This window comes from Lampetra fluviatilis, chromosome 12, assembly GCF_964198595.1.
Source record: "Lampetra fluviatilis chromosome 12, kcLamFluv1.1, whole genome shotgun sequence".
Classification (NCBI taxonomy): Eukaryota; Metazoa; Chordata; class Hyperoartia; order Petromyzontiformes; family Petromyzontidae; genus Lampetra; species Lampetra fluviatilis.
The window spans coordinates 10,717,649-10,789,737 of record NC_136286.1 but is presented as its reverse complement, the minus strand read 5'-3'; the positions used below and the strand labels follow the sequence as shown (position 1 = coordinate 10,789,737).

Here is a 72,089-nt window from a genome sequence, read left to right as displayed (position 1 = left end):
ATGGTTCTATACGTGTGTGTGTGTGTGATGGTTCACGTGCAAGCCCTCGTCTATCCACTGCCGGATGTGACTGTGTCGCTTTGTGAGTAGCCATCGTGAGTCTAATGCACGTATATAGAGGGTGTTCTTTTCAAGAGATTACTTTGGCGACGCAGCGTTCGTTGAAGGTGGGTCGCACAAAGAGAAGTAAAACAAACTCGACGCGTCACGTCGCTAACCGCCGTGTCGAAAGGGGACGTGATACATAAATGGCAGGTGACGTTTACGGGAAGCATGCCTTTTTTCATTCATTGCATACATCTTCATGAAGGAGGAGCTGGCTGGCAGCACTTGCTCCTGCTGCCAGCAGGTAACGGACGAGGGCCATCAGGTTAAAAAGGGATGGCATGACTTAAAACAATGATTAGTCGTTTCGCGTGGTCATGTGTTTCACGAAGAGTTTCCAATACGGCGCAGTACATACAATACATGAACCCTCTCTTATTTGCGTCTGAACGTATTATTTATCAGTGTGTTCGTAATGTTTTAGTAATTTTTTTTAAACACGTGCAACATTTAACATGCGTCCGTGCACGTGTTTGCGGTACTTTCATCAACGTAATGGGCGTCTGCTGTGGGTTCGTGGTCACGTTTTACATGCACGGTATATGTGGGCCCCCTCTCTCCTAGGTCGACTCAGCCTTAAAATTAATTGCCGATGCCGGCCTGGTCGCTACCGTAACGGTTACTTGCGGGCACACTCGGGATTCAACAGACACCTCACCGGCTTAATGCTGTAAATGTTGCTCGCTGTGATGCTGAATTGCAATTGGGGAGGGGACATTTTCTTTATTTATTCGTGTGGGATTTTACGCGACATTCGAGCGTGCAATTTGTATGCGCGCGCAGTCATCCAATTAATCTGGGGTTACGCATTTCCTCTTGCCGTCAATCTCGGTTTACGGCATTGTTAGCGAAGTGGCCTTCACTCTGTCATAACGCCCTGTTGTCATCGGTTCGAATGTCACAAATGTACACAATTCAGGCATAGTGTACAGTCCATGTATTCTTGATTGCAATGTGTGCGTAATTTAGGTAACATTTCAGTAAGATAACATCTGCTTTGAAGGGTCATTATTACCCATAATAATGATAATTCCATGTATATACCAATTTTCATCACAGCAGCAGCAGACACTCAGCATAAACATTTACCAAATTAACTTAAAGTTTAAAAAGCGAAAGCTTCTAAATAGGTTTTAAGGCGCATTTTTAAATCGTCCACAGACTCGGAGATCCTGATGTCTCGTGGAAGAGTGTTCCATAGCCTGGGAGCTACACGGGAAAAAATCTCGGTCACCCATAGACCGGAACCTCGACCTGGGAATACAGAGAGGATCTGCATCTCCCAGATTTTAGGGACCTTGAGGGGACATATGGGTGCAGCATGTCAATGATGTAGGCTGGGGCAAGATGGTTCACTGCTTTCGAAGTTGACAATAGTGATGTTGGGGTGTCAGGGGAAGGATTCCCACCAATATGAGGGGGAGTGGGACGGTGACAGGAGAAGGGGGAGGAGCAAGTGAGGAGATACAAGGGAGAGAACGGGCAGGAAGAGGGGTTGGTTGGCGAGATTGGGACGGCTGGGGACAGCTGTGGATAGGAGAAAAGGAATAAAAGATGAACCCCCTGCAACCTTGTGTCGGCTCTCCTTTACAGTATTTTAAACTGTATTATATGTGAATCAGGAAGCCAGTGCAGGAAGGCCAAAACGGGTTTAATCTGATGTGGTATTCTGGTAAGCAGCAGAAGACAATGGGTGTTGAGGTTTCACTTGTTTTTTTATTTGAGAGGATGTCCATTCGTTTGAACATTTTCCTGCATGACTGCTGCAAAGGTCACATCCTGTAAACGACAGAGAGCGCCTGTGAAGCGTTGGTGGCATCTGCAATTGACGGTGGTCATTCGTACCTGTCAACCCCTCCCTTATTACTGACAAACTCAGACCGTATTGGTCACTCCGTGCCCTTCTAAATCTCAAAGTCCATCCTACAAAGTCCCATCACAAGAGATAAACACATACAAATAGACAAGAAAACATTCGTTTGCCCGTATTGAAACGGCTGTACGCCGAATGAACCTGAAAACGAAGTTTCCCTTTACAGGCTTACAGGTAAACCGTATGGGTTTACCTGTATCGTTCTGGAGGTGGGAGAGTTTTGTCTTTCTGATCGGCAAAGCCGGTGGAGGGGTGCCCCCTTGTCCTTTGTACCCGCGACTCTGCATTGTCCTGTCAGCTGCTGAAACCATCTCATGTCGAAGTCCCCGTGCGTGCTCATCGGATTATAACATTTGGGTTTGAGAATGTACGAGAAAACATATCTGGCAGGGGAATAAATATCTGTCTGGGTAGCCTAGTGGTTCGAGCCTGCCTGCAGCTTGTGATTTAAAAGTTCATCCATTGATGGAAAGTCTTCTCACGGCATGTCTGTCATGGAGGTTGTTTGACGATACTAGTGGGGAGCGGTGGTGCAGCGGTTAGCGCGCTGCGCTACGAAACCAGCGACCCCGGGTTCGACTCCCACTCACGGCTAACACTATCAATAACGAGTATCTGAACCGGTCTTGGGCCTCCCCTAGGTCGACTCAGCCTCATGAGGTTCTTGGTACGGTGTGTAAAGAAACATCGCCACTGGGGAGACAAAGGCGGCCGAGGGTGGTGCTGGCCACCCACCCCTCATGTGCCATACCGGCCTTAATAGGTGCTCGCTAACAGCACTTGCCCCAATAGTCTATTACAGTCTATACTTCACCACACAGGTCAGTATGTAGAGAGTGAAATGGGACAAAATTCTTTAAATAGCTAACCACCTTTACAGCAATATTAAAAACAAGTTACAGATATACTGTATAATATGTATTCATCGGTGACCTTTGGTTAGATTGTGTGAGTAAAATGCTCGTGTGTGTGTGTGATCCACCCTCTATTCTCCCCGCCACAGCCAAGTGAATTAAGTTGGCACGTGAACAAACATGTGGCAATGTCTTGTTTATTGCTTCAGCGCATCAGTATGTCGGAGAAGATTCCAGATTGTGAAATGTTGTTAGATGCTGTCCAACATACCGCGTGCTGAAGTTATAATAAATACATTGGTATGTTTTGTCACGTGGTACATTTATCTGGCTGTTGGGTAGAGGCTTCACGACACACAGGAGATTTTTACTCGCACGACCTGACCCAAACGTCAATTGTGAAAGCCTACGTGTTAAAAAATATAGTTTACAAGTATCCCATTGATAGCTCATTGTCAAACGACAGATAAAACTTGCCAAAATATATCAAATCTGCATCATCAGCGTACTCCGGGTCTCCAAGTTATGTTGATACACTGTGATCTGTCGATGTTTTGCTGTCTGTGGCATGCGTGGTTTGAGTGAACACATGACAAAGCTAAATATAGAGCAAAGTGGGTGTCTACATCCTTCTCTTCTTAACCCTGGTTCTCAAGCCTTTCTGAAGTTTCTCCTTGTGTGCAAAAGCTTATTTTACGGCATTACATTATTGTGTATGTGGCGTATGGTGCACAGTACTGTATACGCTCTATGGAAACTCCTTTTCACACGTGTGTTAGCCACACGTGGCTTTCATATTTTTTATATTCTAAATATGGCATTGTGAGTTGTTCCTTCTCGTTATTCTATTGCATACCTTGAATTAATGTTATGAACATGTAAGAACATCTTTTGTGGCCTTAGATTGATGGTACAGTAGTTGACAATGGGTGCCTGTTACACCTTATCGCTCTCCCAGTAGACACTGGGGCTGTCAGCGCAGTTTGTCTTTACCTGTACGCATACATTTTTTCGCTTCACGTGATTTGAGCAGTCAGTTTTAAAGTAGCTGCGTTAAAAATATTATTGTCCTATGGCTGAATTAAAACTCGACTTACGTTACACATCTGTCTGGGTAGCATAATGGTTAGTCTGCAACTTGCAAGTGGAATGTTGTAAATTAAAATTCCTGTTAAATGTCACATTTCTTTCCTCTGGGGTTGTTCACATGTGTCGACCTTCCACCTGCACAGCTGAGCAGGTCTAGACTCGATTAAGAGGACCATCTTTCTATACTCTTTGGTTCTTTCGGTAAAGTCACGTAGGTATAAAATAAAATAAATCACGACGTTTCGGGCGCAACACAAGCATCCGTCATCAGGTGGGAAAGCCGAATGTTGAAACCAATGTTAACCTTGTTGTGGTATGGGCAATTGAAGTTCATTTTAGAAGGTATGGAATCAATACAGTACAGTTACTATCAATTGTTACTAACACCTGTACTAACAACTGTACATACTACTAATTTGAACTTCAGAATGTGTAAAGGATAAATATAGTAGTCTACCTTTTTACAATATAAGTCACTGTATGATCTCTGCCACTGATCAATCCCCACCAACTTTGGTCCATACACGAAGCCCTTCACCATCCTGGTTCATAGATTTCCCTGCGTGACCACCACACTGATTATTCCCTAACCACAAATCTCTATCTATTTGGAAAAAAATTACCAGCATTACGCCCACCATTAGGACATACATCTCTGCCTTTCAAGATCAACCAACGAATATTCCAACTTTCCCACCACCTTCTTCACTTCTCACACCCCAGCCTTGTCCTCGACCCAAATTTCTTCCTTTTTGTCATTTTGGTTTACCATTCAGGTCCCTCTATGGAGACTGCTTTAGCCAAGACATATTTGCCCATGTTTCCAGCTCCATCATCACATTGGCTCGGCTCGACATCTCCACTGCATTTTGACATCATCAACAAGTACTGAACCCTTGAAAGTGCCTGGAGACTCACTTCTCCATCAACGGCATTGCGCTTATGTCGATGCACCTTCATTAAAATGTGGAAAACATCGTATCAGCAGTCTTCACAACCACTGATGGGGTCGCATAGCGAATCTTTACTTAGTCCTTTGCTTTTTCTCTACTTACATCTCACCTCATTGACTGTCTCATTGACAGTTATGGCATCAATATCACGTGTGCTGACAATGTTCTACACAGATGTATCTCTGGTTCATGGTTCTTCAATTCTGCACAACTGCACAACAGATTTACAATGCTGGTTTTAGTCTTATGACCTAAATGCATCCAAGTCGGATGCCCTATTTCTGGGCCGCAGACCATCCGAGTCTGCTCATTTCTGATTCTCTCATCCCTGTCAGGCCGTCTCACCGTCAATCCCACTTTATGAATGGACAATTATAATTAAGCCATGTAATAACCATCTTAGCTCCTAACACTTTCAGCCATTCCTGATTCCCACTGTCGCAACTGCCGTCGTAGTTTGCAGTATTGTCAGCTCTCGTCTTTACTGCTGTAACACCACTCTTGTGAGGGCGTTAGCCAGAAACTTAAACCTCAGAGACTGACCTGGCATGCGCCGTTCCTAGGTATCTGCCAAGTTCACACAAAGCCATCTTACAAGCTCAGATACTTAGACTGGCTCCCCATGAGTCTAGTGATTGAGTTCAAGATTGCTGTCCTTCGTCATCACGCTGCAATCCATGGCCTTCGACATTATCTGGCCATTCTGCAAAAAACACTGGCTTCAGTCAATCCCCGGACATGAAGGACCTCGTTCCTCAACTTGCTGCCTGTCTTCCAAACCATGACTGTCCTGGCAGAGTGCCGTTTTTCCATGGCTGCTTAAATAATTAGGAATTGCAACCTGCTACACATACGCAGCATAATTTTTAAGAGACCCTTGAAGGCTCATCTGGTGGGATATTTGTGACCGTGATATACAGTATAGTAGTTCAATCAGAGTCTGAGTAATGTTTTACAATTGTGTACTTGAACAATATGCTTTTATCCTGGCAGATTTCATGTTAATACGCCAGTGAAATGTGCGTGTTAATGTGATCTCTCTGTGCGTTTTCTATTCCCTGTTTCACCGAAGATGTCTAAAATTAGGTTACACTGAAGCCGTGAGAATGTGAACACACTTTTCACAAGACGCTATTTTCCTTTGTGCGAGCACAACCTGACACCCCAACTCTGCCGTTACAATGCTGAGCCGTCCGATTCTGTGTCGCAGGTGAGTAACTTAGCGTGTGTTGGTCCATCAGTCAAGGCCACAGGGTCGTTTAAAATCCTGGCATGAAAATAGCACAGTTACCAGTGGTGGACTTTGTCTTGAGGACCATTACTGGAAAACCATCGACCAGATTGTATTACCTTTAGAAAAACTGTAGATTTATGTTTTTACAGCGTTTAAAACATTTCAATAGAAATTACAAAATGTTAATCTACCATAATTATATTTCAAAGTTAGCTGATTGGCAGGATGCGTATTGTGGGGTAAACGTGTGGGTAATCCCACCTCTTCCAAGACGTCTGGACATGGAAGAGTAGACCAAACTGCCTCTGGCGAGGCTCTCTGGAGCTCCCTCTCGTGGAAGCCCTTCCACCAGCAGTTGTGTGAGCAAGGAATTGTAGGGCTGCACCTTCACCTTTACAGGTTTAAAACTAGATTCCTTAACGATGAATTGCTGCAACAAATGCACGCGCGTACGATAGTGGCATCTGTGTGGATATCAATCGCAAGTTGTTAATTCAATCATAATTTGGACTATCGGCCTATTGGCCATCTGACGAGAGGGGGGTGGCATCGGACGGTGCGGATTGAATGGGTATTGCTATCTTGAGCCTGAGCCAGTTTTGCAACAGACTTAAAATAGTGTTATTCTAAAGAGCTTACTACTCCATTCGTGATGGATTGGACTCGCGAGAGTAGGGCATGAGACAAATGTGCAAATCTTATTCAAATTGTGTGAAACTTTAAAGATTGTAATTTCATGGTGAATGCTATCATGCTGCACATGCTACTGAAAATGCAAATTTGTATTAGTCCGTTTAGGTAAAAAAAAAGTTAGTCCTACTGTTCAACAATGTGGGATTTACTGTTTTTGAAAACAACATTTGAGAATTCAATAAAAAAAAGTTCCATTTAACCACAGTAATGAATACATTGACGGCCATACATTCCAACGTGGTTTATAAGGCGCCACATGACTCGCCAGTGACTGTTGTTGTTACCTTGTTGCCCTGGACATGCTCTTGGCTACCAGGGGGGAGAGAATAAGAGAAAAAGCCAAGACGGTTTGGCTGCCACACGACCCATGGTGGCTCGTATTGCAGCCAACGTGTTAACGTTGTTTCTAATTCTGAAATATTCTCTACCTTAATATACCATTATGTCTGCCACCATTTGGTAATTAAGGTTATGTATCCTTAATAGAGTTTTTTTTTGTTAGATCGCGTAAATATAAATGTTTTGTTAAACCTGCCACCACCCGACATAGCCAATTAGTAAGGTTTGTCACGTGAACAAAACATGCCAATTTACTAATTTAGCACAACGGTGTGTTGGAGAGTAAACCCACAACATTTCCAATTGTAAACCCACAAGATTTGTTTACTCTTCGACACACCGGCATGCTGAACTACTAACGGATTGGCATGTTTTGTTGACGTAACAAACCTTACTAATTGGCTGTGTTGGGTGGTGGCAGGTCCAACATCGCATTTAAATTTAAGTGATCTCACCAAAAAACCTCTTATGGATAATATTGGTCGCGAAAGCCGACGTGTTAAACTAAAGTTGTGTATTTTCAATGTTTTTACGGATATACTTTTCTGGATTAACAACCTGTGATCGTTTGAGCATGTAAAGCTACTACAAACGGTGTCACCTATAAAGTGGCGTGAACTCTAGGTGTAAATGCGCAATATATAACTTCTTTATGACTGGTGTGATTTTAATATCATTCATAATTTACTTTACCAGGTTCCCAGGTCTGGTGACTGCTGGGTGCCTCGTCTGCTTTTTCTACGTTACTTTAATCCAGCAATCAAAGTACATCCAGACAGATATCTGGGACAACTACAAGATTGATACAAGACAGTTAGAGGTATGTTTAAGACGTATGCTTTCGCTACCAATATCATCCATAATACAAGGGGGTTTTTGTTTGGGATAGATTGCGTAAATATATAAATGTGTCGTTAAACGCGCCACCACCCGACAGCCAATTAGTAAGGTTTGTCACGTGTGCATGTAGTTTTACAGATACCAAATAACACTGATGGACGAGATTCCACTTAACAACTAGAATTGTAGCAGCACATGTTAATAGCCGCACATCCACTTCACAGCAAACCCTGTTATTTCACACACACTAACACAAGTATAACATCCAACGTGGCACAACACAGTCTTAAGAGATCAACCTTACAATAAGCATGCAAAAGTTGCACTTTACCATTCAGAAGATGAGCAGATATTGGGCGTCGTCATGTCAAAATATATATTCAAATGCATTCAAGTGTGATGGGCATTGCATGATCTTCAAGTCATGCACATTTTAAGTGCATGTTATTCGATACAATTGACTGTTATCCTGAATGTGTTTTGTAGGTGTTGCACTCATTCACAAAACGAGTGCTGGATGAGCCCTGCAGGCCAGGCTTTGCCCGTGGTCTCATGACACAGCTTTTCCCGGGGCGCTACCACCCCGAGCTGCTCCCCTTCATCAGCAAGAACCTTTCTGAGATGCAGAGTGAAGAGGCCACAGGCCTGCGCTACGATCCACCCTTTGGATTTCGAGGGCAGCGAGACAGCCTAGAGGCAATCTTGGGCCTGATGCCAGAGACTGGTCTTCCCGTGGTGGGGGCGGAAAAAGGGGATGTGCCCCCTAAAGTGTGCCGTCGCTGCGTGGTGGTTGGTAGCGGTGGAAATCTGCGAGGGACGGGTCTGGGTCCACTCCTCGATAACTTTGACGTCGTGATTCGGTATGATGGTGGTCCCGTTGGTGATCTGTGTGTGAAGGTGCCTCATTTGGATGTCGACAATGTTGACTTTTATATAGGGCTTTTTATGACTCACATGGTGCAATAGACTGATGTTTGCAGAAGGACAATAATGCCGTAACCCTTACCAGAATGAATAACATAAATGTTTTACCAGAATGATTAACTAGAACATTACATTTGTGTTCCAGATTAAACAATGCACCTATAATAAAGTTTGAAAATGACGTTGGAAGCAAAACAACTGTCCGGATCACGTATCCAGAGGGTGCACCAAAGTCGATGGAAGAGTATAAACCAGATTCAATATTTGCTGCTGTGATGTACAAAGGAGTGGACTTCAAGTGGCTTGAGTCCATTATCAAGAAAGAGCACGTGGTAGGTTCTGTGTCATTTGGTAAAAAAAAACATGACGTGACATGTAATTTCATGCCATTGCAGATGTCTCGTTCATACAGAATACAGAAGTATTATTCGCACCCTTATTGAAGCACCACATGTGTGTGCTTATGCGCAAACACACGGTGGTGCTTAAACAATGCCCGCAATGCTTAAAAAAGTTTTATCACCGGCGATTTTTTTCGCCGATAAAGAGGAGTCACGCGAAAATAAATTTTATCTCCAGGTTATCGTGGATAATATAACCACAACAGCCGCAATATAACCACAACCATCATCACAACAGCCGCATAACCACATTCCAACCACAAACAGAAGCACATTATAGTCACATTCATAACTCGTAGGTTATTTCGGTAAAGTCACGTATAAAGAGAAAATAACAAATTAAATAATAGCATACGACGTTTCGATTGCAACACAAGCAATCATCATCAGGTATAAATGAAATAGAAAACAAACCTAGTATACTTAAATATAATGCAATATAACACAGAGAGTCGGCTAACATAACAGTCAACACCCTATTATTTTATCTTTATACGTGACTTTACCGAAAGAACCAAAGAGTAATTCCTGCAGTCACGAAAGCTCCAAGTTTTCACATTCATAACCACTACCAAGGCGTGTGTGTGTGCGTGCATGCAACGGAAGCTTGTGCGATTACACATTTCCCCCAGCCGGCTGTCCCCACTTAATCTGGACCATTCCACCTCAGCAGAAGAAGAGGCACCAGATGCAAGCTGCCTGCCAGACAGATCTCATTATTTTTTTTGCATGTTTAAGCAGTAATAAACAATTATAAGGGAATGTTATATATGTTAGATATTTTTGCAGAACGTTTAAACAATTGTCTGTATGTTTTCTTCCCATGTACCGTTTGGAAGATGTAGAGTGGACAGATGGACAGACACTTATTAATTTTATAGGTAAAGATACCAATTTGTCCCTTAAATTATTGGTGAGCCCTTGAGTTGCCTTTACTGGAATTACTTGTCAGCTAATAATACATGTCAAAAGGCACTACTTGCCAACCATCTAGGGATTCTATATTCATAAGGTGTAGATAGCATATTTATAGACTCTGGTATATTGCTGTTTATGCCATAATAACTAAAGTGGTTGGCTTCTGTTATGAAGTGCACTTTACGAGCAAGTTACACACATTAATTGAGCAACATTTTACAGGCCACAACAAATCCATTTTCCCTGGCCGTACTTGAACAAGTGGAAGCCAACCACAGATGTTAGATATGCATATCCGCATTTATTCGAAGCTTGATGTTTGTGCGCAGAGCCTCTGGACCAAACTTTGGTTCTGGCAGTCGGTGGCGGATGGAGTTCCCTTGGGACCATCGCAGTTCCGCATCCTGAACCTCGAGATTATTGGTGAGACCTCCATGGATCTACTGGGATATCCAAAACCCAGAAAGAGGATCTGGGGTTGGGACAAGGTAAAATGACCTCTTGTGATCCAGATCGGTCAACTTTTTTTTTTGCATTCTTTGACAATGATCATATGCATGTGGAAGAAAAAACATGAACACTTAAGTAATATTCTTCAACTAAAGTGTGTAAAATATTTCACCGTGCGTACATTTGAAAGAATGGGCGAGCTTCAGAAATGCACGTGCTTTTGTCCACCCAGCAGTATAAATTGACACACCACAATGGATCGTCAAATCGCGTGTGGTGAGATAAGCGTCAGTACTCCCTCTTCGAAGAAGTCTGGCCAGTGTGTAAGAGTAGGCCGAAATGCCCAATAGAGTGGCTCTCTTGAGCTCCCTCTAATGGATGCACTTCTGCCAACAGCGGCATGAGCAAGCAATTGAAGGGCTACACCTTTGCATAACTATGCCTCATAATCAACGTTTTTGGGGTTTAGATCGCGTTATTTATAAATGTGTCGTAACCCTCCACCACCCGACACGGCCAATCAGTAAAAAGTGTCACGTTGACAAAAGACAAATAGTTCACTGCTTTAGCCCACCGGTGTGTTGAAGCGTGAAACCACAACATTTACAATTTTTTGAGTACGATGTTTCGCTGGTAATTGCATCCAGCATCATCGGCCAATTCGCCAGAATGGTGAGGCTCTGCTCTGGCTCCCGGTCTTATATATTGGTCACGAAAGCCTACGTGTTAAAATAACTATGCCTATTCAATTTCATACGAAAGATAATAAAAGTTGGCTCTGAAATGTTAAATACCGTGAGAGACATTTTAATGTCACAATTTACTTTACGGAATAAATAAGAATGTTTAAAATCAACCCAATTGTACTTTCTCTTGACTTTATTTTTTTGGTGGCAGAACATCCCAACGCTCGGCGTGTCAGCGGTGGTTTTCGCCACGCACTTATGCGACGAGGTGAGCCTGGCTGGCTTCGGCTATGACCTCAGCCGGCCGGATGCGCCGCTGCATTACTACGAGAACGTGCGCATGGACGCCATGAAGGCACAACCCATGCATAACGTGGACGGAGAGAAGCTCTTCCTTGCCGGGCTTATAAACGCAGGTGTCATCAGCGACTTGACGGGTGGCGTGCAGTGCACTTTCTGCCAAAAGCGAGACAGTGGTGGTGGCAGCAATAGAACATAGTGCTTGCTAGCCGGACACTTGGCGTTGACTTCTGTTTGGCGAGTGCACAGGCAGGCAGAGGGTCTGGCTGCAGAGGAGTGGAACTGAGAGCCTGCTGGATGTCAATATTTCAAATAGAGTTTGTCGAAAACCAACTATGTTCTTTTGCAGAAAGAGAACAGAAAAACGTCCTGCTTTAGTCTTCCGTATACGTTCATTAAGCACTTTCCAACCCTGTTAGTATTTTATTCCTCACTGTATGCTGTCAGAATAGACAGCACCTCATATATTGGTCTTTTGAGCAGCATATGAGATGCATGTGTAAATAGATTGAGCAAGACAGATTTACTGCTTTTTATATATTTTGTAATAGTACGAGGTGGAAATCACAACATGTGCTTAAAATGTACAGAATGCCATACTTGTGTGATTGGGATACAATTGTGTAGGACAATTTCCGAACGACATTCTGTTCATATACTGGATACATAACACTTTATTAACATACATAAACTGATGTATTCAAGTAACCAGATGTTTATTGAAGGATGCCTACCTCTGCATCCATGTAATTGTGATGCGTGACGCCATGCACATTATAACAAGGCCAGAAAATATCGGTCTGCCTTTGTGAAGCCCCATGAATAACCTCCAGATTAATCTGCTTTTGCTATGGGGTTTTTTGAGTTTCAAAATCAAGTACACAACTTACGTGACCACAAACGAAGGGCTTCAGTTATTTGGAGGTGACACTTGGAACACTACAAACCCATGAGTGGAGTTACGTGTATCTGGATACATTCCTGCTTGTCGTGCATACACATAAAAACTGCATTTAATTATGTAATTGAGCACTACATTTTTCCTGTATCGAGTTTACATGTTTCAAACCAGGATTACCAATGATGGGCAAACTAACATGGCACACTTTCTGAAATGAACACTGTTGAAAAACAGATATAGTGTGAGCAGAAAGGTTTAGCAATATAAGAAATAGAAATTTAAAAATAATAAAGAGAAAAGCGTTTGTTTCGCCTACTGACCAATGTCCAGCAGCATTTGTTTAAACAGCAAAACCAGTTAAAACTGAAATGGTGTGAGCCTTATGAGTCTATTGATCGGTGTGCCTTGTTAAATGCTGCTGGATTGCCTGACGTTATAGGCAGTAAACACCTTTGGGCCCGTTTAGCACATTACCGTCCAGCAAAATTGTACAACAATAGGCAACCATCTTGGTCATGGCTCAACATCGTATATTGAAAATAGAATGGAAAAAAATACATTTCGACTTTGAATAAAATGTCATTTGTATTTAAAATATGCATTTGCCAACAAATGTAAAAACAATACATTGCAAACAACGATATAATAAATTAGTACAATAGCATTTCAGTACAATATCAATTCTTAAGCCTTGTAATTGTAATGCATATGCTGCATATGTATTCTTACTCTTTATATAGATTGTGTAAATATGGGTATTTATATTCACTGCGCATTCAGATATAGTGTATGCAGTATATTGACAGTATGTGTGAACTCATTATGGTATGATTTTATACTGTATACTAGCATAAGTACCCGGCATTGCCCGGGTGAAAAATATATTTCTTAATAACCTTACATATATACACAGATGGGCTGCTACCCCTGTCCCCCCCCCCAGCCACGATCTCCTGGGCCGCTGTGCAGTAATATGTACGGCCTATAGTGTGGTGGGGTGTCGAGGCCTAGTACCGTGCAGAGCCTCCGGCCTCGCCTAAATTGCCCACCTGGCTGAGGCTGGGTACAGGGGCCGTTACCCCCCCCCCCGCGCTACAATAATACTGTCTAATCACTATAATTTTATTATCTACCGACCCTATAATAGTAATTGCACACATTGTGGTGGGGGGGGAGTGAAGAGGACGTGAAACTTTGATGAATTTACCTCAGAGTCGCGTGTTAATGCGTGCGCATATTTTTAACGGGAATTAAAAATGGCGTCCACCCCGCAGCGAATGCGTCGCTACCCGTTGCCAGGGGCAACCGCCGTCCAATGAAACTGCGTATGGTCCGGCGACACACAGACAAACAGACACAGACAAACAGACACACACACAGACAGACGGACAGACAGACAGATTTGCGATTTTATATATATAGATGTACACTCAAGTATTTAGAGCAGAATGTCATTAGCACTGAAAAATGTAAGTGTTACAATAAATAAGCGATTGTCAATGGCACTGCTTTTGTATACTGTAATGCGGTATTTCAATATTTATTAACCTCGATTTCTCATGATGACTGCTTATTTACCTGTGTAATTGATTGCTGTACAACACTGTAATAAGCGTTTAAGTTTGTACTAATCATTCACTTGTGTACATGTCTGAATACGACGCATTTCTCCTGAATGTTTATGTTGACAATTAACCTGCGTTAATGCAACGGTTATATGTATTCATTCCAACTCATTCGTGTTTTATTTATTTGCATAAAAAATATTTTACGTGAAATACCTGTTCATGGAATTAATGCAATGTTTATATTACAGTACTGTAGAGTGTTTACATTAAGACTGGTAGGTTTTTAATTTGTAATCGAAGGGTATGCAGTATATTGAGTGTATGTTAAATAATATATTAATTAATGTCATTAAAACCACTGCAGTATTGGTTTGTGTAAATGATCTAATTTATTTCATAATATACTTCGTGTAATTATTATCCTGGAGTTTTGATACAAATCGTTCAAAGGTAAAAGCGTAGCCCTGCAATTTCGTGTTTACACCACTTCCAGTTTAATCGCTATACAAAGTCAAAATGTATATTCTACGGTCAAGACCAGGGGTCAGTCACCAACATAACAAGACAGCAATTTTTTTAGAATTGGGTAAAACAAAAAACTTCATATTTCAAAGAGCCGCAATGCACTGTGGTGGTGAATACGAGACGGTGAGTCCTTCATGAATAACGGTCACGAAGCGGTCACTTAGAGAGCCGAAGGTTGCCGACCCCTGGTCGTGACCATGGCCAATCGTGACACCAGAAACACAACACACAGTCGTGGGAAGCGTTCTCCTGAGCCAAGCCACGTGGTCATGTCGCACCCCCCTTCATGAATCCTCCATGCCCCTTCTGGAACCTTCTAAAAAGCTCTCCTCCTTTTCAACAACCCTTGTCCCTTGGTCTCTTACTCCACCTCTAATAATATCATCGTTTTTCTTTCCCACCAAATCGATCTCCAAGGCCTCGGCCAAATCCCACGCTTCATCCCCACTGGCTGTCCCCCTAGACGTCGTTAATTAAGGTGTCCTTTTGTAACCCGTTCCCACCATGGCTAGCTCTTCTTGGCAGTGATCTTTGTAGAGCGCATGGGGGTGGTTCACTTGAAATTAAATAAAACATTTTCTCGTAAACTTGCGTCGTCTTCTCTACTGCTAACATGTGTCTCTTGCCGCCCCTGCAGCACACGAACTTGTTATCTCGGGGGCCACACAGGAAACTTCCAACAGCCAAATGTAGAACTTCAACCAGCCGATGTAGAACTTCAACCAGGACGCCTTTAATTGCGCATCCAAAGGGCTCCCAAACAGTACCGGCAATTCCGTCAAAGCCTGCAATGTGACTTTTCCTGTCACGATTCGACCTTGACAGAAACTCTCGCTTCTCCCTTCACTGACTCTGTTCTTTCTCGATCGCTTCCTAGATTCTGGAGCGGTTAAGCCACGTGGCCTCTGAGAACACATGGCTGGGAAGGGCCCGGAGCCCAGAGAGCTACCAAACACTCATTGCAGTATTTGAATTGGCCAAAAATACCGAGGACCCTCCTCAGTAAAATATAGAGACTAAAATATAGAGATTCTTTTCAAATGTACCTAACTTTTTCTGGTACCCCTTGCACTCATATCTGCACTTTATTGTTCGCATGTGTGTTGTATGCGTCCATTAAATGCCTGCTTTGTTAGTTGTGCAATATTCCCTGCAATATTTAAGTTTTTTTGTGTTTTTCTGCTCTTGCTGTGATAATGCACCGCGGATCTCCCTTTTAAAATAGCTGGGAAACTCGCTAAACGGGGTCATCCGTCTAAACAAATATAATAAATTCAAACCCCTGATAAATATGTCCAGTGAGGCTTTTTCCCCACAGGGTAAAATGTATTCCATTTGAAAGTGCATATCACACATTAAGGCAGTATCGCCTTTCTCTGTTGTGATGAGTTGTGTTCGGGGCCGTCCATAAATGACGTCACGCACCTAGGGGGGGGGGGATCAGACATTTGTGACGATGTGTGACGAGGGGGGGGGGGGGTTGAGAAATGTGATGTCACATCAAAACGCGCAACTTTTAATAAATATAGACAACACGTTCTACTTACTTAAATAGACTTTTTGATAAATGTTTTCTCCTACAACATCAGAATGCAGCGTCACATTAAATACGCACTACAATGACAATAGTTTACAGCGATTTGAAGCGTGTTCTTTTTTTTGGGGGGGGGGGCAGAGCTTTGTGACGTCATATTTGAGAGGGGGGGGGCTGACTTTTTGTGACGCCGTGTGACGAGGGGGGGGGGGGAGTCAAAAATCGTCCAAAATCGCTTGACGTCATTTATGGACGGCCTCTTCAGTTACTTGCTCATCCATTGACAAATAACTGCTATCTTACACCGTTCTTAATACTGGTCGGTGAAAGCCTCTCCGTTTCATCACTACAAATCGCTGGGTATCGCCATTGTCAAAACTATATGTACATTACTGATTTGTAGAAGGAAAGCAAGCGGAGAGACGGGCCACATTAAACAGTCGATAGCCGTAAAGGATACTCCTTGCACCGCTATTCTTTTAAATATTATACAACACGGTCCATTGATGGATACCCTACTGCTTTCCATGACCCTCTTGCTCAAGCGGCTCTTTTCCATCCCTGCTTATTGCAATATCTTTAGGAACAAAATGCCAACGTTGAGGTCTGCTCGCCACGAGAGGGCTTCAGGAGAGAGTTCCTTGTAGTTTTGATATTCCTCCGCTGAGGGAGTGCAGTTTACAATCATTTTTACCACGTGGTCTATAGTTTGGGGTTGTATAGTCACAGTCGCACTGTGGCTTGTCTTAAGTGTTCCATTCATCAAGGAGATTTTGCACATCCGCCTGTTGATGTTCCGATGCAGGTTGATGGTCAAACCGGCGTCTTCAATGAGGAATTTCAAAACCAGGAGGTGCTTTGGGTGGGTATCAAATTCAGTGTTTATTCTGGTGTTTAAATATTATGAAAACGATGGCTCCACATTTGACAGAACGAGTTACTGTAAGCGTGCATTGTGAATTCGTCTTGAGACATGGAGACCTAGAGGCTTATAAGGAAATAGCTGTTTTTCTATACAGGCACATGTACAATCCTGTAATTTCCCCCTGTTATCTTAGTGGGGTATCTATAGACGGATCATCCTGTACTTGCTGTATAGAGCGCAAGTGCCCTCTGCTGAACCAACTGCAAAGTGGCTCAAACTGCATAGAGCCATGAACACGAATACATTGTGTCTTAAAGAGAGGGTCATTGTCAATAACATCTGGCAGTTCACCATCATTGGTTCAAGCCAGCCGAACTCTTTGGGTGAGACACTGTATGTCGAAACCGGTCCAGAGTTTGCTTGCATTCGATACATTTTCCTGAAATTATCCACTCCCAGAAGGTCTTATGGTTGACAGGAAGTGAAAGCAAGACTTTTGCTTTTTTATGTGGAGAGACAGGGAAATGAGGGAGAAGATATAACCGATTGGGAAGTATTGTCTGCTTATTTATGTTCTAAATAATGAAAGTAGGGCTGGCCAGGCTGCTGCCCAGAAGCCATCTAAGCCAAATCAGACTTTGACAATTCAAACACATTCCTGCGGAGGGAGCTAGTAGGAACGTTGGGTTGCTCGGTCACTGGCCAGGGTCAACGGCGGCGTGGTGTATTCCGCAAATATGCCCGACTGTGAGGGCGGGCACAAGCCGGCGTGAGTAGGTTAAACGTTGAGTTTTATAAGGGCACCACAGGGTGACCACCCACTCCCTACCCAGCCCCACCCCTCCCACCACCCACCCAGCCCCACCCTCCCCACCCAGCTCCACCCTCCCCACCCAGCCCCTCCCCACCCTCCCCACCCAGCCCCTCCCCAACCTCCCCTCCACACCCAGCCCCACCCTCCCCACCCAGCCCCGCCCCATCCTCCCCTCCCCACCCAGCCCCTCCCTCCCCACCCAGCCCCTCCCTGCACGACGGACACAATAATCCCCTGTGGGTTGGTGTAACCAGGAGGTTCCTACCAGTAAAATGTTGCGCTTGGGAGGCTGAGTGGAGCTGGAGCGAGATTGGAGCCGAGGGTCACTGGAGCCAAAGTGGCATCTGGAGCTGAAGTTCTGGAGCAGCTCCACAATTTCCTGCTTATACTGCGATCTAACACAACATTTACCTCAGTAAAAGTAGTTTATTTTAAAGATTAAACAAAACTCCAACTGCATGTATGTATATACAAATAATTCATATATCCAAATTTAAGTTATACATTACTTTACTGCACTAAATGTATTCGTTACAGGACTTCATTGGCAATGGTGCTCAAGCACAAACATAAATGGCAAAAAAAACATACAGAGACTGTACTGTATATTATTAACATATAGGGTACATTCTAAAAGGCTGTTGGTTTGCGCAGTGGTCCGTATGTGCTAGACTATCACTCACCGTCAGCATCACTTTCAGCATCTTCAGTTTGAAATGTCACTTTACACCTGCGGTTCTTAATCTTTACTGCAGCCTTGCTCTTCTCAATAGTTAAAACGTGTATAATGTTAACAAATACACAGAGGTTTCATGAAACAGAGTAGTTGCACTTTAGAGCAAACCGCACCACAGCGCCGTGTGTAATCCATCACGAGTCGGGAGGGGTAAGAGCCCTGGTACAGAACACGCACAACCACATTCGCCACCAGATGGCCAATGTGCCCCACACTCAACAGGACCAAGGAGCAATTGTACTGGTAGGAACCCACTGGTTCCACCAGCCCACAGGGGATTATTGTTTCCGTCCGTCGTGCAGGGGGTGGGTGGGGAGGGAGGGGCTGGGTGGGGAGGGTGGGGAGGGGCTGGATGGGGAGGGTGGGGAGGGGCTGGATGGGGAGGGTGGGGCTGGGTGGGGAGGGATGGGGGGGGAGGGGCTGGGTGGGGAGGGTGGGGCTGGCTGGGTGGGGAAGGAAGGGTGTGGAGGGGCTGGGTGGGGAGGGGAGGGTGGGGAGGGGCTGGATGGGGAGGATGGGGAGGGTGGGGAGGGGCAGGGTGGGGAGGGTGGGGCTGGGTGGGGGATGGGAGCGGTGGGGCTGGGTGGGGAGGGGAGGGGCTGGTCACCCCGTGGTGCCCTTATAAAACTAAATGTTTAACCTACTCACGCCGGCTTGTGCCCACCTTCACAGTCGGCCATATTTGCGGAATACACCACGCCGCCGTTGACCCTGGCCATTGACCGAGCAACCCTACGTTCCTACCAGCTCCCTCCGCAGGAATGTGTTTTTTACCCCACAATTATTTTCTTATAAATCAGTGGTGCTTATAATTTTCACTGCAGCTTTGCACCCTTGGGTTCTCAATCGTAAAACAAAATGTATAATGCCAATAAATACATAAGTCTGATGAAACAAAGTAGTTGTGCTTAATAGTGCCCGTGCTTAATTTGTGTTTCGATGATTGGCCTTAACAAATATCTGCCCCATGTCTCGCACCCCCGGGAGGGCATCTCGTGATGCACCCCAGGTAAAAGAACCACTGCTTTACACTCTAGGGCCCCCATTGGATTACTGGCCACAACATTAGTTTAATGTGTTCTTTACTTCAATGAGGCAGTAATTAATTATACATGCTTGTTCATGCATTTTTTGTTCAAATGTGATATGTAAGGAAAATTAATCTTCCGTGAAGAAAAATAAAATACATGCTTTCTTCTAACAAAATAAGACAATGTCTTCCTCGCATATCGGTTTCTCCACATAAATTAAATATAATGTCTTACACATCCCATCATGACCTTCTGGGAGTGCAATCATTTAAGCTTTGACTATTTAAAAAAGGCGTCACCCTTTCTGGCATAAATACAAGCGTTAGTATGTTCGAATACTAGAAATTCAATGACCGTTTTCATGCAATTGCCCTAAATGTCGCTTATTATATATTTGACTTTTAAGGCAGTGTCATTGTCAAATGCGTTGAGTTTTTAAAAATGTTATTTTCCTGTATTTTGACGAGGTTTTTCAATTCACATGCGCGCCAGCAGAGGGCGGTATATGCGTTGAGTAAATTTCTCGATTTATTTCGACCAGCAATGAGGGGGCAGTCGTCTTCTGCCTGATGGCTCAAGTTTGTGGTTTGCACGTACGGACAAGACGATGACCATCACCAAGGACGCCTGCGTCGCGTCAAAGGCGAGGCGCAAAATTGGATTCGAGAAATCACTTGAAGAGACACAATTGGAGAATGTCAAACTTTTTGTTATCGTTGATGACATAGGCGTTGTATCAAGAACCACTGGTAAACAAACTACGCAACCAGCTTATTGAACATGCATTGAAACTGTTATGGTTGAGCGGGGAAATTGAGGTCGCACATAGGGACCTATTTCACGCAGCCAAAGTTAACCCACGAACGTCGCAGACTATCGAGGGGACCCATTGTGTACAGATTGTCTCCCACGTCCAAAAGTTGGAGGTTCTGCTCTTCTACCGCTGCATTGTTCCATGCCCACACCCCCTTAGCATTTTAGGATAAAGTTTTGAAAAAACGGTAGAATGTGTGTATGTGTCATTTGAGTGACTTTTCAAAAGTCTATTCAGTTGTCCAACTTGAGTTCGCAGTTGTTAGCATCGGCGTGGCTGTGACACATCGATTTTCCAGCGGAGGTGCATCAAAACAGCACAGTGCAAGAGCGGCTACTGTTTAAAATGACAGGTACTTTTCTTCCGAAACTTTAGCAAGTGTTCGAAACGGATTTTGATCTGGTGTGCAGCGACCTTCGTGTAAATAGTCATGGAATTCTAAACATCTGCAGGCACAGAAGAGACAGGATCGACTTGCCCATCTGTGGACGATGGCACGCGTTTTTGTGATGTCGTGCGTGATCTCACTACACTGCGATTACAAACGGATACGCGCTGTCTCCGTCCAGAATACGGACGGGCACAGATAAATTGGACTTTGAGCATTCATAACACAGGTCTGTTCTATCCATTCATGCCATCACAGACAACAGACACGTGGCTGAGTGTAGTACAGGTGACGGGCTGCCTGTGAGTGCTTGCAGATGGAAAGCGGTTAGAGGCAAGACTTTCCATCACTCCGGCCTTTGTAATGCTCCTTTTATCTTGCCCTGCCACAACCGCTCCTAATTAGGAGGATTACAATGTGATGGACAGATCTCTATGCCGTATATCATCCTCCACATCCTCGTACACTGCAGATCTATCCCCGTTCGCACTGCAGAGACATGCCGTCCACCTGAGTTGATTGACACTCCAAAATCAAACAGCATCCCAGTTTTATAGAATATTTGATGTGCATAGTGCAGTGCCATTACCGTTACCTCATTGGAGAACCATTACCTCATTGGAGACTGTGTCTCTTTGTCTCCAATGAGGTCTCTTTTTTCCTAATGATACTTTCTGAATCTAGCTTTTACATGGTCACAACAAGACACAGCGTCATCAGCAGCCATGAATTGCGGGATGAAATCCTCCCTAAGTTATCACCGTCTCTCTCGGTTTCGTTACGCACCAATCCATCTCGTCCGATTGCTGAAGCCCCACGTACCTTTCAAAGACGTTAAATCATTTGCGTATGTTTTCACATCCACGTGTTCGTTTCTCTTTCTGTCTGTCCGCGTAATTCGAAGTATGCACCTCCCCAAGTTTATTTGCAGATTTGTTGAGCAATATTACATCTTCTGTCAATGTGTATGATGATGCGTATGTCATTGCAGGTAATATACAATGATTAAAAACACCGTGTTGCTTTTCATTGTTAAGTTCGGTTATTCAAAAGCACTTCTCCGTGCTTTTGTCAACCTCTTTATAAATATATTTTTGAATATCTCAGTCTGCCTTAAACGACTGGCCAAAGTATATTACGCGCTGGGATGCGTTTTCCAGTTGTGTCCCTCCAACAGGTAACTTCGATCGTTTCAAGAACTCGTTGGCCGCAACCTTTTCTCACATTTATCTCAAGAACAACTTTGCAGCGCTCCTTATTTAATTCTTCAGTGGATTCTGGTCGTTCATTTATATTGGTTGTGATAATGATCATGTCATCAGCAAACAAACTGAAATGGTTCATATTTCTCCATTCACGTCTGCACCTTTATTTCTCCAATCCAATGTGCCTCTCGCCTACTTAGGCTTTGACGCGACACGGACGTCCTCCGTGATGATTCTATACATACAACCGGGACTCCGTTATTGACATCATGTTATTGTTGCTTGTGTCACCCAGTACTAGAACGCATACGAGAAGGGGAGTTTAGAAAAATTATATACGTTTTTATTTTTGCAAAAGCTTTTCACAGCCAAATTAAAACACACACTGAAACATATGTGATAAGGAATGCTCTGGCACCTTCAAACGGTCCAAAATAGCGAGGCACATATGGTGTCCTTGACTCCTCTCTGAGCAATATTCCGTCAACAACCCACCAAGCCCACTGAGTTATGTTCTGTGGCAGAACGGCTGACACATAGAGGATTCTAAGGAGTCTAATCACCATGGATAATTGGAGGTTTTTTGTGGACACAACAATTGACGTGTGAAAGGGTCGCAGATACGCAGAGTTGTTAATGTGGGTAGCGGATAGGTAGAGTTATTTATTAGTGTGATGTGAGAAGTCATCTCCACACTGCAAAAAAGCTCTGTCATTCATAGAATAACAACCACTCCCTACTTTGTTTAACAGCATTCAAGATCATTTCAACTCGTGAACGAGACATTATCTGTATCGCAGTCCCAGTGGTCACACTTGGAATATGAAGGACTGTAACTGTTTCCTTGATAATTGCACATCACGAATGAGCACCATCGTGGAATGGACAAAATTGTACTCCCTGCCAGTCATCGTGACAGAAGTGAAATTCGATAAACGGGGGAGGAAGCCAGCGTGTGACTCCAGTACTGCATCGTTTGACACGGGACTATTTAAACGCTACTTGTCTACATCATTTCTGCTTCTTGCCCGAGGAGGCTTTTCTAATTGTGTAATTGAGGTGTGGGTAAGAACCTCAATGACTTACAAAGTGCAGCCACATTGTGGGTTTTTTTCGTGGGCCAGCGGCTGAAAGCTGAGAATGGGATTCTGCCACTCAGGCAGTGGCCACAGTGTTGCGAACATTTCACTTATTCCACAGCTTACTTAACTTACTTTAACGTTCCCAAGTCAATACGGTTGAACAATATTGTGATAAATTTGTGCTCTATTTAAGTGCATAACAGTACTTGTGCGTGAGACTCTGTTTTTTTTACAAGACCGAAATATGAACCTGGAGAGACATACTGTCCACAGAGAGTTATATTTTGCAAATAGCCCAGCATATTAAAACGTCGTTTGGCCACAAGACAATTTGCAGCAATATAAATATTTTATATATACAGTCCTGTATGGATGTTTTATCCCCCCCCGCCTCGAAACATTTAAACAAATGACAAGACCTCCCTTTTTTATTTGAATGACTTCAGAATAACCCAGGGAAAAGTGGCACTGTGCCATCCACTCTTAGTGATGTTTTTAATCTGGTTTGATGCACACTGCTTTGGTGGCCTGTATTGTGTTTTTTAAATAGTAAATGTATTTGTGTATGTACTACAATCTGCAGGGTGTTTCAGATGTCTTGTGACCCTCAATGAATTGACCTCGAACATTGCTTCCCCTCTGCATATTAATTTCTGTTTGAAACAATCCTTACAAAACTGTTTGTTTCTAGTGAATTAAATGGGGGGGGGGGCGTCACAAGACATACGGATCACGCTGTACTGTAGGGAGGGATGAAAAGACGAGACCCAAACTGGAACTGGCTCAGTGCGGGCATAATCATGCACGCCATCAAGCCACGGGGCGCCCCGAACCTGACGTCAATTGTCTAGAAGGGGCCACCCGACGCCAGGTTCCCTGCAGGCTAACCTGACTCATGCTCGATGTGCATGCAGTTGCTGTAGTTTGAATTTGAGTGCAATTTCAGGATATGTAAAGAGTTTAATTCACATTCAAATGAAGCACAAATACCTTGGTGATCTCGTCAAGGAACGTAAATGCCATCACGCCGAACTCCGGTCATCTTCGAAGCAGCGGCTTCTGGTTCGCCACGGAACAAAGACGGCCGCTTTCAGACGCGTCTGGAACGTTCTTCAATCCGACATCAGGACGCCACTGAAGCAATGCACTTTTAAATCATCTCCATTGAAAACGCATATCTTTTTGCGTCGATCGCACCTACGATTAGCGCGTTTGGCTACGTACGGTGCGAGAGAAGTTCAACGTACATACATAGTCACCATTTGCAACAACTAAACAGGGTCATAAAGTACGATCACAATGAAGAAACAATGCAATAGTTATCTCATTCTCTTTGCTGAATATAAATGATTTTTGGCATCGACGAATTAGAAATGATTCCTTGTAAACCGTTTTTATGGGTACATAATATCTACCGTCATAAACAAGGAAAGCAATACAGTATTACATTAACTCATTGCCCTTTTACAGCCTTTTAGGCTGCAAAATCAAAAGTGTATTTAAAATAAAAAAACAATCGGTCCGCTTTCGGTGCTTACATCGAATTCTATATTTTAAAATAACCAACCCAGAAAACCTTCACTTGCAGCGGAGATCTTAATTTGGAGCTTTCGTGACTGCAGGAATTACTCATTGGTTATTTCGGTAAAGTCACGTATAAAGATAAAATAATAAATTAAATAATAGCATACTACGACGTTTCAATTGCAACACAAGCAATCATCATCAGGTATAAAAGAAAGAAATAGCAACAAAAATCTAACCAGAAAACTATAGACAGACATATAAGCAGACAGATATCACAAAGATACATAGAAATATATCTGTCTGCTTATATGTCTGTCTATAGTTTTCTGGTTAGATTTTTGTTGCTATTTCTTTCTTTTATACCTGATGATGATTGCTTGTGTTGCAATCGAAACGTCGTAGGATGCTATTATTTAATTTATTATTTTATCTTTATACGTCACTTTACCGAAAGAACCAAAGAGTTGCAGCGGAGACTTGATAAGTTGTTGCCGAATCGAGGGAGCGCCTCGATCCCTTATAGTGGTGGGGGAATGGCAGTAACAATTCCTAATCTGGTAACCTCTTTGCAGGCACACTGATCCCAGCGGAGCTCACATGTGGATTTTGTTAGACGACTCTGCGTGCTCCCCCGACCCTTTCCTCTCGATACATCTGCATCTCATAGCGACACAAAGCAGGTAACCTTGTCTCACGATGGCCTGGCGCATGTCCAGGTGCACTTGCTTGGTATGTATAACTTCAACAACAACAACAACAACAAAAAGATCATAAGGGAAATAATAGAAGTTTGCAGGTTTCGGGTTTGCCTTGGTTTGCACCTTGCCGCTGCTGCCAGGATCGGCAATACCATCGGGAGTGAATACTTCTCACCGCACGCACCGCACACAGAGCTTTGGAGATCAGCATCGAACCTGCTTGTGCTCCAATTACACTGCACAGGCCACAAGCAGACGGATTGTCAGAGGAAACGTATGAGGAGTCCCAAGATCCTACTTTGAAGGTGATACGTGTGATGGCAATAGTTTTCCATCAGACGATTTAGGAATGAAGGACATATGAATCAATCGATGTTACCCGTGGAACGACGACATGCAAGCAAATTATTTATTGACATCTCAAATAAAGCATAGCCACGTCTATGTATCACCTTCTTCAGTAAAGCTTAGATAATGTCACAACGTCCAACATGTTCTGTAGACAATAAGGATTTCACAACAAGCTTTTTAAGAGAATGCTACCATGAGATGTTACCAAACTCTTAGGTTTTGCGGTAGAGTCACGTAGGTAAAAAATAATAAAAATCAAATAAAATAATAATAAATGAAAATAACTAAGTTGATACAGTAAATTTGGCTGTGACGGTCCCACCTGTAGACGGAGACTTGTGTTGCCTCCGAGACGTCGTGATTTATTATTTTATTATTATTTTTATCATTTTGTACCTACGTGACTTTACCGAAAAACCCTGAGAGTATGAATCCTTGCAGTCACGAAAGCTTCAAATCTATGTTACCAAACCGCATATTTTTCAACGGCAAAAAAGTGCATATATTTTTTTTTATGTCATTATTTCACATATAAACGTACTTTCAGAACTCAATGAGCACCATCACGGTGTATCATTTAAAGCTAATGAAATGAACAAGCTAGTACTGTACGGTGCTTTATTAATCCACTCTTGGATGAAGGCCTCGCCATTCAATGGGCGTAACGGGGATTAATTTATCATACTTCACACCAATTAATGTGGGTTGATGAAGGTGGCGAACGTAAGCATGGGAGCATAGAAGTTCACTACAAGGATGGATCGATGGACCTATGACATAGCCCTGCAGCCAGCTATAGCACCTGCTATGCATGGTGCCAGCCTTTACAAACACTATCCAGGCTCAATGCTGCTTAGCTTCCAGGATCTGAACAGATCAAGCACATTCCAGGTGATTTGGTCGTAGGCAGGCTAGTCCACTAAAAAACACAACGGAATGTTGCTATTTGTCTTTGAAAAAATGTCATCCATCTTATGCTGGAGGCTCCATCTATTCGACAACTGAGAGTGCGCATGTGTCCTTAATTCATTGGTGGCTTTTTCTTCTCCACCCCCCCCCCCCCACTAAATGGAGCCTTGCCCCATTGCGTGCCCTCATTTTTTTCACAACCTCTGGATCTGAACCACTGCAGCTCTCAATAATTATGCGCAGAAAAATACTGAGCCGAGCTGACGTCCCCAGCTGCTTTCCACAGCACCCTTTAATGTGAAACACCTTTACAAAGCAATGCTGGACAGCTCTTTGAATCCAAGCATTGGCACGAGTGCGGGGTGTAAACAGACAGCAACCTAAATCTCTAATGAATTTGCAAAGTGATCACATAATTGCCCTCATCAGCGCATTGCTGCTCAAAGAATGCAATTGTAAGGAATTGAAATATTGATTGCACAGTGGCCTTTATTTCAAGGCAACATTACATTTCATCCTACTCAAACATTTCATGAAATGTTGTTTTGGACTTTAGTAATATAAGCAAATCTTCTGTTTAAAAATATGTGCGAAGTTGGGTTCAAATATTTTCTTAGGCCATAACAATGTTTCTTTTTAAATCCTTTATATTAAGTTCACTTGCTTGCTTGCTTGCGCGCTTACGACCGTGCAAATCTTTCGGTCGTTTTTTAACCCACTTCCCGTGATCCAATCGAGCTGACATTTTGCACACAGACTCGTTGTGCGTGACAATTTATTTTCGAGAAATTTTTTTTCCAAAATTTTCCACTTTTTAGGAACATTTTTTTTCATATTTAATTTAAAATACCAATGTGATAAAAATGAAACTCTTACTCAAGAAAAACAGAAATGAATAATAAAATAAAACCGATGCCACGCATATAAAGGATTTATAGTGAAAAACTTTGTTTTTACGGGTTACTTTGTTTTCCATTTCCAAAATAAACACAAGCGCCACAACACCCACAACAGGATGTATAATTTCCACATTGTTGTTTTCATTTTTCTCCATTTGTTTATATTTTAAAATATATCACCTTGCTCCGTACTGTATATGTTTTTGACGATTTCAATATGGAAGAAAGCACCAGAAACAATACAGAAAACAGCAGCAACAAAAACCCACGAGGAAAGATTATATGGTGTGGCAAACCACTCAGAGCAAACCGTGCAATTATTGAGGCATAAGTGTAATTTCTTTTTTAAGTCCCTGGGTAGGGAATTGGCTACAATAGTTATCAAGCGCTGGACTCACATCAAATAAGTTCTGCTTTCATCTGGCGACTGGTATGCGGTAAAGTGTGACCCAAAACCCCGGCAAAATGCTGGCGGAGCTTGCGGTTGTTTCCTTTGCTCGCCGGTTCGATTGATGCCGCGAAGCGTTCCCCCCCTCCATCCATCCATCGACGCTCAAGAGGGGCGAAGAGAGATCAGCTCACAGGCAGACCAGACATCACGCACACAGCGTCCCTAAGGGCTATAACTAGCCGTGTTGTGTTAGTGTCAAATGAAACTACCATGATGAATTAGTTTTTGGTTTATTTCATACTTTTACAGACTTTCTCTTCAATGTTTACTTTAGGTCAGCAGTTGGTGCGCGTGTGTGCTTCCCATGAAATCATTATTCTTAAAGTGTAACCGAAGCTTAAGGCTGACCCAAGAAAAAGAAAAGCCCCTTCGTGATGTGGTGGTGTATTATTTTTCCTCCCACCAAAACGTTGAGTGTTGGTTCTCTTTGCGTGTATTCTGTGGGGGTTGGTATGTGACTCGTTGGCATTGACTAATTTAGGCTGCTTGCTGGACAGGTGGGTGCTTGAGCAATGGAGCCAATATCAAGCTCTGTATGCTGTACATGTATGGGATGATAATTATGAACTGCAATCATCTGAGTTCTGTTACAGGTTGTTATTGGCAATTAGCTGAAAATAGGCACTTTAAAATACGTACTGTAATTTGTCAGGAAAACATGTGGCTAGATTTGGAGCACGACCTTTGAGGTCATTGAATTTACCATCATTGAAACAATGTCCAGAGATCTGTCTTACTAGCATGACAAATAGGTTATTCATGCCTCACCCTCAATTTAGTTCGGGGAGCCAACAGGTGTTTTAATATATCCACTTCGCGAGCAAGATTAAATTATGCTTTTCAGTGTGAAAGTGTAACTTAACATAATGTTTTTCTTTTGTATAGCCTAACCTGCCCTGGACATAAAACCAATAGGTTGGTGTATCTGAGAAGACATTTGTATCTGCTTTGTCATGTGCAGTTCTGAATCTTTTTCTGATCCTTTAAAGTCCTCTAGAGACTTGTCCAAGATCAGATATAATGCCAAAGCTTCTTTAAAGTCCTATATAAATCCTTAGCTGAGACAGAATTTGCTTTTCAATTGAACTTTACAATGTTAAAGTCCGCGGGAGACATACGATCAAACATTTAGAATCTATGCATACCTGACATTTTTAGGGTAGATGAAAATATTAGTGTTTTATGTATGTATGTTACTTATTTCGTACCATACGTAGCGAACCATGCTAATCGGAGGTGCGGGGTTGTACTATAGACAAAAATTACAATTGTGATAGTCGAGAAATATGTTTTGAAGTTAATATTGGTCTGAGACAAAGATCCCCCGTATAGCCTATAACAGACTGTAGGGGCAAGTACTGTTAGCGAGCACCTATGAAGGCCGGCACGGCACACGATGGGGTGGGTGGCCAGCCCGACCACCTTTGTCTCCACAGTGCTAGCGATGTTTACTTCACACCGCAGCTTGGGGAGGTCTTAATACAGCAGTGAATCATAACATGGCTGATTATGATGCCGATTAATGCAATTAGGCCATGGAAAGTTGAGTTACCGCTATTTAAATTTTAAAGTGTGAATGAAGGGAGGGATGAGATGTGAGGTTGGACGCTCTTGCATCATGTCAACACACTCCCACGCTGTCTCACTGCAAAGGCAAGGACTCGCGCGCTCACAACGAACAGGATTTTGCTGCTGGGAATGCGATGCTCAATTATGGCAGACACGTGGTGAAGACAATACGCCTCCCATATCTGTCCCTCCACATAAATAATTAAGTAGATCTTATACATCCCATCAGCCACAGAGTCTTCTGAGAGTGCATCATTTCAGTAATATCGGTTGAAAACAAGCAGCTTTGCAAGTTTCAATATTGAGCGTCTCATCAGCAGTCAGACACTTGTGAACTGCCAGATGTGTTGATCAGAATCAGAATATTTATACTGGAGGAATCCGATGAGCTATAAAGCTCTTTTTCACAGATGTCCAGTTTCTAGATAAGGATCTTCTCTGTAATTTTTGCTTTGTAGAGAATAAACAGAGAATTTAACTTTTTTTTAAACAAGAGAATGTGCATTCAAAGAGAGGACATACCATTTATGTAGTTGACAAAAATGAATTGCGATACTTTATTTATCCATTCAGCACAGATCATTTTGAAAACATTGCAAAGACGTAACATCAAACAAAATATATACCTTTTCATACAAGTTATATGATAGGTTTCATTTATAAAATGATATAAACATTTATAAACAATTCAGTCCAAGAGATGGGATTCAGTCGAATGGAACAGCACGGGAGAATCTTGACACAGGCGATGTTTGATCAATTTTTGTGAAATATTTTTTTTATACTGTACTGAAATGAGCAACCAGCCTTCATACCTTGGAAACATTGTGTATAAGTGTTTTCTTTTAAGGAACATGATATATTCTTAGGGGAGGAAAAGTGGAAACAAAAAACACTGAAGAAAATATCCTTGAACATTTTAATGTATAAAGCAAATGCTTACTGACGAAATACTGTAACAGACATTAAATAAGGAACCATTCAGATAAAGGTTACAAAAGCACACTTTGGATAGTGCCATTTAGTTTTTTATTTCACATTTCATTTATACACTTACTGGTAAATAGTTTGGATGTGTGTCTCGATGAAGTCTCGAACGTAGATTTCTATGCGAAGCGTTTATTTATGATTTTAATAAACTGTCCAGAAATCTTCAAGTGGAAAAAGCATGGACAATGTTCAGGAAGCTTAGATTATTTTTCCACTACCTTATATTATGTACAGTATCGAAAAAAATAATCTGCATTCTCATCCAAGTGTCTTTAAAAGAAGGGATATCTAAACCTTGCCGGAAAAAAAAAAAACACCAGTTGCTTATTAAATCAAATGTGATTTGGTCAAAGCACAAGTGTATCTGTTCGCTGCACATGTCAATTTAGAACAATCGCGTAAGTCATGAGCGATCCATGCCCAACACTTATTTTCCCAATCCTTTATGCTTTATTGGAATAGAACAGGGGTCGGCAACCAAAATAACAAGAAGAGCCATTTCTTTCCAATTCGGTACAAAATTCAGTATTTCAAGAGCCGCAATGCATCTGAGTACATACTGTACATACGTACATATCGTCAAGAAGCAGCCCGTAAAGAGCCGCATGCGGCTCCGGAGCCGTAGGTTGCCGACCCCTGGAATAGAACAATCTAAGAACTCCAACAAGGGAATGGATTTGGATCACAAGCTTGATGCTCACAAGCTGCACTATGGTCAAACAAAATACATTATTGCGATATAATTTTGAAACAAACTAAAAAATATCTCGCAATTCATTAATTTGAATTGCTACGGATTATTTAAAATATACAGAATAAACTGGATTTTTTTTCATTAATATGATTAAGCTTAATTTTACTGTACACATACATCCACAGAAATATATATAATTTGCGTTCTCAAATATCCCTGATATTTTAAGATGTGTTTTGTTTATTGGAAATGAATGGCTAAATTGTACAACTCAGCTTAAAAATACAACAATAATTATAATGAAAGGCACAATTATTTCGGTCTTAACTACACAAACTCTGACACCATTGTAAAAAGATCTCACGTGACGCACCTGCACACTTTTACAGGTAAACTTTACACAATAAATATATACACAAACGCTGTCATAATGATTAAATACAAATATAGAGGTGTGTGTATAGCAATACAAAAACGTTTCACTTTTAGTTTAACAAGCAGATGTTTTGATATGATTGATTGCGCGCGGGTACAGATTGTCTTTGTGTGCCCGTGATTATCATAAATGATGACATCACTCTGGCGACATTCTAAACGTGGAGGCCCTGTGGATGCACGATTTCCATACCACGGACAGAGAAGACCATTATAACTCGTTTCTATACAATTTGATTTCCATATATTTCTCTCTTCATTTCAACACGTGACAAGTGTTAAAAAAAATACTGTGGACGATGTTACTTGTTATAAAACAAATAAAAAGGGTATTACCACTTTAAAAAGGTAACATTTGATAACCCATAACCTATTTTTTTGTAAAAGTATGTTTCATTTGATAACGTTAAAACTAACTAGAATCTGTATTTTTAATCAGGCAGTAATATATTTATGCACATATGAATTGTAATGATGGTAACCATGTTAGTAACAGGTCATACATATGCTCTATTGGTACAAACTATTTGAAATGGCCATCTATATATGACTTAAGAGATTTTTTTTAAATGACTACCCTTTTCCTGTGATTTGTATCAAATAAAAATTCCAATAACATATTAAAAAAAAAACATTGCAGACAATCCTTAATTTAGTTTGATGCATAACTCTGTTTACAAATATCTTTTCCTGCATTACAAAAGTCCTTTGATTACGTTTCCTCAAAACAAACGTTTTCAATGGAGAGTAAAAATCACGTAATTATTCAAGGGTACTAATGGCGAACGAAGATTAACAGTAGACCGATACTCAAGTCTTTGTGAGGCGTACGTCGCTTGCACGTTAAATAAGATTTCGGCAAATGTTTAGCCATTCCTTTAATTAGCTTTGTTTATCTTCAATCTGACCGCAGCACTCGCTTACAAGTGTTACTCATTAGCTGCCCAAATCGTGGGTCGACCGTTGCCAACATGTGGGAGGGGCAGGGAAGTCTGCGAGACATCACCCCCGGGTGCGTCACAGGCTGCGTCTCTGGCCTGCTCAAGCAGAACGTCGTGCATTCCTTTGTTTCGCCCCAGTGGTGCTCTAAGGAAAAGACGTTTGCCAGGCCTTACCACCGTGGGTTGCTACGTAATGTTGACTCGGCAACATGAGATGCAGTCAAATTCCCCCCAGGCAAAGGTCTAGACTGATGGGACCTGCCTTCACATCTCTCTCCTTCCGCCCTTTATACAAAGCCAAACAATAAACAGCTCTGGTGCGGAGCTTGAGAAGGAGCGGGGCCCCCTCGCTAACACTTGTAGTGCACGTACTGGTGCTCTTGCACTTTGCCCTCCGCGTGTGCGTGGTAGTGGCTGTGCACGTCCATGTGGTAGAACTTTGACGGCGGGAAAGTCCGCGGAGCGCCGAGCACCACGGGCTGCGTCGGTGTCTGCGCGATGCCAGCGGCCACGGGCAGCGCGCACTCCTCGGGGCCTCCCGCCAGCGAGCTGCCCTCCTTCTCGGAGAGCGTGGCCTGAGCCGAGGCTGCACGCTCCCCACCGCGCTTGCCGTTGATGTGGCCATACTGCAGCTGTTGTTGTTGTTGCTGCTGCTGATGGTGCTGCAGTTGCTGTAGGTGAGGCAGAGCCTGCTGGTGAAATCGCTGGGCGTCAGGTGACCCAGGCAACGGTGCCCCTTGTCCGGCGGACGATGAAGGTCGACACAGCCGGCATCGATTGTGATGTCGGCAAAGCCAGAATGTCGCCATGGCCAAGAGTAAGCAGACCCCGGTGGGAATACCCACGATGGCTGGCCAGGGCAGGGCGCTCGCAGTTGGTAAGGGCTCTCTCTTCATCTTGGTGGGATCTGATTGAGCAACAAAGCACGGAAAAGTCAACCACGTTTGAAATATTGTAGCCCACAGCTATGCTCTATGTACGTGTGGAATGGATATATATTTTAAAATGTTTTCACTCCTTCACAAATGTCTACCATATGTCAAGAATTGATGGCCTATATATGAGTATTGCTTAGAGAAAAATCTATATAAATACCTTGGTCGCAAACGTTGTGCAATGTAACAATGACAATGGGCAGGCATATTATCATAACAATAATATTTTCAAATAAACGAACATTTGATTATTTTTTTCTCGAGTCAACGCCCCACGGCTACGACCAGGCCTACCACAACCCCTCCACGACCTCTCCCGCCTCTCGTCCTGAGGTGTCACTGTGACTACACCACCACTTTTAACAACGACCCCACTCTTTATCTCAACCTCCAGTATAAATAAAGATTCCGATCTTAAGTGCAATTTACAATCGCTGTAAAGCGACTTGGAATAAGGCTCTACATATAAAATCTATACAATATTAGGAAGGCGTTTAGCGTGCGCGGCTGTGTTCCACTCTGCCGCAAGCGTATACGGTTACGTACACGGTTACGCGCGCGCACTGCGACGTCGCCCCCCCCCCCCCCCGCGTCTGCAAAGCCAGCGTACCGGACTGCACGGTGAGGAAGGCGCTGCGGAAGCTGTAGCCCATGCTGTTGGCGCCCAGGCAGATGTACATGCCGGCGTCCTCCGCCCGCGCCCTCACGATCACCAGCTTGTTGAGGTAGGAGCCGTCCGGACGCGACCACACCTCGCCCGTGGGCAGCACGGCGAAGCGTTGGCCGCGGACGTCGATGGTGGAGTTGAGCCCGTGCGCGCCGCCCGGCTCCACGCGCTTCAGCCACTGGATGACGGGCTTCACGTCGCTGCGCACCTTGCACTGGAGCGAGGTGGAGCCGCCAAAATCCACCGTGGTATTGACGGGGTGCGTGCCCGTCAGCACCGGCTTGGAGCGCATCCGCTCTGGGTAGGTTGAGAGGCGCACGCGTCAGTTTGTCGGGCGCTTCGGTGTGCGACAATGATAATGGGTCAAATTCGTGTGGCACGAACTTACGGCACCACCCGGCATAGCTGGACAAATGTAAACTGCGGCGTATGCAAGCGTTTGACACGCCAATCAATGATCTTTGTTTCAGCTCGCCGGTAAATTAAAGTGCAACATTTTTCACAATCAAATATTTATCCTAAATGCTAAATCTGGATGTGAGAGAATTGTTCTTCAGCTTAGCATAATGAGGAATCAAATATGGGTCAATAAATAATAACAACAATGCCCTTTCTTCATCCACAAAAACCTCACTGAGTCTAAGACTCTTATTGTTTTGATAATCCCATTAATTATTGGCATGTGGGAGGAAATCGTAGTCGCTGGAGATAATTATACAAAGGATACCACTCAAAGCTGTGCAGGTTAGATTCAATCCACTGCTGTAACGCTATTATCTGGCCGCCCACATCCCAGTACTTCGAAGTACTGGGCTCCAATTTGCTTAGCCTCCACAATCTGATGACATTGGGTAGAGCCTGATTTGGTCATAGGCAACGTATTTTGAAGTAACGCATTGCCAAGTCAACTCTCCAAAGAAAAGCAAGTGCTTTTAGCGAGCACCTATGAAGGCCGGCACAACACACGAGGGTGTGGGTGGCCCTAGCCACCTTTGTCTCCCTCGTCGTGATGTTTACACACCACACCAGGCACTAATTTGAGGCCGAGTCAACCTCGGGGAGGCCCAGGACTGGTTCCGATAATCGTAATTGGTGTTGGCCGTGAGCTGGAATCGAACTCTGTGGTCCATGGATTTGCAGCGCGCTAACTGCTGCACCACCGCTCCCCACTAACACACACGCACACGGGAGTATTATCAGAATATTCACCGATAACATCGATCTTGTAGGTGGCGCTGATTTCTCCGAACCGGTTGGACACGCGGCACGTGTAGCGCCCCGCGTCCTCTGGCCGCAGGCTCCGCAGGATCAGCGTCCACCTCTTTTTGCCTTGCGCCTTCCGGAGGTCGGGAGGCATCCCGTCGCCGTCACCACGAGCGGCCGCCCTCACGTCCAGCGCCAGGGAAGCCGTGGTGGGCGACGGCCCGGCGTCGCCCAGCACGTGCTCGTCCTTGAACCAGACGACGTCCGGCCGGGGGCTGCCGCCCGCGCTGCACTTGAGGCGGACGGAGCTGCCGACGGGCCTCGCGATCACGCGCCGACGCATCTTGGCCGGCTGCGTGAACCGCGGCTTCACTGAGGAGGCGCGCACAGCACGCACAGCGCACGCGCGCACACACACACACGGACACGCGTGTAAGTACGCGCACGCAACAAAAGACGTAGATGCACTCTTTAGCATTGTAAAGTGTTGGAATGGGCTGCCATTCGTGAACGTCCGTTCAAGGTGATGTTCTCATTTTATTGAGCAGGTCATCCTAGGTAAATTCTCGTATCCCCCATTTCTGAGAAATGCAATGTCATTTATTGGAACATGGATTGGCCTCTGTCAACACTAATGAGTGTTGCCCTGTCCCCATATTCTAATCATAATCGACAGGACAATGGGTAAATCCCGTGGTGCTCACAGCCTTGCAAGCAAACATGGTGTATGTTATACTGTTATCAGAATAATATTGAATGAGCCAGTCACATTACATTACGTTCAGTTGTACATATTGATCTTCTAAATATAAGTATACATGTATTTGCCAAAGTAAGATCCTCTATCACAAACGTGGCAATCTTGCCTAGCGGAAGTGTTGTGTTTGAAACAAAACTGACACTGGAGTATGTATGTTGAACTTCTTTAGTGCCATACGTACTCAACCGTGCTAATCGGAGGTGCGGGAGTTGAGATCCGAGGATGGACTTACTGCCGGCTTTGCCCAAGTGGCCGTCTTCTCCGGTCCTGGCATTGATCACCGATGTTCGCAACGCACCGCTGCTCCCTGTGCTGCCCTCCTCTGCACAGCACGCAAACACACACACACATGGAAAAACTGTTCAGCTGCAGAAAAACGCAATGTGCCACCTCCCCCCCCTCCCCGCTGAATGGCCAATTTAGGAATAAACAAGAAGGGGGCATGCAGGATTCATTACTTTGTTCTTGGATGGTTACTAAAACATGTTTCAATTAGTGTTAAAGAAGTGCTTACAGTTCTGCAAAACGAACCATTGCTTTCCCGAGCAAAATTTCTCACAACGACATCATATTTAAGTCCTGCGAGGCTCGCGTATCCAGACGAAGGCGCACGTCCTTTGAGCAAAAGCGGTCGGCTGCCACAAAGAGGTCCCATTGACCACTCCAGTAAGCCGGGGATTACAGCCTTCGCTCGTTACGGACGCCGACTTACGGCGATTAGCATAACGTGGCCAAAGCCGCCTTTGATCTGCGTCCCCCAAAGGCTGAGCGGGCCCCCCCATTCATTTGCTCATAAGTGTGGGGGGGGGGGCATCGGGGTTGGTCATACACCAGAGTGAGCGAATGTTTTGGAGTGAGGTGAAATCAAAATGTGTAGAGTCTCGCACATCCTGCACATGCATTGCATGTGCAGGATGTAAAACAAAGCTCCCCTTTTAGCTTGGCTGATTGCCTGTCAGGGTAAGTATTGTGAGACCCTATTACGGTCAATGCCGCACATAACCGAGTGGTACGTCAAAAGCACCATGCACATTTGTGCTGACATTGCCCACACCACATGAGATATAGTTCATTTCGGTCTGAGCTGATCTAGGGGAGGTCCAGGATAAGTTAACACTCTTTTCCACTTACCCAATGCAACTAGTGTGTAGTGCCAATCCAGTAATCGAACTTGGAACGCGGGAATCATAGCACAGCTAAACACAAACAGTATACTACACTAACTGGTCCTTCACACACACACACACACCTATGCAATATACGTGTCAAATATACCACTGCAAGTAATATATTTCTGAACATTTCTTTAAAAAAATGTACAGACTTTTTTGAGGCAACGCACCAAGCTGCCCTGGCTCTCCCAGAGCTGCAGGCGACGAGCTGTCGACCTCTCGATAAACCATTCTGAAGTCAGCTGTGCTCCTTTGTGGCAGCACTTGACCCAAGAATTGCAGCAACCAGCAACGCTTGCAGGAGGCCCACACTTCCCCCCCCCCCCCCCCATCATACAGTAACATTCATAAAGTCAGTGTTTTTGTTTACAGTACATTAGAAAACTCAGAGCTTCAGTGCTTAATGTCACGTGTTAAAATTGTATGTCCTAAAATTTGATTTCATAGACGGGTCACAACACGACTGTCTGTCTAGAATTACAAAGAGCTATTTGCGGTTGCGATAAGTCTGCTGTGCGTGTTTTACCCCCCAAAAATGCCAAAAAGTGCCTTAAGCCAGTAAATTGGACAGTTTGACTGTCGATGCGGGTCACTCTTCAGCCTTTTAACCAGTTCATGCTGTGGGTCTCGAAGAGCAGATGGAGAACGTGAAAGCGCCGGAACACAATCAAATGCCGAAGCTCCTCTCGTCTCAGTGCGAGCAGGGAATGTGGAGGGCCCAAATGGAAAGACTGCAAGGGCTACAATCAAGCGGGAGCCCACATGAAACCACATACGGCCCCTGTGTTTCTATAGGCATTCAGCGGGACTCATTTGGGGTTTCATCAACTTGACGAGACTTGTTGTTCCCAAAACAAGGTCTTTTGTGGGCCTGTCTTGTCCAACAGCCCCCGGGGGCGGGCGTGTGAAAGGGGTGTGTGGGCGATGGATTGATTGGTGCATGCTGCGTGACAAAACCGCACAAGCCACACCACTGACTGACGGCTTTTGCGAAGGAGAGGCTTGCGCGCATTCAATCGCAAGTAGATGACAATCGCGCCATGCCGCCAAGGTGGCGATGAGCTCCAGAACTCGCTCCGGAAGATCGCTCGTGCCGTTTCCCGCCGGTGCGTCTTTGCAAGAAAAAAAAACGCTTTATATCCAGAGGTGGCACACCATCGCCGAAGTCTGCTGAAAAGTGGAGCCTCCACTCCTCGGCATTGATAATAACTAGACGTGCACATTTACGCACAAAAACAACGCCGGTGGAAAAAAAACAAAATTGCCGTCGCGCGACAACAAACATCCAAACCGGTGACTGATCTCAAAAAAAATATTACGTTTGTTGTAATTTATCAGATAAGCAGTGGCGCTGCGTACTGCCTGGAGGCAGATTGAGTCGTGGTTGTAAAACACGTCTGAATGTGCAGGCTCAGTCAGTCAGGCGTGCGCCTGTGAGGCCCAGGGGCAGCACACTCTTACCTGGGTTCAAGGGTCGTCCAGCAAGTGACGTCCAGTGTGTGGTAGTGCTTGCAACCGCCGACAGTAAATCGAGCAAGGGCACAGCATCCAAAAGTATGCCATCTCGAGAAAGCCTGATATCCTGCCTGTCAGTGGCTGACGGGCAGTTTCTAGACTGCAAGGTTTAAAAGAACGCGAATCTAAACTTAATGGTATTCTGAGTGGTCACTCACACTCCTCATCGGGACCATATCTCATCTGTGGTCATGGCTCTGCATTGGCTTCCAGTTCAAAACCGCATTGAGTTTGAACATCTCCTTAATTGGGATTGCTTGCTTTAAATCGGCTTGCTCCATCATAAATTGGAAACGCATTTCTTTAGAACTGCTTTTTGTGTGCAGTTTGTTGTCCTTCCCCTGCACCTCCGATTAGCACGGTTGGCTACGTACGGTGCGAAAGAAGTTCAAGATACATACGTGTATATATATATCCACGAGTCAATTCGGCCACACACTCCACTGAGATCCACCGATCGTGGCCTTACTCGGCGTAACTGGGCTCCAGGCTTCGAACCTGGGCTGACCACCGAGCTTTTGTCTGCACGGCACCCAGTCTCTGGAGTTCCCAGCCCTTGGAGATCAGAAACTCGCAGTCGATGGAGACTGAACACCCCACCATCTGTTTAAAATGCCCGTAGTCTTTCTCTCCCAAGTCACTTCTCACTAATTCTCCTTTTTATGCACGGTGGTTGGAGATCCATTGTTTATGAGTGTCTTAGAAATACATATTATTGGGATTCAAAACAAGTGGTATACAAAATAAATTATTTTATGAGTTCAAAAAAATATTTACAGATTCTTAGAAGAACTTAAACACGCACTGAATCACAGTTCTTATGATTACTGTTGTTACATTGTTTTTATAGCTTTATTTTGGTGATTTCGAAAACATATGGTTAAGCCATGTTTCTTGCGAAAGTGCGGAGTTGGCCTGATAACTTTAATCTAAATTGTCTTATGGTTGTTATTGTTTGACTTGCATCACACTGGGATTTTTGCACACAGCGTTGTAATATGGTGTTTTGTTTTTTTGGAAGATTTGCTGATTTATCCAGGATGTTTCTATTGCACGTCGTCGCTTTAAGATATTCTCTGTTCATATTTTGTTTGTTGCAGTTGCACCCGACTCAAGAGCCGCATGGCTCACAGGGCTATACCTAATAAATGAAACTTGAAACTTGTATGTTGTTAACTTACCGAGTTCTTCACGAAATGTATTACAATTTTAATCTGGCGTACATTGATGGAAACCAAATGTCGCTTATCCTTGAGATTCATGAAACAACATGAAGCAACACTGCAAGCGTGCTGGCATGAAACATAACAAAATCTGTGGCTAGGGGGATAACATACCTAAAATAAGATAAAAATTGAATAGCAAAAAAGGATAAGTGAATAGGGAGGAGATGTTAACAAGTGCAGGTCCCGTGATAACAGTGGGAACAGCACAGAGTGAGTCTTTGGGACAAATCTCCGGAGTGAAATGTGATCCAGAGGAGATTGGCAATGGAGATCCTCTCCGTAAATATGGGGCGCCGTTTGGAATGACAGCTGGGATTACATTTCCAAAACCCCGGCGGGTTTCGTGTTTAAGGGGCTCCGGGAGTTTCAGTTGGGCTGTAAGCTCTCCGCTGCGTACGCTGCTGTATAGGACAGCGCCGATGATTTGTTATGACTATGCGGCCACAGCACGTGCCCGTCTCTGGAAGCACCTGCCAAGAATTGGAAATCATCATTTTAAACAATGTAAATGTAAATATTGAGGTAAGAGACTATTTGAAATAAATATCGTTCTCACCTTTGATGGAAAATCATAATGCCATTGTACAGGAACAATAATGCTGAATTATGCTTCAAATGTTGAATACGCTCGTATACATTGCTTTAGTTAAAACAATTTGTTTTAAAAACAAGACCACTCTGGAGATAAAACGTCAAAGATCAGGGGTACCTTTCCTGACGAAACATGCGATACGTGCGTTTAAAATAACAATCAAATGAAATCGCTCAGGTTTTCATGTATTTGTGTTTCTTACAAAAATTCACGTGCAAACGTCCGCCTCTGATGCCGTCACCCAACTTTGAACAAGCAAACACTAGTCAGGGCAATTCCCTGCATGTAAGCATTATTGAGCAGAAGCAACGGGCTAATGGGCAAACCCTGAGCAAATTAACCGGCCCATAGCAGCCGTATTTAGTGGCCAAAAGCTGCAAAGGCAAACACTCCAGGAGGCCTATTTCACCACATAGGGCTCTTTTTTTTATTTTGCCCTTACATTCTGCACACCCCTGCAGTCCTGTAACAGCCTCCCCTCTAAAATAGCTTTGGGCCAAGAGCTGCCCCTCTTCACAGTAACAAGTGGGGGCACTCCTTCGTGCTCTGCACTGCAGCTGGAGATGGTATTTTTGAAAGGCTGCCTTCCGCCGTAGTGGTGATGTCACCTCCTACAATGGCTAATGAAGTGTGCAGTGCCAAGGAATATGACTAACGAGACATAGGCCCTACCACCTAAAGCGCACCATACAAATGCAATCCTAGCTTTAGTCTACGTTGCAACAATGCAATACATCACCGTTTGTGTTTATGGCAATTACACGTAAGTAGAACAGCATGTTTTTTTTTTACATTTCAAGCGAATGTTCATATCAAATTCAAGCAAGTGCAGATGTATTTACTTACCGATTTTTTTAATATATAAATAACGCTTTGAACCACAAACTATACACTTTTACAAGGGATATGCGATCCACAAACAATTGGCATGGAATCTGAGATGTCACGCACAACTGGGAACAAACCAATGGAAGGCCCAAGGAGTGAATGCACAAACATAATTCTATGTAATTGGGATTTTTTTTTTTGCATCGTACTTTGAAGTGTAATGCTGTGATGAAATACTATTCTCTGTTTTACATTTATAAACGCGTCTACTTTTCCACGTGATCGACAAGCATCGCCGCGAAGTACGGTCAAACAATTAACATTGGCTGGCACTGTGCGGGGAAGTCGTCATCCAGCAGTGGATTTTAAAAGAGCTGTACATTATAAAAGTATTATTATTATTGTTGTACATGCAGCAACACAAGCCACTGAACCAAAAGCAAATAAACAAAAACTCCCGCTGGCCAACATTGCCTTGAAATAAATCAGATATATATACCGTGTATAATCGGAGATGTTTCGGGCAACAGCCCTTGTTCAATGTACACGAGCAAACTACAGGTTTGTCTCGATTTAAAGTTTTTGTGACTGCAGGGATTCATCTTCTTGGTTCTTTTGGAAAATCACGTAGAAGGGAAATAATACAATAATAAAATTCAGACGCTGTCTTTCCGACAGACCTGTTCTTCACCTGAGGACGGTTGCTTGCGTTGTGGCCGAAATGTCGTGAGAATTGTATTTTATTATGTTTTATTTTAATTATTTTATTATTTCCCTTCCACGTGACTTTACCGAAAGAACCAAGAAGATACATGTTTTTGTCAATGGAGGCTGTTGATAGAAAAAGCAGCATATTCAATTGTACGTCAGGTCTTTGGCCGCATGTGTTTTACCTCGAATGTTCCGTGGCTACGTACAAATAGTTTTAGTGGAGGTGTGGGGGGCTGTGGGGGCCGTGAGGGGCGTGGGGTGGAAAGGCGGTCAAGGACCGGTTCAAATATCACTCAACTGATGCTACCCGCAGCCAGGAATCGAACTCAGGTCACCGAGTTCATCGTGATGCGTCTTAACCACCGTGCAATCACTCCCCCAAGAATAATATAGTATATTTAAAATAATACCTTGACCAAGCAGTGGATTGACAAGGGTTTGGTGAATTATTCATTCAAAAAAATAATATAAATGGTATAAAACACGTGACTAGCAGGGGATACAATAAAGTCCTGCCTAGATCTTGGACTCTGCCCTGCCCGTTCAGAACATTCACAAATCCTGGCCATCCAGGGTTTACGGGAACTTTGACGTGCTCTTGAATGGAGGAATTCAAAACAAACTGCATTTGTTCATTGTGCTTTAGAAGTGCAACGGGGAAAAACGGGACCAGCAACTGGTCTCTCCTGAAGCAGAACAAGGAATTTCCTGTCAATGCAGCATTATTGTATATATATACTGTATTCAGCAAGCAACGATAAACCTGGCGTGTTCCATAATTTGTAAGGCACGCCATATTCCTATGGGCATGAAAAAAAGTCGATTATTCTATATTGCAGAATGTTTCATGGCAGCCTTGGAAATAAACAATATATTCTACACAATTTACCAAAGGTCAAAACTAAAAATAAAAACCCCGGACCTTATTTGCAGAAATGTAAAAGTTTGCCGGGAACAACAATGAGCTTCTTGGAGAGTTGTTTAACCTATTGACATTTGCATACTTGCGTTGGGCTCTCGCAAGCGTTTGTGAAATTCCTCGCTGAAATGCATATAACGAGTTCACTTGACATGAAACAAATCCCCGGCAGAAAATTTGCAGCCAAACTCGTCTCCTTGTAAGTGCTTTTTTTATGGATCAAGTCTTAATTATATTTCTTCTGGTGGTGCTTTAGCATGTGGATTTGGTTAAACATCATTGGCAGTATTTTCAATAAGCATGAAATAAGATCATTAATGTAAAGCATTTTCACAAGCCAGGCCGACACAATGCGCCCCAAACAAAATTACATGGCTTGGTGGCACGTCGCATTGCAGTGAACAGAAACGTCTTAGAAAAATCTATTTTTAAAATGGCATTAAGCTGTTTGATGCACGATAAACCACTGTGTTGCCAGTATTGTGTATTAAGTAGATGCTAAATACTGACGCACATAAAAAAAAAATCTACATTTGTTTTTTGCTTCACGCTGCATTTCAGCGTATACACGCAAGGTATTGCGCTTTGGGCAGTTTGTCCCAGACATGTTTGTGGAAGCCCAGTACAGTTTCAGTTTCTCACATAATGTAACATATATTCATTGAGTACACTCGGTCTTTATTATTCGTATTATTATTATTATGTTTATACTTGTAAAAGCCTCACCGAGTCTCAACTCTTTTAAGTTTTCACAGTAGATGGGCGATATTGCAGCTGTGTCTAATCCCATTGGAGGCATTTGCAGGTACATATTCAGCATTGGGATGTTTGTCCGATAGCAGTTCAATTACACGATTATTATATAAAATATTTTATGCAAATTGTAAAACTAATTATTTACACTGACAGTCGCGCATAAAACGGCCACATCGTTACGCACGATTGGCTACAAAACGGGACAATGCTCACTTAGGAGCACACAAAAAAATACTCGAGTTGCCCACTCCCATCCTTGAGCTGCACGCCACCCCCCACCCGTGTTTACACTGCGCAGCCTGCACCACGACTTGGAATCTCACAAGATGTTTCTCCTGTGCAGGGGGAGATGGGGGGGCTTCCTCCTCTGCTCTGCTGCCCCCACGCCCCGCTTTCGAAAATCACATTTTCAGTCAATACGCACCAAGCCAGGTGAGCCACAGGGCCGAATTGAGACAAGTTTTCCCATGATCTCGAAATACAATACTTCTATGTTTTTCAGGTTTAACAAATATGATGTAGCTCTTCTTGGTTCTTTCGGTAAAGTCACGTAGAAGGGAAGTAATAAAACAATAAAAATAAAACATAATAAAATAATTATCACGACGTTTCGGCCACAACGCAAGCAGCCGTCCTCAGGTGACGGGCATGGTCTTCACCTGAGGACGGCTGCTTGCGTTGTGGCCGAAACGTCGTGAGAATTATTTTATGATGTTTTATTTTTATTATTTTATTACTTCCCTTCTATGTGACTTTACCGAAAGAACCAAGAAGATGAATACCTGCAGTCACGAAAGCTTTAAATCGAAATTTATGGTGTAGCTGTAAAGAAATGCGAGGCCCCCACTTAATTACCGCGCACATGTTCGAGTATAGATGGGAAATGGAACAATCATTATTATTTTTACAAAGTCACTTTCACTTGAGCCTTTCTGGAAACAAAACACATTTCCCTTTCCGATTTTCTGCTCTAATAAATTAACATTGCTGCAAAGAAAGTTTAGACTCTATGCGATTTGTGAATGTTTGTTTAAATATTAAAACAGATCTCAAATGGGTAGGAAGATAAATAAAGTAAACCGTGACGCAGTACGTACCTGCTTTCAATTAACTTATGCTGTGTACACATTTATATTGATAGCATAGCTTTTGAAGTCCTGCAATGATAACCTGTGTGGCCATTTTTACATGGTTCTTCTTCCTAATATTATATAAGGTAGTCATGTAACAATTTATACTGGCAAAGCAATTATACAGCAATAATCTGGTGTAGAGTGTAGCGGTGACACAGTGATTAGCGCACTGCATTAGGAATCCACCAATATAATTTAATGCCCTGTCACAGCAAAACACCCACGGTGCCTTAACTTCACCAACTCGTACGAACCAGCATGGCGAAGTATGATGAACCAACCCCGATAGCCTTTAGTGTGAGGAAGTCTTCATCCAGCGGTGGATTGACAAAGATCAGGGAGATAAGGGGGTATAGTGATGTTGGCCTGAAGTGAAGTGTAATGACTTTGTCATTGCGTGTCAGTTACAAACACCACCAAAAACGCAATTTCATAACCACAGATGAGAGCATCATCTCAAACGAGACGGGAACCAGTCTGGCCAATACCGCGAGCAAGCGTGTGACATGCCCTTTGCGGTGTGCATTGCGTGCGCGTGCACGGATACCTGCACTTTGACAGAAGAGGCAGGCTCTCTGGGCTCACACCGGTTGCGACGATCGACATGCACGACGGCAAAGAGAGAATTGTGGGAAAGAGGACGCGACCGTGTTTAGACTTCACCGACAGGTGCGGCGTCTCTGTTTAACGTCGAAGAATTTCCTCTCGCCCCATCGTCAATTTCTGGGTGGACACGTGTTTTTGCATTGTGGGGCTACAAAGAAAAACCTGCCACCTCAACTTGTAGCCACTCTGTCACAGTTGGGTTTCGGGAGTTGTGCAGGCAGATTCCACGGAGATAGAAAAATCATGTGAGATGTTATTTTTCGAAGAAATGTTCATTGGACGATGGGAGACTGAGGTGTCTCCCTATGCACCCGCACTGCCGAATTCTGAATTTTTTTTGCCGTGTAAATTTAGTCCCAGTCTCGTGAGCTGCTGGATTTACGATGTCGCTGAGGAGTTTTTTTTCGTGGGTTTCAGGCACTGCCGCATAAAAAAAAAATTGCCGCCACATCGATCAAATTTGACATTGGAATTTTCTCTTTCTTCTGTTACACCATGATCTGCGATGACTTAATGGTTTGCTCATATTGCTCATCTCCCGCGTGTTTATGAAAGTGTGGATAAAGTAAGGATGCACTCATGACTCTGGCTTACAAAAAAATTGTCAATTTCATTACAGTGCTTGTTATCTCAAGGCCTCGTATATGGACAGGAAAACATATACCTCTATTTTTATACTCGTCCCTGTGTGTAGCATTAAAAGCCATTTTTATGATGTTGAGGACTTGCTACTGTGATGGAGAGACTTTGACCGAAAAGTTCCCACTGCTCACTAGACATCAGGGTTCCAAAATAAAGGTAGAAAATACTCTTGAGCCAAAGAGACACACTGGCACGGAGCCTAATGTATTGAAATGGGGCCTTTTTGGGGCTACGTCAAGTCCGTTTCTGATTTAATGTTTGTATCCATGTGCGAACGTGTGTTTATATACAAATGTTGACTGCCGGAAAATAAAAAAAGTGATTTTTTTTGGCAGGCACTACGAGACTTAATTTACTTCTCACTGGTGTTAAAAGTTTGGCCACGGTAAGACAAGGGATTGCAGAGGAAATGATACGTGTGTTTCAACAAAACATACACCGATGCCCCGTTTAGCCCTTTGGATTGTTGGGGAAAGTGATGTTTGCGGGCATGTATTACGCCTGGCTGTAAAAAGCACCATGGGATGAGGTGGGCAGCAGAATGCCGACTACTTTCGTTTCCCAAACTGCTTCTTCTTTCGCACGGCTAATGTAGATGCAGAGCAACAGCTATCATTTCATATTCAGGTGTGCGAGCCAGATGATCGCGTCAGGAGCAGCGAAGTGTCACACTGTGGTGTCCCCTTTGTAACGCAAGCGCTGATGTTGACGCACTGCACCAGGTATATATCTCCCAATTTCCAGGCCCAGTTGGCCTAAAGGAGACCTAGGCTGGGTTCGTATTCAGATTTCCACTGGTATTGTCTATGTGTAGGAAATTATTGTATCTCAATGTGGGTAACCACGACACCACTGCTCATCACACAAGCATGCAATCGCACTCAAATAGATACTGTACAAGATTCCATATAATAAATAAATGCATTATGTTAGTGCAGCTTCTTCATGCGGCTGTGAACTGAACACCAATACGAAAAAGAACAAAAAAATTAAAGTGACAGAGATTGGGCTATGGGTAATGGGAGGGTTACTTCAAGTGGCTGGTCAGCTGGATGGTTAAGGTTAGGGCTAGCAGCTCGAGGCTGATGACTAAATTAATCATAATTTATAGGCCTTTGACAATCTACTGGTGGAAGAAGGCCTCTCCAGACCATGTCGGTTCTTTTACTCTCAGCTTTTGTTACATTGTTTTACATTTTCTATTTCAATAAAAATTGTCCAACAAGTATTAGTTGGTGAAAGGGAGACCAAGAACCATATCAGATATCACTTGGCATTGATGTTATCATCATGCATTATGTTCGTTTACCCAGTAAATCCTCACTGAGTCACAAGAGTCATTCCCAAGGGGGTCCTTTAGCCATGGCCAGATATGAAACTCTGTTGGCCTGTTTATGGTGCAGTGCATTAATCATAGTACCACCACTCCATCCTCATGTAACACCTCCGACTGGCATGGTTGGCTATGTACGGTGCGAAAGAAGTTCAACGTACATACATAGTTTAAAAAAATCTTTCCCCACTTTTGCGTTTCCGTTGTTCACATTCTCTGAATCACGAGCACCGCCCCGTGCAGCAGAGTAACAAAGTAGGCCGTCTCTGCCCCCTTTGCGCCCCCCCCCCGCCCCCCCTCCGTCGCGGACGTTCCCCTCAACCTCAGCGGGTCTCACCGATGACGGCGAGCGAGTAGTTGATGGTGACGCTGCCGAAGCCGTTGGTGGCCTGGCAGGTGAAGACGCCGGCGTCGTCAGGCTCCAGCTCCGTGACGCGCAGGCCGTCCCGCAGCACGCGGTAGCGCATCCAGCCACTGTGGATGTTGCGCCCGTCCTTGCTCCACATGATGAGGGGCGGTGGGTCGCCCTCCACAGGGCACGACAGCTTGAGCGTGCGCCCCACCCGTGCCAGCACGCGGTCGCTCACCCGCTCGGACACCCGCGGGGGGCCTAAATGAAAGACAACGCCAAGCCTCGTCAAGGGGAGTAAACCATCGTGCAGACTCCGGTCACCCTCGCAGCGGCGTCTTCTGGCTGGCCGTCGAACAAAGACGGTCGCCGCATCGCGCGCTTTCCAGATGCGCTTCTAGTTTGAAAACTCAATTCTTTAGAACTGCTTCATGTGCTTCGTTTATTGTCCTCCCCCCGCACACTTCTGATCAGCACAGTTGGCTACATACGGTGTGAAAGAAGTTCAACATATATACGAACAAACAAGCCAACTCCTGTGATTGGTGTGAAGTTTAAGATATCGGTAAAATTCAAAGATACAGATGAAGCCAAAGATTGCCTTCAGAGCTTGTTGTGATATTTGCTATTTAGAGAACATCTATTCAGTGTCGTAGAGAGGGGAGGCAGGTTTGTCGTTTTGCCGTGGGACTCAGGTTGTCGACAAATTGACGACTCAGGTTATCAACGACTTGACGACTCAGGTTATCAACGACTCAGGTTGTCGACGAATCAGGTTGTCAACAACTCGACGACTCAGGTTATCAATGACACAGGTTGTCGACAACTTGACGAATCAGTTTGTCGACAACTTGACGAATCAGGTTGTTGACAACTTTACGACTCAGGTTGTCGACGACTCAGGTTGTCAACAACTTGACGACTCAGGTTGTCGACGAATTAGGTCGTCAACAACTCGACGACTCAAGTTGTTGACAACTTGACGACTCAGGTTGTTGACAACTTGACGAATCAGGTTGTCGACGACCAAGGGAAAGACGAAAGACCTGCTGTACAGCAGCTACGGAATATGGCACAAGGTAGAAAGCATTGGTAAGATTTGGCTTCAGCAGGTCAAGGATGCTGCCGTGGACTAGCGAGAGGTTGCCGCCGGTTCGATCTCCCAGCAATGGGCAACTATTTTTTTAAAATTCCACCCCCCTCCCTCTACGCCTCTGTTCACCGAGCAGTAGAAATGGGTTCACAACAGTTCGTGGATCAGCAGGTCAGAGGCCAAAAAACCCTGTAGCGGGACTCTCTAGAGCTCTCTCTCGTGGAGGTCCTTCCAACGGCAGTGACGTGAGCAAAACAATGCAGGGCTGCCCCTTTACCCGCTGTCTTATGGCAGTTCAATCGCAGGTTACGGCTATAATACACAGAAAGTTCATGTGAAACCGTTTCGATTTAAAGCTTTCGTGACTGCAGGGATTCATCTTCTTGGTTCTTTCGGTAAAGTCATGTAGAATGGAAATAATAAAATAATAAAAATATTAATAAAACATAATAAAATAATTATGTTTTATTTTTATTATTTTATTATTTGCGTTCTACGTGACTTTACCGAAAGAACCAAGATGAAACAGATTCTTTATATACCATGCCGCACATTGTTTTAGGAGTACATTTAAGTGTATGTACAGCATTAAAGTTACATGTTTCTATAAAATAATGCAAAATAAACACACACACGCTGAGGTTGAAGAATGTAAACTGCGCAAAGTTCATCTCGGAAATTACCGCCCGTACGTTTATACTATTGCATTAAATATTAGCACATAGCAAGACAAATTGAATGTTAACACATGAATAAAAAATATGAAACAAACTGATTTTATTATTTTACAAAAAAAATGTTTGGGAGGAACGGTAGCTCCTAAACATCTGGAAATGTTAGGAGTTCAATTGTGCAACATACATGTGTATCTGTATTTATATATACTGCAATACAAGACGCTTTTAATTTCCACGTTTCACAAACTGAAATATTTGCTGAGATTTATGGCGAGTGAAATGTACATTAAAATGGGGCGTTGGAGGGTGAACTTGGTTGTGTTACAAGCTTACAATACGGCAATAAAAGCCACCTTTGCATTACCATATCCTTTTTATCGATAAGATATTGTATGTCTGGCTTTCACCCAAGATAGTGAATCATTAATACGTTTTAATAACTAACGTTATACACGGGATCAAAGTGAGCAGACTGGACTTTGCAAACCCTGATGGTGGCTATGTTACATTCAAAGCCTTAGATATAAATTGTTTTTTTGTGTGGCTGATTTTTTACAATTACTGATCAACAGAATGCTTCTATTAGTTGAATGAATCAGCTCTCCAAACACATTTGCGGTTTTAACTGAGAAAAATGTTTTCATAACCCAGCTAACAATTCTAATTGTGATATTCCAAAACACAAAAAAATCGATTTGGAAGCCCATGGACTGAAATTATAAATCCTGCTGTGATAACAGTTCAAGTAGTTGGTGCCACTTTAACATAAAACTCACTTTATATAAATAACATAGATCCAAAAAGCTATGTTTTAATAAGTCATAATTACTATTGTATCATAATACATTGATGATCAGAGCCACATGACTTTAGGTTTCTAATTAAATACCAATTTTAAAAAATGTTTTGGAACATGAAAATACTTTAGTCTCCACCAAGTTGTTCTTCTTAACCAGTTTCAGATGTCTTTGCTTTCTTAAAAAACATGATTACATTTTAACACTCTTTGAAGATCCTGCCATTCCGCATACCTTTCAGCTCGCTCTCTCTCCCATTCAGCTCTCCCATTCCCCATTTATCTGACGAGAATTATAATTTGATTATTCCAGGACCTACCATGGAGGAGGGCAAGATGAGAGTGAAATGACCTTCAAGGTGCAATATATATTCCATGAATGTAAAACATAAAAGGAAAATACAATTGCACCTTGAAGACAATCTTGCAAGGCATAGAAAGCAACAACACAATTGCAATGTTTGTTTAGTCTAAACGAATAGAGGGGTATCAAGGATAACAACCATGATCTCCCTTGAAAATAAATTTGTTCGGAACTGGCTGAAGTAAAAGAATGTGTGGACAGAAGTGTTAATATATATGGTAAAATGGGCAGTGAAAAGGTTTTGAGAATGATATATATATAACATGTGCATAACACAAATTAGCTGTTCTTTATGCAGTTAACATAATCATGAGGTTGTGTTATATTTCACATGATTAATATTGTATGTTCCAGATAAAGTTATAAAAAGTTTATAATATAAATAATACCATATAATATAAATCATGTATCATATTTAAGTGACATTTAAAGGTGTAATTTTCTCCAAAATTGTTGATCACTGCTCATATAAAGATGTTATTTTCAATGCTTGTTAAATATCTGTCATGATAAAAAAATTACTATTTTATGAAACCAAAAAGACTGAAGAAAATGTAAGCAGCTCAATGGATAAAAAAATAACAACAAAAACATGAACCCCCCAAGTGTCTCTTGAGCCTTATGTCCATAATGATTGAGGGCTGCTGTCAAGGAAACAGTGTTTTTTCTGTCTCCTGGTTACACACAAACTTTGCCAACAGTTTAGCGTATGACCGTTAAGACCCCGAGTGAAAAATCTGAAGGTCCCGTGATTTTGGCCACATGTGCGGAACCTAAAATTCGGAGAGCGAACATCATTCCAACTTTGCTGATCTCCTCCAGACAACTTTTCTCTAATCTATTTAACAATCCCCGATGTATATTATGCAGCGGTGAATGATTGCCAGCCTTGAGAGGCACACACACACACACACCGAGCCACATGCTGCCAGTGCAATGCCAAAATAATCCTGCATTAAATTACTGTAATTTCAGAAAGTGCTGGTCTTAACTCGACTTAAAAACCTTTAGACAGATTCCTGTGCAATAGCTGTAATTCAGCTTCATCTTGGCACGCTGACAGTTATAGTGCAATGGCAAAGCCACTTGAACTAATTTTTAAATCACGGCTAAGTGTTGCCCAACTCCAATTATTTTCCGAAAGCTTAAGAATACTTCTTGCTTTAATTCATTCGTATTAAGGATAATTTGGTATGTGCCGTGAATACCGTTTTTGGATGCGTTTGTGTTGATGTGCAGACATACTCGAGATGCGGAAGGGACACACTGTTATTCTTAATATTGGTAAATCAATACTATATTGAAAGAGAACAAGACTCAAGACACTGAAGGGTATTGAATTACGTAGTTTATGTGTAATCGCTCGAGTGACTGACATATATATAAATACACCAAGAACAGTAGTGGTGATTTCGTGTTTCTAATCACACTGTTTATTTAACATAGAGTTACTCAAGGTGGGCGCATTACGTACATACGGACTTCCAAAATGAGCACAAGTTGAAGGCGTACATGCATATATATACATATTATGCATATATACATATTATCATTACTACAGCCTTCAAATATTGACCACGATTTTTCTAAAAACGTGGTTTAAACGCGATCCATTTTTACAATGCTGCACGCGGATGTTCATAACAAAAAAATAGATCAAGAGAACTCAGCCGCAGCGTGGCGCACAGCCAATTTACAACACGTGGCCAACGAACTATGCGCGTTATTGCGCTTCGATAATTTTTCAAAAGCACCGCATACTTTCGCCAAACCCCCTCTCCTCCCCTCCCCACCTTCCCCAAAATCAATTTTTTAAATCCTAAATTGTGGCCCAGGGTGGTCCAGGAGCCGGCCTAATTTTGGTAATCGCTGCACGGTCCGGCCACTTACAGCTCTCCGGAAATCCCAGTGCCCTTTTGCCAAACCTCGACAATCATAATCGAGGCTCCAGCTGGCACAGGTCAACACGACTTGTACTCTGCGGCATTTTTGTGGCACAACTACAGAAACGCAGCACAGCGGCGGCAAACGTGTTAAAGTCGTGACTCAATGAAGACATACATATGGAGAGGAAAGGATCTCGTCATGAAGTGAAGAACAAAATACTTGAGCGTTTGAAGAGAAATCGTTCGCGAAATGTTTCATTTTTTGCAAACATTTTATGTTGACAATGATATCTATAATATACATGTTTGAGTTTGACCGTGTAGATATAAATGTGCCGTTAAACCCGCCACCACCCGACACAGCCAATTAATAAGGTTTGTCGTTACTAGTTCAGCACACCGATGTGTTAGGGGAGTAAACCCACCACATCTAAAATTCGAGTTTGACGTTTCGCCGTAAAAAAAAACAGCTTCGTTACGCAACCAAACCCAAAAGCCTCCCCATGCCGTGTTAGTCATGGAAGTTGTTTGACCATACTTCACCACACTGGTGAGTGTGGGCTGATGAAGAGATCTCGGCGGGCCTCAGATCGCTTTCGAGATCACTTGCCACGCTTGTTCGCAGTGCTCTGGAAGTGAACTCAGGTGGCCAGGTTGATGTTGCTGTGCGAGTACCCCCCCCCCCCACACACACACACAGTCCTTTAAGATCAATCATTTGCATTAAAAACTAAAGTAAGTAATATATCTGGGTTGAATATTTATCCACATCTATGTGATAAGTATTTTTGGTATGGCTTTTGAAAACAATTCCACTCGGTAATATGGTCGCAAAACATATTTGCACTCCATTCATGTTTTGTTTATTTTGAAATTCAGATGTTACCTGCAGCAATAATCATCATCTTTAGGATGTTATTATCATCTGATGCTATGAATTGCCACAGAACACTGAGAACCAAAGTAACAAGTATTACAATGAAAACAATCTGACTTTCAAATATGCTATATAATGCACTGCAGGAAATAAAAACACCGTTTTAAATGATAATTGCTTTTGCAGCACATTATAAAAAAAACGGCTTAATTTAAAACATTGACACCTAACGCGTCACAGCGTTGCTCAGTATTATTGCGCTCCAATGCCACACCATCACTAGAGCTGCAAGCAGAACGCACTCCGAATCTACTTGAGGTCCGTAAACTGCATACACATGCACTAGACTTCTAGCTGGGAAGTGCCACTTTTCAACAGAGCGCAGATTAAGCTACCACGGATCATAAACAAACCCACCAGTACTGAGTAAATAAATGATGTGCGCCCTTTTCAAACTCTGTGCATGATTGAGCTGTGAAACAACGCCACTCGCTGTGCCCATTCTACAGACTGACCCCTTCAAAATGGTTTATTTATCCTGCAAAGACCTCTGCAAACCCTGACCAAACAGTCAAGCATTAAACCAAAGGCAGGTCCATTCTGCTTCATTTGCCACAGAATGCGTGGGGAAAATTTCAAACATTTCTGCGGGGTTGTGAACACCGTCTGTGCCAATAGAAGCGTCCCACCGTTTTTAATAACTTCAAAAGGACTCCCGTGTTTGTGCAATTCCATCTCACACAGGCATTAGCACGCAAGAGCACTCTGCCACTTGGTCCTGGGAAAAAGCCAGCGTGTAGTGCAAATTTAAAACAATTCCGAATGTCTGGGGAGCCGTAGCTCTGTGCTCTGCTTACAACCAAATAGTAATTCACGGGACACATGGCAAAGCTACTGTCAGTTTACACTTGCACATGTACAATGTATACACATACACCAAACATGCTTGTTTATCATCATTTAACCAATGCGATGCCAAAACATTTTCCGAGATACAGTGCACCGTAGAATTCTCAATTCACAGCTCTGCAGTGTGCTTTGGGTTGCGCACTCCACGGCATTGTCCGACACGATGCGATACGTTTCGCTCTTTAAGTGCTGGGAGTTTCCTGAGGAATTCAAGAAGCTTGCAGCTGAAGAAGCTCCCAACTTCAAACATCACGCCCGAACAACATGCGGCACGACCCCGAAAAACACACACACACGGAGAGCTTTATACGGTAAAGTCACGTAGAAGGGAATTAAAAAAATAATAAAGAAATAAAACAGAATAAAATAATAATTGAGAATTGTATCTTATTATGTTTCATTTTTTTTCCCTTCTACGTGACTTTACCGAAAGAACCAAGAAGACGAATCCCTGCAGTCACGAAAGCTTTAAATCGAAATTTAGCTTTATACGGCTCAACCGCGAAAACATTACACGGGAGCATTCTGATATCGCAACATAAAACGATTGCAATACCACCGACAGATATTCTTTGGCGGCGCTTGAACAATACACATCATCGATGGAACTTGCGGGCAAGTTGACTTGCGCGCGCGCGCGATCAGAGTCGCCGCGGCAGATGCGACAGCTGCCCTGCTCCGAGGATGCCCGACAAAGCCCTCGTGAGCGTGCGCGTGCACGTGGAAACAAGTGGGCGAGTGCACGCGTGCGTAGCTACGTAGGAGTGGAGTGGGAAGGGGGAGGGGGGTGGAAGGTAAAGACTGGATCGCCTAATTGGGAAAAAAACGGTCAGGAAGAAAGAAAAACAGGCAAGGAATCTGGGATGGGTCGGGAAAAGATGGGGGATTGAGGTAGACGTTTGGGAAGGACAATGTAATCCCTCCACAGCTTAGTGTAAAAGAGGGGGGGGGAGGGGGGGGGGCCCGCGAGCGAGCGCTTTAGACTTTTGAACAGCGCGCTGCATGCCCGATCCCGCACGCCCCTTTACAAATGGAAATGAGTCTTGTGCTAAGAAGCAAATGTGGCAGCCGTTAAGCCATCCCCACAAAGGGGCACAATCAACTGTCGTTTAATCTCTCCCCCTGCCCGGGACAAACGAAGTTCCCCGTCTTAATAAACCTGATAAAACAGCTGCCACTGAGCATTGTGAGTAATTAAACCACAATAAGTAACGTACCGTTGTTTTTTACATAGCAGTCTTTGGCTATGAATGGCATAACGTTTCCACTTCAGTGAGCCTATGCAATGAATAACAAGTTAATTATAATTACAAAGAGAAAAGAAAAATCTCAACATTTTGGCCAATCGGGTTATTAATGTCCATTTTGTAACCGAGTGGCGGTGTAGTGTTTGGTGCATTGTTCAACGAACCTGGCTACCTGAGTTTATTTCAGGATATCAGTAACATCTCACCCCCTGGGTTACAGGCACCGCCCCCTCACGTTCACATATGCCCCATGATAAATTTGGCGTGGGAAGGCCTTCGTTCATTCGTGGATTGACACAGGGCTCAAAATATATTTTTATATGTATTATATTTGTTGCACAAGACTTTTCAAGTGCTAAAAAAAAAGTGGCCCTTTCGGCGCGTCTATGTCATAAATCACTTTTAGCGGTCTTAAAGTCTCTTATTTCCACCTTGGGAAGGGCACCCATCACACTGCACACTTCTGCCATATGCAGTTGTTTAATCTGAATCGCAATCGCACAGCCGTCGCCTCGCACATACCACAGCGATGCCCCTTGAGTGCGCACGCCTGAGGGTAACGGGCAGGAACGGTGATATGTCACGAGCGTGCGTCTCCGTTTGATTTGCGACTTTCACTCGTCACACGGGATCTGCACCCTCAAGGAGCAGCTACAAATGACCAAATTACATATTATAGCTGCCCAAAGGGGGTCACTCGAAATTGCAACGGATTTTTATCGTGACGCTGGTGGACAAACTGCCGCAGGTTGGGCAACACACACCCAGACAAGCACGTAAGAACATCACCCCAGGAGGAACATGTTACCTAACAACAACAATCTATGTATGAGAGTGGCAGAGTGCAGAGAGAGGAGGAGACAGAAAATGGGGAGGTTGTGGGGCGGAATAGGCAGGGGTCAGCTGCTCGTTCTGCTACATGCCCGCACGTCCCTTGCCTTGCTTGAGGGACTTTGATATTAGATTTGAAGCTTTCGTGACTGCAAGGATTCATATTCTTAGGTTTTTTTCGGTAAAGTCACGTAGGTAAAAAAAAAATATTTTACTTTTATTAATTTATATTTTTTACCTACGTGACTTTACCGAAAAAACCTAAGAATTTGGACTTTGATTTCCCATGTCACCCCTGCACACTGCCGTGCAACGTGGGCTCGCAGCTGCGCAGGTCTCCGCAATGAGGTGAGGGGGAGCTGAGGGATGGGGGGGCGGTTAATTTAGGAGCGTGTGCGTCGCTGTGCCGGGGTGACTTGGGATAATTGGTGCCCTTCTGGGAACAAAACGGCTCTCCACCAGCCCCCCCCCACCGTACGGCCCCCATCCAGCAGGCCTTTGTCAATAAAACGTTCAGTCTAATCAAACTTAATTGAATAGACGTGGCGCTACGTGAAATTGCTGCGTGTTCCGATTCAAGTGTAAGTAGTGGGGAAAGAAACACAAAAAATATCGTGCAAGGATTTTGAAACGTAGCTTGTTCAAGCATCTCGACAAATACGTCTATAGCTGTTTATACCTTGTTAATACACATATGTTTGTTATCATAAAAGGTATATTTGATTAACAAATGTAAAACGATATAACAAAGCTGACCAGCAAAGCAGCAGTTATAACTGATTTTTTTTCATGAATACAATTTCAGTATGGAAACATATTGTATTAGTTTTGGCTTTATTACTCACCGATGGGGCTATATAAGCAGGGCAACACTGAAAATCCAAATGTACTTTTAAATTCCTCTGATGATAGAGGTCTATTTTAAACCATGTGCTGTGGAAAAGCAATACAATAATAAAATACTCCAAACCTCAAAGCACATGGCCATATTTTTTGTTTAAAACCTTCATAATGAATGCCACTTTAAATAAAAAATAAAACGATACAAAAATAAATTGAAACTTTTTATACTTTATGTTGACACGTTTGCAGACTTTGAAGCGTTTGCAATGAATACACATGTTAACAAAGATTGTAATTTATATCTACAAGGAAAACAAAGGACATGCCAACATAAAGTGTATCGCTTCCATACACGACAAGTTAGTCAATTGGCAGGTCTCGTGCCGTGCGACAAAACGTGGGTACCCCCCCCCCCCCACCTTTTCCAAAATGTTCGGCCAGCCTGGCAGAGTCGACCACAACATACCTTTTATAGGGGATCTACATCGCTACCTCTAGTGCAGTGGTTCTTGACCTTTACTGCAGCCTGCACACCTTTGGTTCTCAGAAAGGGCATCTCGCACCCCCAGGGGGTGCGTGCACCCCAGGTTAATAACCACTGCTCTCGTGAAAGCCCTTTTGCCAGCAGTGGCATTCGCAAGCTATTTGCTGACCCTTGGCTTTCCCCATGTTTATCAATGTTGAAGGTGACGGGCACTTCACCGGCGTGACATTGCCTGGCCCCAAGACAGCTTTTGCTTTAGTCACAAGTTCATCAATATGTGCACGTATCCGCACAGGTGACCTTCACGCGGTTATCTCGTGGAACAATTTGTGCGAGGCTCTTGCATTCCTGACGAAATCCCTTTCCCTGTCGAGCACAGCCCCTGCAACGGCACCAGCCTAACCCGGCCTCCCTCTCAAGCCTTTCATTTGGGGATTGTGAGCGCCAAGCACATGGCATAGCTGCGGTCAAAATGCTCTCTTAAGCACTTTGCGGTTCATGGGGATTAGCCACGCAACAGCAGGTGAGTTCATGCAAGCAGACCTAATGGGAGGAGGAGGAGGGGGGGGGGGACTTCATCCAGCAGTGACTCATAATGGTGTGGCGGCTTCAGTCTGCTTTATGACATCCAAATGGGCCGGGATCAATGCTGCGTGGATACAAAGTGATTGTATAAGTATTTTTTTTTTCTTTCTGTGCGAGCCCAAAAAAACAAATCGCATCTGAAACATTGCGAGGCGTAGGGGTTGACATGCAACGGTGGCGCAGTGTAGTTGGCACGGGCTCTGGTGCGCTAATTGAAATGGTGGTCCCCTGTCCAATTTCCCACCCTATTTGTGGCCCAACAACTGGGCCCCCCTTTGGCCCATGAGCCCCAGTGCAGTTGCACTACCTGCACACTCAATGGCTATGTCAACGGTATGTGTTACGGCAATAACAAGATGACATTTGCAGCTTTATTTTAAGCAGAATGACAACAGCTACATTATTACGAGTGCAGTGTCAAAGGACTGGTTTCCTTCGAGAAAATGATCTGACCCTGGTACACGCACGGTGATCTATCATTGCAATACGCACTTAGTACATTAAAATCTGCACGCAACTATAATGGATGGTGTAATATAATCCTCATAAACAATGCATTGGATGTAATGTCTGATGCACAGTGCTTTGAAAGAAATTGCACGTGAAGCAAATATTGAGCCTACGCTTGCTCGCGATCTACGGCACCTTCATAATGACATCGCGGCAGAAGTTTTTACGGCGACAGTGCTACATCATGGGACCTCCTTTGTCAGTACCAAAATATACTAATAGGGTTTTTCCCCTTTTTTCTGGCAACAAAACTGACACCTTTTGCAAGGAATCATGTTTACATTAACCGCAATACTTGCAGTCAAATGCAAACAAAAAACAATACTTTGGTAATTTATGCATTGTCTTTGAAACTGGACCAACTGGACCAATCAGTTTCAAAGACAATGCATAAATTATCAGAGTATTGTTTTTTGTTTGCATTTGACTGCAAGTATTGCGGTTAATGTAGACATGATTCCTTGCAAAAGGTGTCAGTTTTGTTGCCATAAAAAAGGGAAAAACCCTATTAGGCGACAATGCTAACAGCGTTCTTGTCGAATTTGAAATCTATCTCCATTCAATGCCAATTTCATGAAATGGTCTACGTTTGATTTGGTGAATAAATTATATCTCACTGCCCACAAGGCAGGAACGGCCATTACTGATTCTACTAAAAGTTGTTACTTTACAAGGGCTCAGGCATGTGGAAACGATGAGGTCCTCTCCGTTGTGCCAGAATCTCTCCATAAACACCACATACCCAAGAGAGCTTATGCAGATAAAGCCACCAGCAAGCGTGCCCATGCACAATCCATGAAATGTACAATTAGGCAGGTGGCCACGGCAGATGAAAGAGGACCAACCTGAGAAATCCAAACAGCATGAAGGAAAAAAAGGGACGTTCTGGCTAGACCAGTTTTTACAAAAGGGCAGGTTAAAGCTGTGACCCACTGCGACGGAAAATAAAAAGGAGGGGGAAAAAAATATCGCGACAGAAGCAGCCGCTTTGAGTTGTGCATTTTCATCACCGTTCCCTTCTCTTGGCGCTACGATGTATGGGCCCACGATAGTGGCCTTTACTTGGCTGACCTCTGCATGGTCACCGCACCCGCACCCCCTGAGCATCAAGCCCCACAGCACACGGTGCACTCTCTGCACAGACAATGGGAACGCGTCAAACTGGCGCAGGCACCGAAAAGGACACACACAGGGGGGCCCAATTTGTGTGCTCGCTGAACCCATCACTTAGCAGAATAGGGAAGAAATGACCGAAGCGCTGCTTTTGATGTTATCGACATGTCAGAGCAAAGCCTTCATTAAGGGGGTTGACTGTAGTGGGTGCGCGAGGATATTGTTCAAATAATAGACTCGGGGCAAAGAGGGGGGTGGGTGATGTGTATTGTTTTTAAAAGCATGCGGGATATTCCTGTGACAGTGCAATACCGGGATCAGAGAAGCCAATCTCAGAACGACAGAGCCAGCCACGATGGCAATTCATATTCAAACCTCTACCAGGCAGAGACAACCTCCAAAACATGAAGACAAAATGGCAAGAACGTAGTACTTGCATGAATGATACCAGTAATTTGGAAAATAAAATTAACTTCACAATCTTGTTTATCCACTTGCATTCACATTTTCTCCTTTCCTATGACTGCATTTTTTTATAGTATGGCTCAATCATTGTTTTCCTGCACTCATAGTTATTATGTACACACTTGCCTACATTCTCGAGTGCCTTTAGTGCTGTGATGGGATTATCTATCCCAGGACATGCCGACAATATGCAAACCAGAGAGAACAGGACTGAAGTAGGTCAACGAAAATCTATATTTACATTTTTGGTGGGTTTTTCATTCAGTAAATGATGAATGAATTTAAGTTACCTGTGACATGTTAATATTTTACAATGTTAGTATACATTGAGACATGGCCTTTCTTTAGTAAGGGAGACCAACTGGGTATATGAATCGAATTATGTGTTGTCTTAAAAATATATAGTATCGTAGCATTGGATATGATAATGCTTTGATACAGGGTGTCCATTAGGTGTAATAATTCTTATTAGATAGCACTTAAAGCTAGGTCGATAACAGTACACACATACACTTGGCGGTATGAAAATGTGATTGGAAGAGTCTCGTCGCTTTAAACATTCACATGTCAATCATGGTGTTGGTGACATACTTAAGATCAGATTTAAGAGTAGCACGTGTTTATACTCTTAGGTTTTTTCGGTAAAGTCACGTAGGTAAAAAATAAAATTAAAATTAATAAAAGTAATAAAATAAACAAAATAATAAAATAATTTTTTAAAATCACGACGTTTCGGAGGCAACACAAGTCTCCGTCATCAGGTGGGACCGTCACAGCTAGATTTGCTGTATCAAGTGAGCAGGTGTTTGGCCAACACTGGATGTGATTGCTTCGAATGCTTCTGTTATGTGCTGCTGAACATCACCCAACTTTACCATGGTCGTTATCACCCATTGTTAATCTACTGCTGTGACGAATGGCTCTCCGTGCTATTGCCTTTCACGCGATTTTTCAATGTATCCATCTAACCCACTCCTACTAATGAGGTGGTCTCATCACTCTATCTCTGTGGTAGGGATGGTCATCCTCCTCTCTGTCGTGTGTTCTCCATTGACTGCCATTCCGTCATCATCATCATCAGTCTCAGCTGATCAATGTGTCCCTCTGCCTGCCCCTCTGTTTAATCCAAGCATGCATTTTCCATATTTCCTTTACGTACTTGTCAATTTTTGTTCCATTTTGTTTGTTCGTGTCCACGTTTCTGATTCATATGTTACGGTGGACGAAAACTTTCTTCTTCAAGCACACTGGTATCTTTTACTTTTAATTCACAAATTCAGTTTCCCCTAGGTGTTACATCCTGTCCTCATTCACCTCTTCTGTCCAGAAGTTAATCTCAATCGGTTTTATTTCATTTTGTTTCTCAAACTTGTTGTATGTGACTTTTGGTTCACTCATTTATCAGGATCCTTAAATGTGTAGCCTCTTTTGTTAGGCCCTTCAGTAATTTCCTGTAGTCCATTTTCATTGGTGCTTCTAATCGCTGTGTTTCATCAGATATAAGATGGCTAATCCTCTATCCATTCATATTTATGCCTTTATTTCCTCAAACCATTGCTCAGAAAATATTGCAAAGTTGCTGTGAGTAGCCTAGATGAGTGTGTATCTTCTTGTCCGACTCCTGGTTTGAAATTCGTTATATTATTTGTATAATCTGAGTGTGGCTTTCGATCTAAAGCTTTCGTGACTGCAGGGATTCATCTTCCTGGTTCATTCGGTAAAGTCACGTAGAAGGGAAATAATAAAATAATCAAAATAAAACATAATAAAATAAGAATTCTCACGACGTTTTGGCCACAACACAAGCAGCCGTCCATCAATGTGCTTAATTCCAGTATTGATATGTAAACTCCTCTGTCAAGGCGCTCTCCTCCCCCCGACCCAGCTTAAATATACGCTGCCAAGCTTGGCGGTGTTCATTGGGACGCTGTCTTTCCGACGGCTCTGTTTCTTCACCTGAGGACGGCTGCTTGTGTTGTGGCCGAAACGTCGTGAGAATTTTTATTTTATTATGTTTTATTTTTATTATGTTAATATTTCCCTTCTACGTGACTTTACCGAAAGAACCAAGAAGTTGAGTGTGGCTGTTCCATCTTCATGATAAATGGTTTTGGTAATATGTATTAATTAACCCATTGATTTGTGATAGCTTATACGATTGTGTTATTTCCTACTGAATCAAATTCCCTTTTAATAATCCAGAAATACCAGGAATAATGATGTTCAACATGGTATAAAATTATTAAAAATACCAATACCAAAGGTCACTTAAGCTTTTCAGTAAAAACAACCTTAAATATAAAACGAAAATGTTGTCAACATTTCAACCTCGTCGTTCAAGCTGCTGTCTAACGATACTTATGAATAACTGATTATACCCTCCGTCGATACTTTATGTATGAACGTAACAAAAAAGGAATGGAAATATTTTCTAAGGCAAAAATCTTCCGCAATAAGCAAGTACACCGACAAATTCACTAATCGTGATATCTGTCACCAACACACACTGAAAGCTATTGTTCACAACTAATTTTTATTATTTTTCGGACAATGTTTTTGTTGTTTTGTACTCCCAATAGTAATACAAATATTATGATAAGAGTGGGAATTAGTTTTCATATTGCAACGTCAGTAAAAATGCAACACAAATACCTCGTGTAAAGTAACGTAAACACATACATATTTCGTGGTGCAAAGCAGTGTAAAACCATCATCCAATACAGAATTAATTGGCAAAGATAGTGTCATAATTGTATATACATGTGCATTTATTGACACCTGACGCCAATGGCTCATTTCGCATCACAGAGTTGAAAGGTGCTGCTTTATTAATCCAAACGCAACTGTGGCTTTTAATAATGTAAGTACAGCAAAACACGCGATGGAACAAGAGCATCTCATTCAGAAGGAGTGGGGGCGAATGGCAGAACACAACAAGCATTCCTACACGTGCCTCGTATGATAGAAAAACACAAAGGCCACCACCAGCAGGAGACTAGAACAAGTCAAAGCGAACCTCAATAATACCGAGCATCGTCTAGACTGCGTTCTGCTGGTTTGGAGGCGAACGCGAGCCCTTTCCCAAGCAGATGGTTCTCTCACGCACGCGCGTTTTACCAAAAAGATGCGTGGCATACCGTCATGCTGACCCATTGTATAAGCCACATCTGGAGACCTTGTGGCCTACGCGAGATTCACGTGTAGATAAAAGTGATGAAAATAAAAGATCAAAGGCACGTTTTTACAAAATAATGTCAAAAACTCTTTTCATCCCCAATTTAAATCGTTGTACGGTATTATCTAAAAAGTAGAACCACATGGTCGTTTATTTATTTCCCAAAATAATACGCCGCTACTTTTTTTGGAAGTAATTCTTCAACCTGATGTTCTGGAGTGCGCAGCGCGTACATTCCCAACGAAGGTGTTGGTATGACAAGTGCCCCTGGCCCATTGCAGCCTCCAACTCTGATTATCCACGAAATCTGTCTGGCATCTCTATTTATGCGTTATGGGGAAGGGCCTTTGCCCAAAACGTCACCCAATATGTTTTCCTTTTAAGGCCACAGTATTTCTTGACGAATGTGTTGACTTGTTCTGTGTGTGGCGCTTAACGCAGCAGCAGCAGCAACAGCAACACCCCCAAATAATTTGTTTTTATTCTGAGCCATTGAAAGATAATTTCCCGCCAAAGGATGCGAGTTCCGAGTGACAGAGTTGCCATTCTCCAGCATGTGCTCAAAACATTTGTGTTTGTGGATCAATGGGCTGGTGCTGGCAGCCTGGAATGTCTGCCACCAGCACACGTGGCAAGCATTCGCAAACTCTTTGACCACACAAGCTGCGGGCCCAATGATGTAGGTTAAAGCCAGCCTCTAAATACAATACTATAATCTAACTTCTTTTCCCGGTGAGATTGATTTTTATTTGGTCCAAAGAAATTGGCATTCCAGAAATTATGACCTTAGGTATATGTTACTTCAGGAAAGTAGTCATATTTGTAAATCATAATACAGGCTTGATAAAGATGTAAATTATGCACACACATCTATATGTTTTTCAATTGACATGCCTGCTTCAAGTCTTGTACTGTATGTATATATACACTGCATGTCTACATTTTAAATGCTATTAACACCTGCCAGAATGATCTTGTCGATAGAATTTGGGGCTTTGGTTTCCTCAATAGTGTCCCTTTTCCACAACCGCCTCTCTTTTTGTATCTGTCATCGCCATCATCATCGGCCATGATCAATTCACTGCTGGATTAAGGCTTCCCCATGTCTTTCAGTCACGGTGGGGGGGGGGGCGTTGACCATACTTCAGCACGTTCGTCAATGCAAGTTGGTGAAGGGGGTGAACCAGGACCGGTTCAGGTACCACTCGCTGGCCAGGTCACTAGGTCAGGTCACTCGGTCAGATCACTGGGTTAAAAGCACAATGCGCTAATCACAGTGCCACCGCTCCTCCCCATCATCACCATCATCTTTTATTGTGACTGTGTGTATATTTTAAAAATATCATTAATGGTCAAAGGGATGAAAGAAAAACGTGATATTTTATGTACAGGGTGGTCCAGATAGCTTGTGACCCCCCGCCCCCCCCCCCTCCTCACCTTTAATTCTCTGAAACTTCATTTTTATTTTCATTTAATGTGTATTTTAAATAGGAATCAATATGCAAAGGAAAAACATTTTAGGGGTCAATTAATGTGTGGATCACGAGACACCTGGACCACCCTGTACAGTATACACAACTCAAATTGCACCTCGTCTTTCATACGGGCAAGGCCACTGTAAATCTGGCACAGCTTCCACCTGACGCCTATGGCTCATTTCGCATAACGGAGTTGTCAATGAATTCCGTCATGCCACGGCGAAGGAAATAAATGTTACAGACCAGTTGAAGCCATGCGGCAGATCCTATGCAGTTGTGTTTACTGGAACGGCAAGCGCCTTACGACTTTTCAAACGAAGTTTCAGAGGTCTTAACGTCTCTGCACGGTATGCAAGGCTGAACAATGCGGGTTGGTTTCAGTCGGATTTTGTATTAGTTTATTTCTAGAATTTATAACAATGGTTTAAAGTACTTAATGCAACAATGTGGGGGGGGGGCACAATTTGAAGTGCAGTACTTTAATATATTTATGCGCATTCGTGATGGCACAAACTCATTAGAGTGCGCAATATCAAATGGTCTTACTTCAGATTTGAAAACCAAAACCAATGTGCTATTTGTATTTGAATAGCAAATACGAAGCAAATTATATTAATACCATTAAACACAAGATGGCATGCAGTATTACATCACCCATTCTGATTTAATGATTTAATACTGAATTTGTATTAAACATTTTCCATCTCAATGGCTCCCTTTATGCTCATGATTAATTTGAGCAGACGCAAAGAAATTTATATTTTAAAAAAACACAGCAAAGTGCCTACAAATGTTGCTTGCACCCCACGTGATATGGAAGCTTCTTCATGACCTGAAATAGGTGTCCAAGCACGTGGGGCGAAACGTTGGACATCGTTCCGGAAAACACACGGTACAACCCGAAAACTCATCGGAGGGCCGTACAGCACAAGCGTGAAATTCTACGCAGTGGTATCACAACAACAACAAAAACATAAACAGGGACGTTATATTTGTTGAAGCTCTCACCTTTAGCATTCACAGCGTGCAGGCGAATGCAGCACAGCGCCAGCAACAGCAGCAGCGCATGAAGGTGGTAGCTCATGACGCCTTCTTGCGAATTCGAGGCTAAGCGGCGGCGGTGGTGGTCGTGCTGGTGACTGCCCAACTGCACAGCCAATCTGAGACGAAAAGCATCGACTACAATCAACATCTTTGTGTGCAGAGCAAATAAATCACCTTGGCTCTATGCAAACCAAATTACTCGCCAATTGGATGGAGGTGGGGGTGTGATATGTAGTGTGTTTACTTATGCATACCAGAACAAATACAAAAGTGTGCATTGTGTGTGTGTTTTTTACTTGTCCTGCCGTCTAAAGTGACACTACTGTGTGCGTATCCAATGAGCTACACACGAGCCTTCTGAATTGGGCTCTCCACACGGGCACACTAATTAACTTTGATTATCCCGGCTCACACTGGGGGCTATTGTCAGCTATTAGCGCGTGCTAATTTGCGCGACAAATACCAGCATGCGAGCCCCCGAGGCAAGGTGTAAACCACACGTGCTGGCCGGACCAGTGACCCTTTACGTTTCACCCGAACGGCCCAAGCAGGTGAATATTATACCGGCAATGCGAGTTAGCGAATAAGAGATTCCCGTGGAGTCGTTTCGTTAAAGAAATCTGCAGAGTCACACAGGTGTAGCGATAAGTCAGTGGTTGTTAACCTGGGGGCGTGAGATGCCCCTTCTGGGGGTGCGAAACATTAAAATAATCGAAACACAAATTAATCACGGGAACGTAAGTACAACTACTTTGTTTCATCAACGCTGTGTAATTATTAACCTTGTAAAAAAGAATTTGCGATTGATAACCAAAGGGGTGCAAGGCTGCAGTAAAAGATACACTGCTGTAAGTGATGACGTTCTATAGAATATATATATACCGACACCCTCAATTCCATTTCTACCTGTTACAACGTCATTATACTTAGACAATTGGCATTTGTCATGGCATCTGCACTCCACATCTACCAACGGGACATTTTTAACATTGTCCAGTAAGTAATATGAACACATTAAAATAGATTCACATACAAGCAATACTGCACAAAGCAGCATCGTATGAGTGTTTGCTGGCCTCATATTCACGTACAATAATACAGCCCCCCCCCGCCCATAATGACCAGAAAATATACCTTACCAGAAGAACATGGCATTGTGTGTGGACGTCTAGGTAAGAGCTTCAATTATAGATTATAGCAGTAGTTTGTAATCAAGTGTTGCTTGCGCAATTGTAACGAACGGCACTCATCTTCGTAAGCAGTTCGTTTAACCTATGCGGATTACTGAATTTTATAACATCCTTTGATAGTCATGAACTCGTGCTATCATTTATAACATGTGTGTTTATTTTACGACAGTTTAGACTGGTAACAAACATAAAAACATCTTACCTGTTCCAATAATCTGTCGGATTTTTTTCTGATGAGCGATGCTCGTTCCAGGAATCCAACACAGGTTATGTGTTCCTGGCGGCCGGTAGTGTCCACGAAAATGTCATTTTATTAAGTTCTTCAGTAACGTCCACAAGTCCCCTTTCCTGTTTCATGAGTGTTTTCAGTATGCACACGTGACTCTTAACACGAATAACAGTGCAAAAAAAAGGTACAATTAATATTGCCCTTGAAATCAACTAGCGTAAAGAATTAAATTGTGTTCAACGGTTATCTATATACATGTTGAAAATAAATACCCAGCGAAGGCGTTCTTGTAAGCGTAAACCGAAAGAGTTCTATATTTATAATTTTCTAAAGTTCTCTCTACTGGTCTCTCGCTCGTCCACTCCACGATCACTGCCTTAAAACGTCTCCGAAGTTCGGGGAATTCGAACGCAGCAAAAAAGGGGAGAAAGAAAAAAAAACCAGACGATCGAATATCCAGAAGAGCTCGAACGAAACACCGTTAAAGAGTGTCCGATTCCCGTAAAAAGTTCTGGCGGGACATACACCGCGACGGGAACTTATAGGCGGGCAAAGCTGAAATTATGAAAAGGTAACAGGAGTCTCCTTCAAGGCTTTCCCCACTGTTATGTGGAAAGCGTCTCGGAGCGTGGCAAGCGGTGTTAGCTCCCACGTCTATCTGCTTCTCACCCGAGGGCCGTCTCCACGTCCTCCTCCCCCACACTCTGACTTAAGCACTCACACCCACCCCTTCTTCCACCCCCCACCACCACCCCCCATCTTTACAACACCCACTCACCCTCCCTCCCTCCCTAGCCTGCATCTTTTACCTCCCTCCCTGTCTGCTTGCCTGCCTGCCTGCCCAGTCATCAATAAGAATGGATGGAGCTCCACGGTGTTGAGTTACAGATGGGGAGGTGTGATAAGCTTTCCTCTCCGCACGCTCCTCCAATCTTGGCAATTGGAAAGGAGGCAGGAACTCTCTTGCCTATTTGCCGCAGTATAAACAAGCCGAGCTCAGCTCAAGTTAATGAAATAACAGCTGATGGCTGCTTTGGAACCTTGCGGTGTTCTTTCCCCAGTGCTTGTTAACATGAATTAGTTTAGCATCCTTACTTCCTCTGCATTTCAGTTGTATGTGAAGGAGTTTTGTATTTACCTTGTTAAAACAATGCAGTGCAGACTTATATGGGCTGTCTGCCTAAGGGACACATTACCATACACAATCTACCCATTATACCCGTGCAGCTCTAACACATAACTATTTTTAAAATGTTCTAAGGTGTGATTGCATATGATCTGGAGACTCTGGGTAGTATTGCACGGTGTCAAATTCCACAACGCTGCCCTTCATCGGGATAGCCTGCTAAGACATGGTCTGCTGAAGCATGAATTGTACAATCCAGGATATATGTAATCCAACATTTAAAACAAAGTTAAATCCCATAATTTACACATTCATATTCATTTATGTGCAAAGAATATTTTTTTAGACAATAACTGACCTTGGTTTAACATGATTGACCAGGGTTCTAACACCCATGGAAAGAGGCATATGGATGGCCAGATGGGAGGGTAACATTGGGAAGCTGTGTACACGTTAGACTGCACAGACTGGATTATATCAGTGTGGCGTGCTTGCTCGATATGTCGTGGATAGGATGCACGGGTTCATGCACGGATTGTGAGACAAATTTTCAGACATCTAAGTGCATTGCATTTAAATAAATTGTTTTTGGAATTTAGTTAAAATGTTAAGCTTCATGCTTAGAATTATAAAATTCTGAATGTATTAATACGATCACCACATACAGTGATTAGTAATGTGTAGAAGAAAATACTTAATCCCTGGTTCATTTAATAAACTACCATACTTTTCAAATGTAAATGGGAAGCAAATTAAACTTTTAATTTACAATTTGGCAATAAAAGAGTAAATCTCTACTATGTTGTGGTTTTAAGCAAAACACTTGAAGTCAACACTACAAGTTATACAATGCTCAATTTAACACAAACAAAATAGATTTCGCCTTGTCAATACATCTTTGGGAAGTTTCAGTGCCATCTCATGGGGACGGCAGAATTATGTTTTCATTCCCAAAAAATGTACGTCTTATTATGAATATTATTTTTCATAGAACATCTCAAACACTTCCAAAGTGACCAACAGCAATTAAGTATAATTCTAAACAATTGAGCGCGTAGGTTCCAGGTAGGGCTGTGTGTTGAGCATGATTTTCAAATCACGCTTTTGCCACGAACTACTGCAGACATCTTTCGGAGTTGACGTCAGAAGGCCTCACCCAAAAAGACCACCCTCGGATTATAATTCTCACCACTATTATTTTGCACACGTGGAATGAACACTGAAAACGCCGGAAAAAAAGTGGTTTCCATCAACACGTAAATCAAGCTTTCATATTGCTGGACAAAAGAAAATCTATATTCTGTTGCTTTCTTCAAGCGTGAGTTTTGGGGCCTCGGTGCTTTTGTTGTTCCAAGCCAGACTGCCGGAGAAGGCTCAAAGTGAGGACAAGCTTCACAGTTATTCTCGGCCCCAGCTCCTGGAAGGGCCCTGCCGAGTGGAATGAGGTGCCGAGGGTGCGCAAGCGAGCTGAGGTGCCCAGAGGGATGGGAAGCCAATCCCAAGAAATATTTATATTTGTCTTTTTTCTTAAATTCAGTTTAAGCGGTCATCTCTCTGTGGGCCAGCCATGTGCAGCTCCATGAACGAAAGCCCTGAACAACGCTGTGAGGTAGTAGAGTTCAGTAGCATTATGATGGGATACTGTTGGTTTTCCTGTTTGCTTGGGAACTGTAAAGAAACAAGTTTCAAAAGTAAATGTTTCCACCATCATAGCCAAATCTGGTATTTCAACGACTAAATGAATAAAGTAATACTCTCACATTAGGGAGTTTTTGTTTCTTGGCTCCATTGAGCTTCGACAAACGATTAACATAGATGCAAGTATACAAAACTAGTGAGACAAGCTGCACAAATAGCAATAAAATCCCAACATGTGACGACCAACTTGCGATATGAATAAGCACGCAAAATATACACAGATGCACACATCGCATTCATATGCCTGCAGATGCCCACATTCGTAGGATACACACACACGTGATTCGTGGACAACCAAGTCACTCTGAAAGCTGCCTGATCTCATTCGTACCCAGAAGCCGAGCACGGTTGAACACCAGGTAGGAGATGCAGGCTTGGGCCCAGAAGGTAGCTAGAAGATGACAGAAAAGCAATGCAGTATGTACTCTTTGGTTTTTTCGGTAAAGTCACGTAGGTAAATGCAGTATGTATTGAAATCCAACAGAAGTGGAGTTTTGAGCTTTACACCCTCGTACGCATGGAGCTGGCCAGACATCTCGATGCAGGATGCTTCCGAAGAGACTAATTAAAGCTTTCCTGAGTAAATTAAGGACATGATCATCACTACTACTACTACATAATTATATATGTCATACAAGCTGAAGCAAAAACATTGCCTGCATACGAGTAACATATTTCAAGATTACCAAGAACATGAATGGGTTCTCTTTGGAATGTCTGGCAGAGCACTATCACGGGGACTTGTTGAATTTCTAGATCACTGCAGTTTTTCATGTAGTTTTATTGGTGTGATAGATTTAAAGGAAAACACACCAACTATTCAATATCCGGCGTCAGCAGTTTTATATGCCAAAAAAATGTCCAGCGCATTCACTCACGATATTCACAATAAACAACAGCGTAACAATGTCTAACAATAACCAATAACAAAAATAAATGAATAATGTAAGCCTTTTCTCAATCCACTTCTGGATTATTAAGGCCTCGCTATGCAGTGTCCATCATGGGGGTTATCTGACCATACTTCACCACTCTGCTCGGTGCAGGTTGGTTAAGGTGGTGGGGGTGGGGGGAGGTTGTGTAGAGACAAAGATCCCCGTATAGCCTGTAACAGACTGTTGGAGCAAGTGTACGGCACACGAGCGGGTCGGTGGCCAGCACCACGCCCGGCCGCCTTTGTCTCCCCAGTGGCAATGTTTACACATCGCACCAGGTGCTAATTAGAGGCTGAGTCGACCTAGGGGAGGCCCAGAACCGATTCAGATATCCGTCACTGGTGTTGACCGTGGTCGAGAATCGAATTTGTAGCGCAGAGCGCTAACCGCTACACTACCGGTTCAGATATCACTCGCCGCCGATGTTAGCCAGGAATAAAAATATAAAAAAACATGAAGCTGGCTCCATTGCACAGTGCATGAATCACTCACTGTGCTCAAGTGTCAAGTTTGCCTTGTTTTACCAGATGACAACTCAAGAGACCACGATCGTCCCATGTGCAAGAGTAACCTGGGGCATTAGTCTGCCAGTAGTGGGGTG

The 72,089-nt window shown here is 43.2% G+C and overlaps 2 protein-coding genes across 3 annotated transcripts in view; one reads left to right on the top strand and one right to left on the bottom strand.

Annotated features, from left to right (window-relative positions):
- Positions 1–13,224, top strand: part of ST3GAL5 (ST3 beta-galactoside alpha-2,3-sialyltransferase 5) — a 13,873-nt gene extending 649 nt beyond the window's left edge. The window contains exons 2-7 of the mRNA XM_078861631.1: positions 5,947–6,084; positions 7,837–7,960; positions 8,467–8,840; positions 9,050–9,236; positions 10,553–10,711; positions 11,571–13,224. Of these exons, the coding sequence (XP_078717757.1) occupies positions 6,056–6,084; positions 7,837–7,960; positions 8,467–8,840; positions 9,050–9,236; positions 10,553–10,711; positions 11,571–11,858 (1,161 nt within the window). The 5' untranslated portion in view covers positions 5,947–6,055 and the 3' untranslated portion in view covers positions 11,859–13,224. The remainder of the gene's footprint in view (positions 1–5,946; positions 6,085–7,836; positions 7,961–8,466; positions 8,841–9,049; positions 9,237–10,552; positions 10,712–11,570) is intronic.
- A 16,912-nt stretch (positions 13,225–30,136) lies between these two features.
- On the bottom strand, positions 30,137–68,372 carry LOC144935165 (fibroblast growth factor receptor-like 1). Of its 2 annotated transcripts, none has more exons than XM_078861629.1 (7): positions 67,703–68,372; positions 66,275–66,426; positions 47,922–48,194; positions 36,333–36,473; positions 35,398–35,763; positions 34,132–34,485; positions 30,137–33,493 (listed from the first exon to the last, which is right to left on the bottom strand). In XM_078861629.1, the coding sequence occupies exons 2-7, from the start codon at positions 66,348–66,350 to the stop codon at positions 32,937–32,939; spliced, it is 1,767 nt and encodes a 588-aa protein (XP_078717755.1). In that variant the 5' UTR covers positions 66,351–66,426; positions 67,703–68,372; the 3' UTR covers positions 30,137–32,936. The 2 variants fall into 2 exon arrangements, with proteins under 2 accessions (XP_078717755.1, XP_078717756.1); XM_078861630.1 differs by having other exon boundaries at positions 36,384–36,473.
- Between the last annotated feature and the right edge of the window lie 3,717 nt (positions 68,373–72,089).

What these genes read in the sequence shown, in the direction of transcription:
- LOC144935165 (XM_078861629.1), bottom strand. Translation starts at nt 66,350, where the DNA reads ATGAGCTACCACCTTCATGCGCTGCTGCTGTTGCTGGCGCTGTGCTGC. An exon ending in GCACGCTGTGAATGCTAAAG is followed by an intron (nt 48,195 to 66,274) that starts GTGAGAGCTTCA and finishes TCTTTCATTTAG; the next exon opens with GCCCCCCGCGGGTGTCCGAG. An exon ending in CTACAAGATCGATGTTATCG is followed by an intron (nt 34,486 to 35,397) that starts GTGAATATTCTG and finishes CAACCTACCCAG; the next exon opens with AGCGGATGCGCTCCAAGCCG.